The sequence below is a fragment of the Triticum urartu genome, chromosome 6A (genome assembly GCF_056163025.1).
Source record: "Triticum urartu cultivar PI428250 chromosome 6A, HENAU_Tu73, whole genome shotgun sequence".
NCBI classification, from domain to species: Eukaryota; Viridiplantae; Streptophyta; class Magnoliopsida; order Poales; family Poaceae; genus Triticum; species Triticum urartu.
Genome location: NC_141878.1, coordinates 16,411,783 through 16,483,871, shown reverse-complemented (window position 1 = coordinate 16,483,871; position 72,089 = coordinate 16,411,783). Strand labels below are relative to the sequence as shown.

The following is a 72,089-nucleotide window of genomic DNA, read 5'->3' as shown; positions in this document are numbered from 1 at the left end:
AGGCTGGATTTCATAGAGAACAAAAATTAAGACATAATTTCGTTGTCATCGTGTATGCTAACAGATAGCAAAATAAGACAATATTAAGGAAATCGTTAGCTGTTGATCGGCTGGTGAGTAGGGGATTAATAGGTGAACGGCAGTTAATCGGCCAATAAATCAGTTCATCAGATACTCAATGACCCACCAAGTAGGCATTAATCAGGCACTTAACTGATTTATCAGCCAATATTGTGGAGAACGAAATAAAGTACTGAGTTGCGAACCACATCCATGCCTAAATGAAGACAGGAATAGTTCAAAAGCATACAAACCATGGAAGCAAAACATAATGTGCACAAAAATTATTAAATATGCAGGTACAGTTTGCGATCTATTCTCAGGGCAGAAAAAACCTAGACAGCCGATAATTCAGACCATCCAGTATCACATCCAGCTTTAAAAAAATTTGAAGAAAGGACTACAGTCTACAGAACACGCTCAAGGCTCAATATAGTTGTGAAGATATATTTTTTCCACCACTGAAAACAGAGTAGATGCCATCTGGAAGAGCCAGCTTGCATCAGTTAATGCCTAACTCTGTTTGCATGAAGATAGCCTGTGAATGTAACAACTTATATCAATCTAGGCAACAATTTACATCAATCTAGGCATATTGGATACCATGCTAACCGAGGGTTAATATTCTAACCATTTGCTGGTCTTAAATCACGATATAACAGATTAACAACATAGCTTCTTCCATATATACCCGCTACCTTGCCGGGCTGGGCATAAGTAGAACTACATGTAACCCTTGATTGATGCACACCAGAGGAGACTTAGTCTTTGCCAGCCGTTAATCTCTTCAAACAAAGATACTGCAGAAAGAACGCAGATTTTCAGCTTACAAGAACTAGAGCAGGGAACCAACATCCGCATTTATACAAATCTAAGACAAGCTTTTTGGGATGGAAGTAATATGATTTTCAAGAAATGATTGTATATCTTGGACCATATAGAGTTTGAGACAAAACATCCTTTCACAATTAAGCAAATCTTCATTTTGGAACTGGCGCCGCTTGCTGGAAGAATGACATGTACCAGTAGGCTGAGGAATGCCCCTCCACGTGCTTTTGCTTCCCTTAGCTGCGATCACAATCGCCTCCTTCTCTATGTTGGCTTCGCCCCTGATCCTTCCGGCACCACCTCTGAAGGGCAACACATCCATTGCTATAGTTTTTGCACTAGAGATTTAGGACACTGAAATCAGTTAAAAACTTAAAATAGATTAGTTATCAGAGCAAAAGAAATCTACCACAATACAGTAAATAGTTACCCTCGTAGCTCCAAACAATTGGCAAACAGAGAAGCAAGCCGGCTGAATTATCCATCAACAACTCATTGTTGTTTCTTGAAGTTCTTTGCACTCGGGGCCAGCTGATCCTAACTCTCCAATCCGCAAAATGTAGACCATAGAAACATGTCAACTTAGGTGCAGTCTAAAACGTAAGCTTTGTAGTAACATAAATAAGGATCTAGGCCTGCAGTACACTAACCTTGTGAAAAAAGTCCTGGCAATTGAACTCTAGGGCTTCCATCCATAAGATCATAAGCATATCACCCTTTAGCAAATTGCAGCTAACATATATTTCAGTTACTATAATCTCAACCTTGTGGCGGGACGGTCGGCTTAGGAGCTTGAGCATCGCCTAGGTGGAGCAGTGGTGCCATTACAGGGTCCAACTCAGCACGGGAGGGAGGGTTACGGCCTGCCCTCGACGGAACGGCAGCACGGCCCGTTGGCGGCAGAGAACGCGCTCTGCGCGTGCCAGGCCACGGCGACGGTGCTGCATGCGTGCGCTGGCAAGGAGATGGCCACGCGGAGCTACCAGGAGGGTTGGGCGGTGCCGAACGGCGTTCTGCCATGGTGTTGCCCCTGTCGGCCGTTACGGTGGTTCTGCCGCTGCAAAGCACGCCGGCGCAGGCGGCCCAGGGCGCCACCGACGCCAGGAAGGCGCCAAGCGTGCGTGTGAAGCTCCGGACAAGAGGGAGGGACTGCGAGCATCGAGCCAAATGCACAGTGGGCATGTGACTGAAGTTCTGTCAGGGAAACGACACTGAAACTCTGAATTTACTAAATATGAACAAAAACAGTGCATGCCAAGTGTTCGACAGAATGATTCTGGCCTCTAGGGATTTTTCCTTGAGCTGATTTTTGGTGGAGTGGTCTCTCATTGCAACTAGAGGTTGTCTGAATTTTGGTGGAATTTTTGGGGAAGTGTAGATATGAATTTCACCAAATTTGGCAAATCTGGTCCAAACTTGCAGTGAGTGAAATTTGAAAATTTTGAAAAGAAGAAGAGTGGATCAAGAGGGTTCTAGGTTGTGGGTACTAAGGACTATCCAGGGGAGTTGGTTTGGGCTCAAGGATCAAAGGCATTAGGGTACTTGCTTTGTAAATCCCTTAGGTTCAAATGAAAAGACAGAATTATTTTGGAAAGAGAAATAATTGGAATAAAATCCAAAAATGGATTTTTTTTTTAGTTTGGACAGAAAGTTTGGGTTGTTTCAAAGTGGATGGAGAGGTTTTGGGAGGTCTCTCCACATGAGGCAAAATAAAATCATGGGTGGTTCCAAAATGAGAGAAGCCCCAAAAACTCCTAGGGTTTTCCTTTTAAATGAAAATAATCAAATTCAAAAAAAATACACTTGAGAGGAGAAGAATTCAGAAGAAAAGTTTCCATGATTCAAACACCCAATTTGAAAAGGATGTAAATGAAAATCCTTGCCAAAGGTGAAAGTTTTTAAGAGAGAGGTTTTCTGAAAAAAAATTAAATGGCCTCTCTTCAAAAACCAACAAGGTTTTTGCTAAAAACCAAAAGAAAATTTTGGAGTGTCACAACACCTACCCCCTTAGGAAAAATCTCGTCCCCGAGATTTCAGCTGATCCTTAAATAAGTGTGGATGCTCTGCCCGAAGAAAATCCTCTCTTTCCCAAGTTGCTTCACTTTCGGTGTGATTGCTCCACTGAACTTTGAAAAACTTGATGGTTTTCTGTCGGGTCCTCCTTTCAGACTCCTCTAATAATTTTACTGGACGTTCCCGATAGGTGAGGTCTGGCTGCACGTCAATGTTCTCATGGGATACTTGTTTCTCTGGTTTGCTTACGCACTTCCTTAATTGGGAGACGTGGAACACGTTGTGGATGTCGGACAATTCTTCGGGCAAGTCTAACTGGTAAGCTACCGTGCCTCTTCGTGCCACTATGCAGAATGGTCCAATGAATCTTGGTGCTAAATTCCCCTTAATCTTAAACCGTTGCAGTCCCCTCATAGGTGATACTCGTAGGTACACAAATTCACCGGGTTCGAATCTGACCTCACGATGTTTCCGATCGTAATAACTCTTCTGTCGGCTTTGAGCGGTCTTGAGTCGGTCCCTGATTAGCTTGACCTTTTCCTCGGCTTCTTTGAGCATGTCTGGACCGAAGATACGGCTGTCACCGGTCTCTGACCAATTTAGCGGGGTACGGCATCTCCGCCCGTACAAGGCTTCAAAGGGTGCCATTTGCAGGCTGGCCTGGTAACTGTTGTTGTATGCAAACTCGGCGTATGGTAGGCTTTCCTCCCAACTGGTCCCATAGGTGAGGACACATGCTCTCAGCATGTCTTCTAAAATTTGGTTTACGCGTTCAGTTTGTCCATCAGTTTGGGGATGGTATGCTGTACTGAAGGCCAGTTGAGTTCCCAGAGCCTGTTGTAGATGACCCCAGAACCTCGAGACGAACTGAGTGCCTCTGTCGGATATTATAGTCTTCGGGACTCCATGCAGACAAACTATACGGGAGAGATAAATCCTGGCAAGCCTCCGAGTGTTGTGGGTCGTCTTCACTGGAATGAAATGTGCCACCTTGGTTAATCTATCGGTGATGACCCATATGGCATCATTCCCGTGTCGTGACCGAGGTAGTCCGACAATGAAATCCATCCCTATTTCCTCCCATTTCCACTCAGGTATTTTGCTTGGTTGCAGTAGTCCGGCTGGTCTTTGATGTTCAACTTTTATGCGTTGACAAGAATCGCAACATGCAATGAATGTGGCTATGTCCCTCTTCATATCGTGCCACCAAAATCTTTCCTGAATATCCTTATACATTTTGGTTCCTCCAGGGTGGATCAAATATGGGGCGGTGTGGGCTTCAGCTAGAATTTGCTGTTTGAGGTCCTCTATATTTGGCACGCAGAGTCTGTCTCCGTACCATAATATTCCTCCATCGTCTATGACGAACTCTGAGGCCTTGCCCATACTCACCTTTCTTTTAATTCCTTCGATGCTGGGGTGACCAGGCTGAGCTTCTTTAATTCTCTCCACAAGGTCGGGCTGTATTTCCAAGTTTGATATGGTGCCTTCCGTGATCATTAACAAGTTGAGTTTGGCAAATTCTTGTCGGAATTCAGGTCTCAAGCTTTGCAGACTGTTTTCGTCGGAGCTGGGGTTCCGACTAAGAGCATGGCCACTACATTTGCTTTTCCTGGATGATAGTGGATACCAACATCATAATCATTCACCAATTCCAACCAGCGTCGTTGCCGTAAGTTTAGTTCTGGCTGTGTGAAAATATATTTGAGACTTTTATGGTCCGTGTATATTTCACATCGATTTCCAAGTAAGAAATGCCTCCATTCCTTGAGTGCATGAATGACTGCTGCCATTTCTAAGTCATGAGTGGGATAATTTTCCTCATGCTTGCGAAGTTGCCTTGAAGCGTATGCGACAACCTTGCCTTCTTGCATCAACACGCACCCGAGTCCCTTTCGGGATGCGTCACAATACACTTCAAAATTCTTGTGTATGTCTGGCACAATTAATACCGGTGCTGTCGTTAATTTCCGTTTTAGCTCTTGGAAACTTTTCTCGCAGGCTTCTGTCCATTCAAACTTCTTGTCCTTCTTGAGTAACTGCGTCATTGGCTTGGCTATGGTGGAGAATCCTTCAATAAATCTGCGGTAATATCCTGCCATTCCCAAGAAACTTCATATGTCCGTTACGCTGGCTGGTGACTTCCAGCCAAGTACGGCCTTGACTTTCTCCGGGTCCACTGCAATACCGTCTTGGGTCAGCACGTGGCCTAGAAAACCTACTTGTCTTAGCCAAAATTCGCACTTGCTGAACTTGACATACAATTGATGTTTCCGGAGTTCCCCTAGCACAATCCTGAGATGTTCCGTGTGCTCTTCTGGTGTCTTAAAATCTGGAAAAGTGTGCACGACCAGTTGGCATTTAAGCGCGGGCGCCAGACCGTCAAGGAATTTCTCCATCTTCCTGCTTTCAGTCATACGCTCTTCATTGGCGTAGCGAGACAATAGAGTAAATTGACCGTTGTAATCTGACACTGTCATGTTCCTTTGTTTGAGGTCATCGAACTCTCTCTTCTTGATTTTCATAATACTCTTAGGAATGTGTGCACCACGGAAACCTTCCTTGAAATCATCCCAGGTTATATCACTTTCGTTGGGGTGCATGTGCAGAAAATTCTCCCACCATGATGCAGCTGCTCCTGTGAGATAGTGCGGGGCATATAGTGCCTTCTCGGGGTCTGAACATTTTGCAATAATTAATTTTCTCTCCATATCTCGAAGCCAATCCTCGGCTTCAAGAGGCTTGTCGGTATGAGAAAATGTTTGGGGACGTGTCTTCTGTAGCTCAGATAACTTGGAATGTTGCTGATACTGTCCATGGTGATTTCCCATGTTGATGACTTGGTTCATCATTTCCCGATGTTGTTGCTGACTCTGCTCATAAAGGCGGCACATTTGGGAAAGTGCCGTTTCACTGACCGGTTGACTCGACTGCTCTTGTGCGAAATTTTTGCCCGGTCGAGTGCCATAATTTTCCTCTGGTGGAGTTGGCATGGAGCGAGTCCAAGGACGAGACATTTTTCACTCTGGGGATATATTTTGTAAAACCCATAAGAAAAGCGAAAAGGGTCGCAAAAACAATTCCATAAATGCACAAAGCTGGCAAATAAATTAAATAACCAAGCTTACCGGAGAAAAACAAATCGATTTGCGCACGGAGAAGGACTGCTCATTACATATCTTACACGCGGGCGGTAATTATACAATACATCACTCAGGATATGCGCACATAATCCTGACATGTTATTTAGGCTAGTGCACTTCTCCCAGTTCCTACATGATGCGCAAACAAGCTACTTCCCATATCTTACACGGCCGTACATCGCATGACGGCTAAGCGTACTTAGTCAGAGATGTTGATGATTTCCTTGGCCCTGCCAAGGGTGAGGCGTAGCGAGGCTGGGGACTCAACTTCCGCCTCACTAATAGGCTCCATACGAGTAGCGCTGCGCCGAGTAGATGTAGCGGGTGCCAGGGGCGGAACCACACGAATTAACTCTTATGCTAATAACCGATTAGCGATAGCACCTAGTGGCTTCCTACAGTCAGCCTGGCTCTGGTACCAAGCTTGTCACGACCGGTTTTCCAATAAAAATGTTTATTGAGAAACCAATCTTTTGAGTCCAGTATGAGAAAAATCCTCCTTACTGGTAGACAAATTCTTGATACAATAAGCCAGTAGCATAAAATATATTACAGGGTCGAGCTACGGTTGCTCAACCAAATTATTACAAGCACGCCAATAATTATACATGATGGCGGATATGACACAGTGGTGTGGAGGCATACTACTGACTCGAGGATAGGGTGGTGGTGGAAAATCACAGCGGGGAGTGAGATACATGACTCTAAAACTGGCATCTCATCGAGCGTCGAGGTGAGGCTCGATGAATTTATTTGGTAGCGGAAGCGGATATAATATAGTGACCAAATCCAGGGTCGCACGAGACTGACTGGGATTCCTCTAGGCATCGGACTCGCTATCAAATTCTTCATCCATGAGATCGCCTTCGTCAGCATCTGGCCAAATCAACAAGCCAGGTGAGTACTTTGAAAGTACTCGCAAGACAGTTCGGACGTAAGATATAACAAATGCATGCATGGATGTGTCATGATTAATTTTACCAATGCACATTCAAAATTTAGCAAGCAAGGTAAGTAAAAAGGGAATCGGCGGTAGTCCGCCTGAAAACCCAACAAAAAGAAATAATAGGAAACCGATGGGGTGTCTGAAGCGACGCCTCGAAGGGTGAACAAATAAATAAAGATCATGCCGAAGTCGGGCGTCTAAGCGACACCACGTAAAGGGCTTAAACTGAAAATAAAAGACATGCGTGCCACAGTCGGACGTCGGGGCGACATCACAGAAAGGGCTTATATCGAAAGTAAATAATAGCAATGCCACAGTCGGACGTCTGAGCGACATCGCAGAAAGGGCTTTTATTGAAAGTAAATAATAACAATGCCACAGTCGGACGTCTGAGCGACATCGCAGAAAGGGCTTTTATTGAAAGTAAATAATAACAATGCCATAGTCGGACGTCTGAGCGACATCGCAGAAAGGGCTTTTATTGAAAGTAAATAATAACAATGCCACAGTCGGACGTCTAAGCGACATCGCAGAAAGGGCTTTTATTCACAAGTAAATAATACTCACAATAAATATTCAATTCATGATAATAAACGGGTTAGTCCATCCACAGGAATAAACATTTAACCGGACTTAGCACTCATGTGATTCACCGGAGTCTCTGTCATCAAAACTGACATTTGTCAGGATAAGATAATACCGAACTTGGACATGGAATAGATGATTCAAAGGAATATATGACTCTGTAGAGTTTGTACGAAAAAATTTCCCACAGCCAACGGATTTCCGTAGTCACGAAGGACTAGTTCCGTTTACGGTCTTTCGGAAGAAAACACAGCTAGCCAGTACACGCCCATCCTACCTCTCGATGCCAGGAATCACCCTAGACATCGTCCAAGAAAAACTTTTGAGACGGGGAGATCACAATCTCGAATAGCATGGGATCAAATTTATATACGCGCACTCTAAGGGGTGCCCCCCTCTCAGTCCCAACCGGAAACACCCATGCCCCCTGACCGGATGACTGGCTTTAATCCAGGGCCATGGAACCATCATCACGGCCTCTCCTTTTGGTGTGTACCAAGAAAGCGGTTTGCAACTTACTAAGCCATATTCCTTGCGAAAAACATGTGGTAGTACAGGGAAGGGAAAATGGAAGGAACTGGACCGATACGGGTTGACACTGAAGTCATATAGTCTGGCATAAGACTGGCATGCTACAACACTGCCATCTTACCCATCCTCATGCCAACACATGGCCATGCATACTCACATCCATCCACTTATGGATTTCCGAAACTCACTTGCCTCATCGTTGCATGTAACATGACATTCGTCGGTATGTTCATCAACATGCCATGAAACTACTTAATGCAAACATGCCAAAACAATCATCATATCAAAAGTTCAAACATGCTTGCCTGGTTCAGAGTAGTCAGAGCCTAGCTCGGTGAAGTTTGCGGTCCCGTCACCTCCTTCGGTATCTACGGTATAAAGAAAATATACGCGCTATCGTGAATACCGTGAGGTGCACAAAATTTTCTCCAAATATTTTTCAAATAAATCTGATAAAAAACTAGACAAAATTTCAAAGAGGACAGAAAAAGAATCAATTAAAAATACTCTTCTGTTTAAAAGTTATTAGTGTTTTTGTCCAGGGACCTATCTGTAATGAAACAGAAACTTTCCAGGGTTTTCTTTATAAAAATAGAAAACGATTCGATTGAAAATACGCCGGCCCAGAGGGGTGACGTACTTTGGCAGAAGACGCCTTCAGAAAACGGTTCGTTTAAAAAGAACTGAGAGGCTGACGGGCGGGTCCCACCCGTCAGGTTTGAATTTTCAAACGAGGGACGAAGCTCGTCGGCGCCCGAGAGCCGCGGTGGTCGCTAGCGGCGATCCACGGCGAGGCAGGGAGATCGGAGAGTACCTCCGTGTTCAGGGCGCCATTCCGCGTCTGTGGGAGGTGGTGGTGGTCGCCGGCGAGTACCACGTCGGCGGCGACGCTGGCTCCGGCGACGGCGATTCGGGTGGTTGTGGACCTCGTCGGAGAGAGCTGTGAAGATCAAATTGGAGTGGGGGTTAGACTCTTAGTTGCTCGAGAGGGTTGCTGACGAAGTTGGGGAGCCGGAGACGGCCTCACCGGAGCGAATCGAGGTGTAGGCCGAGGCGAAACGGGGCGGCCGGAGTCGAAGAAGAAAGGCCCCTCGAGGCTCTCCCAGTGGCTAGGCGGGGTCTAGTGAGGTGGTGGAGTTGTGCGGGGGCGAGAGCAAGCTCGGGGGTGCTATTTATAGCCGGCCCGAGGCGGTTGCCGTGAACGGATAAGTCCGGCGGGTGATTACGGCGGCGCTGTGGCGGGACGGTCGGCTTAGGAGCTTGAGCATCGCCTAGGTGGAGCGGTGGTGCCATTACAGGGTCCAACTCAGCACGGGAGGGAGGGTTACGGCCTGCCCTCGACGGAACGGCAGCACGGCCCGTTGGCGGCAGAGAACGCGCTCTGCGCGTGCCAGGCCACGGCGACGGTGCTGCATGCGTGCGCTGGCAAGGAGATGGCCACGCGGAGCTACCAGGAGGGTTGGGCGGCGCCGAACGGCGTTCTACCGCGGTGTTGCCTCCTGTCGGCCGTTACGGTGGTTCTGCCGCCGCAAAGCACGCCGGCGCAGGCGCCCAGGGCGCCACCGACGCCAGGAAGGCGCCAAGCGCGCGTGTGAAGATTCGGACAAGAGGGAGGGGCTGCGAGCATCGAGCCAAATGCACAGTGGTCATGTGACTGAAGTTCTGTCGGGGAAACGACACTGAAACTCTGAATTTACTGAATATGAACAAAAACAGTGCATGCCAAGTGTTCGACAGAATTATTCTGGCCTCTAGGGATTTTTCCTTGAGCTGATTTTTGGTGGAGTGGTCTCTCATTGCAACTAGAGGTTGTCTGAATTTTGATGGAATTTTTGGGGAAGTGTAGATATGAATTTCACCAAATTTGGCAAATCTGGTCCAAACTTGCAGTGAGTGAAATTTGAAAATTTTGAAAAGAAGAAGAGTGGATCAAGAGGGTTCTAGGTTGTGGGTACTAAGGACTATCCAGGGGAGTTGGTTTGGGCTCAAGGATCAAAGGCATTAGGGTACTTGCTTTGTAAATCCCTTAGGTTCAAATGAAAAGACAGAATTATTTTGGAAAGAGAAATAATTGGAATAAAATCCAAAAATGGATTATTTTTTTTAGTTTGGACAGAAAGTTTGGGTTGTTTCAAAGTGGATGGAGAGGTTTTGGGAGGTCTCTCCACATGAGGCAAAATAAAATCATGGGTGGTTCCAAAATGAGAGAAGCCCCAAAAACTCCTAGGGTTTTCCTTTTAAATGAAAATAATCAAATTCAAAAAAAAATACACTTGAGAGGAGAAGAATTCAGAAGAAAAGTTTCCATAATTCAAACACCCAATTTGAAAAGGATGTAAATGAAAATCCTTGCCAAAGGTGAAAGTTTTTAAGGGAGAGGTTTTCTGAAGAAAAAAATTAATGGCCTCTCTTCAAAAACCAACAAGGTTTTTGCTAAAAACCAAAAGAAAATTTTGGAGTGGCACATTTACCCCGCTAAAGGTGTGCCGCAGAGCTCCTGGTGTGTCCCATCTGCTCTTTGCAGATGACATGCTACTCTTTTTCAAAGCTGAAGAGGAGCAAGCAAGAAATGTGAAGCAAGTCCTGCATGCTTATGAGAGAGCCACCGGACATAGCATTAATCCGGCCAAATGCAGTGCCTTATTTGGTGATGCGTGTACAAGTGAAGAGCAGCAGAAAGTACGTGCAGTTCTTAATTTTGTGACAGATTTGTTTGAGGATAAATACTTGGGGCTACCCACACCGGAGGGTCGCATGTCTCGTGGGAAATTTCAAAACTTGCAATCCAGATTATTGAAGAGAATCATAGCATGGGGAGACACGTTATTCTTGGCTGGAAAGGAGACGATGATCAAAGCTATTGCGCAGGCTATACCGACGTATGTTATGGGGGTGTTTAAGCTTCCTATGTCTGTATGTGATGACCTCAACCGCATGGTCCGGAACTTCTGGTGGGGAGCATCGGAAGGGAAGAGGAAGACACATTGGCTGGCTTGGCCAAAGATCCTGGCGCACAAAACACAGGGCGGGCTGGGTTTCCGAGATTTTCGCGCCTTCAACCAGGCCCTCCTTGCCCGGCAGGCGTGGCGCTTACTAATAAATCCTCACAGTTTATGTGCGCAGGTGCTCAAGGCGAGGTACTACCCTGAAGGCAGCCTAGAGGATACAATCTTCTCAGGCAACGCCTCCCCTACGTGGCAGGCCATTCAGTATGGCCTTGAGCTCCTCAAGAAGGGCATCGTCTGGCATGTAGGGGATGGCCGTAACATCCGGATTTGGCGAGATAAATGGATCCCCCACGAACCTTCACGCCAACTTATCACCCAACAGGGTACCTGCCGACTACGACGAGTGGCCGAGCTCTTGCACGAGGATAGGTCATGGCGCCTTGACCTGCTCCATCGCTACTTCCACCCGGCAGACGTGGAGATGATCTCCAGCATTCGTACTTCGACATGCGTCACCGACGACATCATCGCATGGGCCCCGGAGAAGAACGGTATCTTCACCGTTCGATCCGCTTATCGGTTCGCCATGGACGAGCGCGAGCGTCCACTGGCCACCGCCACGAGTAGGGCACCAGATGGTCATCGCGCCATCTGGAAGATCATATGGGGGTGCCCTGCTCCCCCAAAGGTACGCGTGTTTGCTTGGAGGATCGTTACGAACTCTCTTGCTACTTGGGCAAATAAGCTCTCTCGCCATCTTGAGGTTTCTGACCTATGCCCCTTATGTGGACTGGAACGGGAGGATATGTTCCATGCTTTCTGCAGGTGCCCGTTGGCAAAGGAGCTGTGGCATGCTATGGCCACGGATTGGTGTATCCCCAAGGTGGAGGACATCCTGTACACAGGACCGGAATGGCTATTTACCCTGCTGGACCCCCTTGACGAGGCTACGAGGATGGTCGTCCTTATGATCATGTGGAGAACCTGGCATGTCCGGAATGAGATCACGCATGACAAGAAGCCGCCACCTCCTGAAGCCTCACGACGATTCTTGCATGGGTACATTACTTCACTGCTCTGTATCTAACAATTCCCAAATGCGGATGTGGTCAAGGGGAAGATGACGGTCTCCTTGCCGCCGTTTGTCACTCGGCATCCCAAGGAGGCTAAGGAGGAGCGATCATGGACCGCGCCAGCGTCGGGACGCACTAAGCTGAATACCGATGGCAGTTTCATTGCGGAGACGGAAGCGGCAGGAGGAGGGATGATTTTGCGCGATGATCGAGGAGAAATCATCTATACTGCATGTAGAGAGCTGCGCACATGCGATAATGCGCTCGGAGCGGAGCTTGCGGCTTGCAAGGAGGGCCTGGAGCTGGCCCTAAACAGGACCGGGTTGCCTATCACGGTCGAGCTTGATTGCGCGTAGGCTGTGGCGATGATCACAGCAAATGGGGAGGATCGTTCGGTGCACCGCACCCTCATTCAGGAGATACGAGATTTAGCGACTGCCGCTGGAAGGGAGATCTCATTTACTCTATGTTTCCGGTCACAAAATAAATGTAGCCATGAACTTGCCTCTTACGGGCGACGAACCCCACGAACCGCTGTGTGGTTCCACTCGGGGATTGACCCTGTTGTACGTCTGGCCTCCGCTGAGAGACCACCTTGAGTAATGAGAAATCCCTTTTCACCCGCAAAAAAAAACTTACACATTTAACTATAATGGAAAACAACTTATTTAATTTTAGTGCTGATGTATGAATGAGCCCCCTCTCTTGTTTCCTCTAATGGTTGCCACGCGTAACGACTATCAATTCGTCCGAAATATTCTTGCAATTATTTGAGGGATGAGAGGCAACATATGCATCGTTTCAACTGAAGTTCAACTTGTTTAATTTTGGAGTTCTAAGAACAAACTTGGAATAGACGTTAGTTTAATTATGATTAGCAAACTACTCTTTCCTACTTTGTCACGATGCCAATGTGACTCATGTGCATTCGTTTCATTAAAAGACATGAAAAGAAATGAATGTTCCACCAACCATCACTTGTTTGAATAATGCTATGGCCTTAAAATATACTACTCTATGATCACATGAATGGATAGCAAGCTCAGGCTTCTCACTTTACTTCTACATATTGGCAACATTAGCTTTAGTCTATCATCAAAATAGGTGAAACTCGTGTAAAAACGATAAGGAAATGATGATAGAGGAACAAAAGAGACAAAAACATAGGAAACATCGGGAAGCATGGAAGATCCAACAATTGTAAAGAGCTATGATGGAACTAGTGGCGGCGCCAAGAATTGGCCAGGGCCCGGGCCGCCCCGGGCCTCACGACCCAGGCCACGGTCCAGGCTGTATAGAGTCTGTCTCTGGCTCTCTGCTGTTGTGATGGAACTGCCATTGTTTATGTTCTTCATGAAGACGACGTGCACCATCTCTCCGTTTTATTAGCACAGTTTCCTTAGTTTCACAATCTAATCGTGGGTGTTTAGTTCATCTCAGATGTTGGTGAGAGCAAAGAGTCAAACTGGCTCGTGAGTGTGTAACTTGAGGGAGACATTATAATTATAAGGTTAGTTGTTTTTCTGGGTAATACTACTCCAAATGCAAGTGTTGGCCAGAAATAGACCAACAAATGTAGTGACAAGGAATAAATAACAAAGATGTATATAACTGGCAAATAATGAAATGTTTTTTTTTCACCACGACATATATTATTCATTGCTCCTGTGCAGTCACCCCTCTTATACTTAACATCTTCTTTCCCACAGGAAAACATGTACTCTAACGAAGGTTACTACGGAGCCTTCTGATTAAAACATATATGATGGACATGAAGGCGGTGGACACGCATGGAAAGATCAGTTGGGTGACCTATAGTGATTCCCTTATATATATATATACCACAAATCTTTGTCTGACTAGATAGCAAATGCCAGTGCATCATTCCACTTGTACCCTTCATTTATACTACTATATATTCCAGTGCCCCACTTCGCCTCTACCCTCTATATATACCACTATGTTCGCACAACTAGGTATCAAATATAGTGCCCCACTTCACTTCTACATGTTTTTTTTGCGGTTGAATCACTTCTACATGTTAGCAGCATTAGCTTCTTAGTATGTCAAGTAGGTGAAACTCACATACAAAGTAGATGAGGAGAGGATGAGAAATGAAAAGAAGATACACAAAGCCGTGGGAATAGAAGACAACGGGAAGAACAGAAGACCAAATGGTTGTGAAAATGTAGAAATGAACTATTATTATTGATCTTCAGTCTAGTGATCCACTGATCCTGGTACAGTTCCGTCAAGGCTTTGAGTGTTAAGGTAACCAGTGCCAAGTGGCTCAATGCTATTTGTACTGAATTAATTAGACCACATTGGGAGTACTAACTAGTGAATAATTTCCTACTCTCGTCATGTTTCCTACTCTCTTCATGTCACACTGGAAGCTTACTATCTTCCTGTTGTAACTAGTGTGTCCGAGAAATTATATATACATATTACGAGGTCAGTTTTATGTCTGTTGTTTTACTGGATGACATGACTACTTGGTCTATTCTGCATGTGAGTGCCAGCCTGGAAGAGCCTGAGTAAAGCTGCAAGATGGATGCTTATTGCCGGCACTGGTAGCAAAAGGATCGAGCTACCTTTTTTTAACTCAAATTATCAAATTAATTATATTTTATTTTCTGGATGAGCCCCCTCTCTTGTTCAAGAGTTTGGATTTCTTTTTATTTTCGCCTTTTTCCAATTTATTTGGAACTTCCTGATTTTATTTCATTTGAATGGTTGCCACCTGTGTGAAACCTCGGTCAATTCATCTGAAATAGTCTTGCAGTGGTTTGAGGGATGAGAGGTAACATACGCATAGTTTCCAACTAAGGTTAACTAAAGGAACAAAATTGGACTATACGTTAGTTAGTTGAATTATTAACAAACTACTCTTTCCCAGTTTGTCACGAACACGATGCCAATGCAACTCTTATGCACTCATTTCATGAAAAGAAAATGAATGCTCCACCAACCTTCACTACGTTGAATAATGGTACTATGGCCTTTATATATACTACTCTATGATTACCTGAATGGATAGCATGCTCAGGCGTCTCACTAGCTTTACTTCTGCATATTGGCAACACTAGCTATAGTCTATCATCAAATAGGTGAAACTCATTTACAGAAGATAAGGAAATGGTGTGAGAGGAATAAAAGTGACAAAAACCCATGGAACAGGAGACACCGGGAAGAATGGAAGATCCAACAATTGTAACAAAAAAAAAGCTATGATGAAACTGCCATTGTTTATGTTCTTCACGAAGACGATGTGCACCATCTCTAGTTTTATCAGCACTGTTTTCTTAGTTTTACAATCTAACCATGGGTGTTAAGTTCATCGATAGTGGTCAGAGCTAAGAGTCACACTGGCTCGTCAGTGCGTAACTTGAGGGAGGCATTATAATTATAAGGTTAGTTGCATTTCTATTGTTTTTCTGGGTAATACCACTCCAAATACGAGTGTTCATCGTAAAGAGACCAATAAATGCAGTAGCAAGGAATAAATAACAGAGATGTATATATGAATGGATTTTTTTCACTACTCCATGCATTACGCCATTACCAGTCTTATACTTAACATCTTCTTTCCCACATGCTAATCGTGATTACTTGTAGATGGTGCACTTACCTTCAATCCACGCTAACCAATAACTATTCCAGTGTTACGTCTCTCCTTTTGATTATCTTCTAGCTAAACAGCCACTCTGTAGTATTAGTAAGAGGGGGAAGTCCCCGTAAAAAAAAGTAAGATGGGGAAGGGAGCTAAGGATTTACCCGACATGAGATATATATTCAAGGAACCCTAAGATGCTATCCCAGTAAGAATGTGTTGTCGATTCTTCTTATCCAATACTTATAACATTTTAATGATGTCATGTGAATTGCTGGAAAACATGTGAAGTTTATTGTGGCTAACATAATGATGGAAGTTTTGTAAGATACTGGTCCAATCAATTTGTGTTGTCACGTCCCGTTTTCTTAGTGAAGTTGCTATAGAGTGTAACAAAAGACTAATTTTATCGGTCATCTATGATATATATGATGTTTTGACGTGGGGTTTTATAGAGTGTAACAAATGTTGGCACTTAACTGATTTATCAGCCAATATTGTGGACAACGAAATAAAGTACTGAGTTGCGAACCACATACATGCCTAAATGAAGACAGGAATAGTTCAAAAGCATACAAACCATGGAAGCAAAACATAATGTGCACAAAAATTATTAAATATGCAGGTACAGTTTGCGATCTATTCTCAGGGCAGAAAAAACCTAGACAGCCGATAATTCAGACCATCCAGTATCACATCCAGCTTTAAAAATTTTTGAAGAAAGGACTACAGTCTACAGAACACGCTCAAGGCTCAATATAGTTGTGAAGATATATTTTTTCCACCACTGAAAACAGAGTAGATGCCATCTGGAAGAGCCAGCTTGCATCAGTTAATGCCTAACTCTGTTTGCATGAAGATAGCCTGTGAATGTAACAACTTATATCAATCTAGGCAACAATTTATATCAATCTAGGCATATTGGATACCATGCTAACCGAGGGTTAATATTCTAACCATTTGCTGGTCTTAAATCACGATATAACAGATTAACAACATAGCTTCTTCCATATATACCCGCTACCTTGCCGGGCTGGGCATAAGTAGAACTACATGTAACCCTTGATTGATGCACACCAGAGGAGACTTAGTCTTTGCCAGCCGTTAATCTCTTCAAACAAAGATACTGCAGAAAGAACGCAGATTTTCAGCTTACAAGAACTAGAGCAGGGAACCAACATCCGCATTTATACAAATCTAAGACAAGCTTTTTGGGATGGAAGTAATATGATTTTCAAGAAATGATTGTATATCTTGGACCATATAGAGTTTGAGACAACACATCCATTGCTATAGTTTTTGCACTAGAGATTTAGGACACTGAAATCAGTTAAAAACTTAAAATAGATTAGTTATCAGAGCAAAAGAAATCTACCACAATACAGTAAATAGTTACCCTCGTAGCTCCAAACAATTGGCAAACAGAGAAGCAAGCCGGCTGAATTATCCATCAACAACTCTTTGTTGTTTCTTGAAGTTCTTTGCACTCGGGGCCAGCTGATCCTAACTCTCCAATCCGCAAAATGTAGACCATAGAAACATGTCAACTTAGGTGCAGTCTAAAACGTAAGCTTTGTAGTAACATAAATAAGGATCTAGGCCTGCAGTACACTAACCTTGTGAAAAAAGTCCTGGCAATTGAACTCTAGGGCTTCCATCCATAAGATCATAAACATATCACCCTTTAGCAAATTGCAGCTAACATATATTTCAGTTACTATAATCTCAACCTTGTGGCGGGACGGTCGGCTTAGGAGCTTGAGCATCGCCTAGGTGGAGCAGTGGTGCCATTACAGGGTCCAACTCAGCACGGGAGGGAGGGTTACGGCCTGCCCTCGACGGAACGGCAGCACGGCCCGTTGGCGGCAGAGAACGCGCTCTGCGCGTGCCAGGCCACGGTGACGGTGCTGCATGCGTGCGCCGGCAAGGAGATGGCCACGCGGAGCTACCAGGAGGGTTGGGCGGCGCCGAACGGCATTCTGCCATGGTGTTGCCCCTGTCGGCCGTTACGGTGGTTCTGCCGCTGCAAAGCACGCCGGCGCAGGCGGCCCAGGGCGCCACCGATGCCAGGAAGGCGCCAAGCGCGCGTGTGAAGCTCCGGACAAGAGGGAGGGACTGCGAGCATCGAGCCAAATGCACAGTGGGCATGTGACTGAAGTTCTGTCAGGGAAACGACACTGAAACTCTGAATTTACTAAATATGAACAAAAACGGTGCATGCCAAGTGTTCGACATAATGATTCTGGCCTCTAGGGATTTTTCCTTGAGCTGATTTTTGGTGGAGTGGTCTCTCATTGCAACTAGAGGTTGTCTGAATTTTGGTGGAATTTTTGGGGAAGTGTAGATATGAATTTCACCAAATTTGGCAAATCTGGTCCAAACTTGCAGTGAGTGAAATTTGAAAATTTTGAAAAGAAGAAGAGTGTATCAAGAGGGTTCTAGGTTGTGGGTACTAAGGACTATCCAGGGGAGTTGGTTTGGGCTCAAGGATCAAAGGCATTAGGGTACTTGCTTTGTAAATCCCTTAGGTTCAAATGAAAAGACAGAATTATTTTGGAAAGAGAAATAATTGGAATAAAATCCAAAAATGGATTTTTTTTTTAGTTTGGACAGAAAGTTTGGGTTGTTTCAAAGTGGATGGAGAGGTTTTGGGAGGTCTCTCCACATGAGGCAAAATAAAATCATGGGTGGTTCCAAAATGAGAGAAGCCCCAAAAACTCCTAGGGTTTTCCTTTTAAATGAAAATAATCAAATTCAAAAAAAATACACTTGAGAGGAGAAGAATTCAGAAGAAAAGTTTCCATAATTCAAACACCCAATTTGAAAAGGATGTAAATGAAAATCCTTGCCAAAGGTGAAAGTTTTTAAGAGAGAGGTTTTCTGAAAAAAAATTAAATGGCCTCTCTTCAAAAACCAACAAGGTTTTTGCTAAAAACCAAAAGAAAATTTTGGAGTGTCACAACACCTACCCCCTTAGGAAAAATCTCGTCCCTGAGATTTCAGCTGATCCTTAAATAAGTGTGGATGCTCTGCCCGAAGAAAATCCTCTCTTTCCCAAGTTGCTTCACTTTCGGTGTGATTGCTCCACTGAACTTTGAAAAACTTGATGGTTTTCTGTCGGGTCCTCCTTTCAGACTCCTCTAATAATTTTACTGGACGTTCCCGATAGGTGAGGTCTGGCTGCACGTCAATGTTCTCATGGGATACTTGTTTCTCTGGTTTGCTTACGCACTTCCTTAATTGGGAGACGTGGAACACGTTGTGGATGTCGGACAATTCTTCGGGCAAGTCTAACTGGTAAGCTACCGTGCCTCTTCGTGCCACTATGCAGAATGGTCCAATGAATCTTGGTGCTAAATTCCCCTTAATCTTAAACCGTTGCAGTCCCCTCATAGGTGATACTCGTAGGTACACAAATTCACCGGGTTCGAATCTGACCTCACGATGTTTCCGATCGTAATAACTCTTCTGTCGGCTTTGAGCGGTCTTGAGTCGGTCCCTGATTAGCTTGACCTTTTCCTCGGCTTCTTTGAGCATGTCTGGACCGAAGATACGGCTGTCACCGGTCTCTGACCAATTTAGCGGGGTACGGCATCTCCGCCCGTACAAGGCTTCAAAGGGTGCCATTTGCAGGCTGGCCTGGTAACTGTTGTTGTATGCAAACTCGGCGTATGGTAGGCTTTCCTCCCAACTGGTCCCATAGGTGAGGACACATGCTCTCAGCATGTCTTCTAAAATTTGGTTTACGCGTTCAGTTTGTCCATCAGTTTGGGGATGGTATGCTGTACTGAAGGCCAGTTGAGTTCCCAAAGCCTGTTGTAGATGACCCCAGAACCTCGAGACAAACTGAGTGCCTCTGTCGGATATTATAGTCTTCGGGACTCCATGCAGACAAACTATACAGGAGAGATAAATCCTGGCAAGCCTCTGAGTGTTGTGGGTCGTCTTCACTGGAATGAAATGTGCCACCTTGGTTAATCTATCGGTGATGACCCATATGGCATCATTCCCGTGTCGTGACCGAGGTAGTCCGACAATGAAATCCATCCCTATTTCCTCCCATTTCCACTCAGGTATTTTGCTTGGTTGCAGTAGTCCGGCTGGTCTTTGATGTTCAACTTTTATGCGTTGACAAGAATCGCAACATGCAATGAATGTGGCTATGTCCCTCTTCATACCGTGCCACCAAAATCTTTCCTGAATATCCTTATACATTTTGGTTCCTCCAGGGTGGATCAAATATGGGGCGGTGTGGGCTTCAGCTAGAATTTGCTGTTTGAGGTCCTCTATATTTGGCACGCAGAGTCTGTCTCCGTACCATAATATTCCTCCATCGTCTATGACGAACTCTGAGGCCTTGCCCATACTCACCTTTCTTTTAATTCCTTTGATGCTGGGGTGACCAGGCTGAGCTTCTTTAATTCTCTCCACAAGGTCGGGCTGTATTTCCAAGTTTGATATGGTGCCTTCCGCGATCATTAACAAGTTGAGTTTGGCAAATTCTTGTCGGAATTCGGGTCTTAAGCTTTGCAGACTGTTTTCGTCGGAGCTGGGGTTCCGACTAAGAGCATGGCCACTACATTTGCTTTTCCTGGATGATAGTGGATACCAACATCATAATCATTTACCAATTCCAACCAGCGTCGTTGCCGTAAGTTTAGTTCTGGCTGTGTGAAAATATATTTGAGACTTTTATGGTCCGTGTATATTTCACATCGATTTCCAAGTAAGAAATGCCTCCATTCCTTGAGTGCATGAATGACTGCTGCCATTTCTAAGTCATGAGTGGGATAATTTTCCTCATGCTTGCGAAGTTGCCTTGAAGCGTATGCGACAACCTTGCCTTCTTGCATCAACACGCACCCGAGTCCCTTTCGGGATGCGTCACAATACACTTCAAAATTCTTGTGTATGTCTGGCACAATTAATACCGGTGCTGTCGTTAATTTCTGTTTTAGCTCTTGGAAACTTTTCTCGCAGGCTTCTGTCCATTCAAACTTCTTGTCCTTCTTGAGTAACTGCGTCATTGGCTTGGCTATGGTGGAGAATCCTTCAATAAATCTGCGGTAATATCCTGCCATTCCCAAGAAACTTCATATGTCCGTTACGCTGGCTGGTGACTTCCAGCCAAGTACGGCCTTGACTTTCTCCGGGTCCACTGCAATACCGTCTTGGGTCAGCATGTGGCCTAGAAAACCTACTTGTCTTAGCCAAAATTCGCACTTGCTGAACTTGACATACAATTGATGTTTCCGGAGTTCCCCTAGCACAATCCTGAGATGTTCCGTGTGCTCTTCTGGTGTCTTAAAATCTGGAAAAGTGTGCACGACCAGTTGGCATTTAAGCGCGGGCGCCAGACCGTCAAGGAATTTCTCCATCTTCCTGCTTTCAGTCATACGCTCTTCATTGGCGTAGCGAGACAATAGAGTAAATTGACCGTTGTAATCTGACACTGTCATGTTCCTTTGTTTGAGGTCATCGAACTCTCTCTTCTTGATTTTCATAATACTCTTAGGAATGTGTGCACCACGGAAACCTTCCTTGAAATCATCCCAGGTTATATCACTTTCGTTGGGGTGCATGTGCAGAAAATTCTCCCACCATGATGCAGCTGCTCCTGTGAGATAGTGCGGGGCATATAGTGCCTTCTCGGGGTCTGAACATTTTGCAATAATTAATTTTCTCTCCATATCTCGAAGCCAATCCTCGGCTTCAAGAGGCTTGTCGGTATGAGAAAATGTTTGGGGACGTGTCTTCTGTAGCTCAGATAACTTGGAATGTTGCTGATACTGTCCATGGTGATTTCCCATGTTGATGACTTGGTTCATCATTTCCCAATGTTGTTGCTGACTCTGCTCATAAAGGCGGCACATTTGGGAAAGTGCCGTTTCACTGACCGGTTGACTCGACTGCTCTTGTGCGAAATTTTTGCCCGGTCGAGTGCCATAATTTTCCTCTGGTGGAGTTGGCATGGAGCGAGTCCAAGGACGAGACATTTTTCACTCTGGGGATATATTTTGTAAAACCCATAAGAAAAGCGAAAAGGGTCGCAAAAACAATTCCATAAATGCACAAAGCTGGCAAATAAATTAAATAACCAAGCTTACCGGAGAAAAACAAATCGATTTGCGCACGGAGAAGGACTGCTCATTACATATCTTACACGCGGGCGGTAATTATACAATACATCACTCAGGATATGCGCACATAATCCTGACATGTTATTTAGGCTAGTGCACTTCTCCCAATTCCTACATGATGCGCAAACAAGCTACTTCCCATATCTTACACGGCCGTACATCGCATGACGGCTAAGCGTACTTAGTCAGAGATGTTGATGATTTCCTTGGCCCTGCCAAGGGTGAGGCGTAGCGAGGCTGGGGACTCAACTTCCGCCTCACTAATAGGCTCCATACGAGTAGCGCTGCGCCGAGTAGATGTAGCGGGTGCCAGGGGCGGAACCACACGAATTAACTCTTATGCTAATAACCGATTAGCGATCGCACCTAGTGGCTTCCTACAGTCAGCCTGGCTCTGGTACCAAGCTTGTCACGACCGGTTTTCCAATAAAAATATTTATTGAGAAACCAATCTTTTGAGTCCAGTATGAGAAAAATCCTCCTTACTGGTAGACAAATTCTTGATACAATAAGCCAGTAGCATAAAATATATTACAGGGTCGAGCTACGGTTGCTCAACCAAATTATTACAAGCACGCCAATAATTATACATAATGGCGGATATGACACAGTGGTGTGGAGGCATACTACTGACTCGAGGATAGGGTGGTGGTGGAAAATCACAGCGGGGAGTGAGATACATGACTCTAAAACTGGCATCTCATCGAGCGTCGAGGTGAGGCTCGATGAATTTATTTGGTAGCGGAAGCGGATATAATACAGTGACCAAATCCAGGGTCGCACGAGACTGACTGGGATTCCTCTAGGCATCGGACTTGCTATCAAATTCTTCATCCATGAGATCGCCTTCATCAGCATCTGGCCAAATCAACAAGCCAGGTGAGTACTTTGAAAGTACTCGCAAGACAGTTCGGACGTAAGATATAACAAATGCATGCATGGATGTGTCATGATTAATTTTACCAATGCACATTCAAAATTTAGCAAGCAAGGTAAGTAAAAAGGGAATCGGCGGTAGTCCGCCTGAAAACCCAACAAAAAGAAATAATAGGAAACCGATGGGGTGTCTGAAGCGACGCCTCGAAGGGTGAACAAATAAATAAAGATCATGCCGCAGTCGGGCGTCTAAGCGACACCACGTAAAGGGCTTAAACTGAAAATAAAAGACATGCGTGCCACAGTCGGACGTCGGGGCGACATCACAGAAAGGGCTTATATCGAAAGTAAATAATAGCAATGCCACAATCGGACATCTGAGCGACATCGCAGAAAGGGCTTTTATTGAAAGTAAATAATAACAATGCCACAGTCGGACGTCTGAGCGACATCGCAGAAAGGGCTTTTATTGAAAGTAAAATAACAATGCCACAGTCGGACGTCTGAGCGACATCGCAGAAAGGGCTTTTATTGAAAGTAAATAATAACAATGCCACAGTCGGACGTCTGAGCGACATCGCAGAAAGGGCTTTTATTCACAAGTAAATAATACTCACAATAAATATTCAATTCATGATAATAAACGGGTTAGTCCATCCACAGGAATAAACATTTAACCGGACTTAGCACTCATGTGATTCACCGGAGTCTCTGTCATCAAAACTGACATTTGTCAGGATAAGATAATATCGAACTTGGACATGGAATAGATGATTCAAAGGAATATATGACTCTATAGAGTTTGTACGAAAAAATTTCCCACAGCCAACGGATTTCCGTAGTCACGAAGGACTAGTTCCGTTTACGGTCTTTCGGAAGAAAACACAGCTAGCCAGTACACGCCCATCCTACCTCTCGATGCCAGGAATCACCCTAGACATCGTCCAAGAAAAACTTTTGAGACGGGGAGATCACAATCTCGAATAGCATGGGATCAAATTTATATACGCGCGCTCTAAGGGGTGCCCCCCTCTCGGTCCCAACCGGAAACACCCATGCCCCCTGACCGGATGACTGGCTTTAATCCAGGGCCATGGAACCATCATCACGGCCTCTCCTTTTGGTGTGTACCAAGAAAGCGGTTTGCAACTTACTAAGCCATATTCCTTGCGAAAAACATGTGGTAGTACAGGGAAGGGAAAATGGAAGGAACTGGACCGATACGGGTTGACACTGAAGTCATATAGTCTGGCATAAGACTGGCATGCTACAACACTGCCATCTTACCCATCCTCATGCCAACACATGGCCATGCATACTCACATCCATCCACTTATGGATTTCCGAAACTCACTTGCCTCATCGTTGCATGTAACATGACATTCGTCGGTATGTTCATCAACATGCCATGAAACTACTTAATGCAAACATGCCAAAACAATCATCATATCAAAAGTTCAAACATGCTTGCCTGGTTCAGAGTAGTCAGAGCCTAGCTCGGTGAAGTTTGCGGTCCCGTCACCTCCTTCGGTATCTACGGTATAAAGAAAATATACGCGCTATCGTGAATACCGTGAGGTGCACAAAATTTTCTCCAAGTATTTTTCTAATAAATCTGATAAAAAACTAGACAAAATTTCAAAGAGGACAGAAAAAGAATCAATTAAAAATACTCTTCTGTTTAAAAGTTATTAGTGTTTTTGTCCAGGGACCTATCTGTAATGAAACAGAAACTTTCCAGGGTTTTCTTTATAAAAATAGAAAACGATTCGATTGAAAATACGCCGGCCCAGAGGGGTGACGTACTTTGGCAGAAGACACCTTCAGAAAATGGTTCGTTTAAAAAGAACTGAGAGGCTGACGGGCGGGTCCCACCCCTCAGGTTTGAATTTTCAAACGGGGGACGAAGCTCGTCGGCGCCCGAGAGCCGCGGTGGTCGCTGGCGGCGATCCACGGCGAGGCAGGGAGATCGGAGAGTACCTCCGTGTTCAGGGCGCCATTCCGCGTCTGTGGGAGGTGGTGGTGGTCGCCGGCGAGTACCACGTCGGCGGCGACGCTGGCTCCGGCGGACGGCAATTCGGGTGGTTGTGGACCTCGCCGGAGAGAGCTGTGAAGATCAAATTGAAGTGGGGGTTAGACTCTTAGTTGCTCGAGAGGGTTGCTGACGAAGTTGGGGAGCCGAAGACGGCCTCACCGGAGCGAATCGAGGTGTAGGCCGAGGCGAAACGGGGCGGCCGGAGTCGAAGAAGAAAGGCCCCTCGAGGCTCTCCCAGTGGCTAGGCGGGGTCTAGTGAGGTGGTGGAGTTGTGCGGGGGCGAGAGCAAGCTCGGGGGTGCTATTTATAGCCGGCCCGAGGCGGTTGCCGTGAACGGAGAAGTCCGGCGGGTGATGACGGCGGCGCTGTGGCGGGACGGTCGGCTTAGGAGCTTGAGCATCGCCTAGGTGGAGCGGTGGTGCCATTACAGGGTCCAACTCAGCACGGGAGGGAGGGTTACGGCCTGCCCTCGACGGAACGGCAGCACGGCCCGTTGGTGGCAGAGAACGCGCTCTGCGCGTGCCAGGCCACGGCGACGGTGCTGCATGCGTGCGCTGGCAAGGAGATGGCCACGCGGAGCTACCAGGAGGGTTGGGCGGCGCCGAACGGCGTTCTGCCGCGGTGTTGCCCCCTGTCGGCCGTTACGGTGGTTCTGCCGCCGCAAAGCACGCCGGCGCAGGCGGCCCAGGGCGCCACCGACGCCAGGAAGGCGCCAAGCGCGCGTGTGAACATCCGGACAAGAGGGAGGGGCTGCAAGCATCGAGCCAAATGCACAGTGGGCATGTGACTGAAGTTTTGTCGGGGAAACGACACTGAAACTCTGAATTTACTGAATATGAACAAAAACAGTGCATGCCAAGTGTTCGACAGAATTATTCTGGCCTCTAGGGATTTTTCCTTGAGCTGATTTTTGGTGGAGTGGTCTCTCATTGCAACTAGAGCTTGTCTGAATTTTGGTGGAATTTTTGGGGAAGTGTAGATATGAATTTCACCAAATTTGGCAAATCTGGTCCAAACTTGCAGTGAGTGAAATTTGAAAATTTTGAAAAGAAGAAGAGTGGATCAAGAGGGTTCTAGGTTGTGGGTACTAAGGACTATCCAGGGGAGTTGGTTTGGGCTCAAGGATCAAAGGCATTAGGGTACTTGCTTTGTAAATCCCTTAGGTTCAAATGAAAAGACAGAATTATTTTGGAAAGAGAAATAATTGGAATAAAATCCAAAAATGGATTTTTTTTTTAGTTTGGACAGAAAGTTTGGGTTGTTTCAAAGTGGATGGAGAGTTTTTGGGAGGTCTCTCCACATGAGGCAAAATAAAATCATGGGTGGTTGCAAAATGAGAGAAGCCCCAAAAACTCCTAGGGTTTTCCTTTTAAATGAAAATAATCAAATTCAAAAAAAATACACTTGAGAGGAGAAGAATTCAGAAGAAAAGTTTCCATAATTCAAACACCCAATTTGAAAAGGATGTAAATGAAAATCCTTGCCAAAGGTGAAAGTTTTTAAGAGAGAGGTTTTCTGAAAAAAATTTAATGGCCTCTCTTCAAAAACCAACAAGGTTTTTGCTAAAAACCAAAAGAAAATTTTGGAGTGGCACATTTACCCCGCTAAAGGTGTGCCGCAGAGCTCCTGGTGTGTCCCATCTGCTCTTTGCAAATGACATGCTACTCTTTTTCAAAGCTGAAGAGGAGCAAGCAAGAAATGTGAAGCAAGTCCTGCATGCTTATGAGAGAGCCACCGGACATAGCATTAATCCGGCCAAATGCAGTGCCTTATTTGGTGATGCGTGTACAAGTGAAGAGCAGCAGAAAGTACGTGCAGTTCTTAATTTTGTGACAGATTTGTTTGAGGATAAATACTTGGGGCTACCCACACCGGAGGGTCGCATGTCTCGTGGGAAATTTCAAAACTTGCAATCCAGATTATTGAAGAGAATCATAGCATGGGGAGACACATTATTCTTGGCTGGAAAGGAGACGATGATCAAAGCTATTGCGCAGGCTATACCGACGTATGTTATGGGGGTGTTTAAGCTTCCTATGTCTGTATGTGATGACCTCAACCGCATGGTCCGGAACTTCTGGTGGGGAGCATCGGAAGGGAAGAGGAAGACACATTGGCTGGCTTGGCCAAAGATCCTGGCGCACAAAACACAGGGCGGGCTGGGTTTCCGAGATTTTCGCGCCTTCAACCAGGCCCTCCTTGCCCGGCAGGCGTGGCGCTTACTAATAAATCCTCACAGTTTATGTGCGCAGGTGCTCAAGGCGAGGTACTACCCTGAAGGCAGCCTAGAGGATACAATCTTCTCAGGCAACGCCTCCCCTACGTGGCAGGCCATTCAGTATGGCCTTGAGCTCCTCAAGAAGGGCATCGTCTGGCATGTAGGGGATGGCCGTAACATCCGGATTTGGCGAGATAAATGGATCCCCCACGAACCTTCACGCCAACTTATCACCCAACAGGGTACCTGCCGACTATGACGAGTGGCCGAGCTCTTGCACGAGGATAGGTCATGGCGCCTTGACCTGCTCCATCGCTACTTCCACCCGGCAGACGTGGAGATGATCTCCAGCATTCGTACTTCGACATGCGTCACCGACGACATCATCGCATGGGCCCCGGAGAAGAACGGTATCTTCACCGTTCGATCCGCTTATCGGTTCGCCATGGACGAGCGCGAGCGTCCACTGGCCACCGCCACGAGTAGGGCACCAGATGGTCATCGCGCCATCTGGAAGATCATATGGGGGTGCCCTGCTCCCCCAAAGGTACGCGTGTTTGCTTGGAGGATCGTTACGAACTCTCTTGCTACTTGGGCAAATAAGCTCTCTCGCCATCTTGAGGTTTCTGACCTATGCCCCTTATGTGGACTGGAACGGGAGGATATGTTCCATGCTTTCTGCAGGTGCCCGTTGGCAAAGGAGCTGTGGCATGCTATGGCCACGGATTGGTGTATCCCCAAGGTGGAGGACATCCTGTACACAGGACCGGAATGGCTATTTACCCTGCTGGACCCCCTTGACGAGGCTACGAGGATGGTCGTCCTTATGATCATGTGGAGAACCTGGCATGTCCGGAATGAGATCACGCATGACAAGAAGCCGCCACCTCCTGAAGCCTCACGACGATTCTTGCATGGGTACATTACTTCACTGCTCTGTATCTAACAATTCCCAAATGCGGATGTGGTCAAGGGGAAGATGACGGTCTCCTTGCCGCCGTTTGTCACTCGGCATCCCAAGGAGGCTAAGGAGGAGCGATCATGGACCGCGCCAGCGTCGGGACGCACTAAGCTGAATACCGATGGCAGTTTCATTGCGGAGACGGAAGCGGCAGGAGGAGGGATGATTTTGCGCGATGATCGAGGAGAAATCATCTATACTGCATGTAGAGAGCTGCGCACATGCGATAATGCGCTCGGAGCGGAGCTTGCGGCTTGCAAGGAGGGCCTGGAGCTGGCCCTAAACAGGACCGGGTTGCCTATCACGGTCGAGCTTGATTGCGCGTAGGCTGTGGCGATGATCACAGCAAATGGGGAGGATCGTTCGGTGCACCGCACCCTCATTCAGGAGATACGAGATTTAGCGACTACCGCTGGAAGGGAGATCTCATTTACTCTATGTTTCCGGTCACAAAATAAATGTAGCCATGAACTTGCCTCTTACGGGCGACGAACCCCACGAACCGCTGTGTGGTTCCACTCGGGGATTGACCCTGTTGTACGTCTGGCCTCCGCTGAGAGACCACCTTGAGTAATGAGAAATCCCTTTTCACCCGCAAAAAAAAACTTACACATTTAACTATAATGGAAAACAACTTATTTAATTTTAGTGCTGATGTATGAATGAGCCCCCTCTCTTGTTTCCTCCAATGGTTGCCACGCGTAACGACTATCAATTCGTCCGAAATATTCTTGCAATTATTTGAGGGATGAGAGGCAACATATGCATCGTTTCAACTGAAGTTCAACTTGTTTAATTTTGGAGTTCTAAGAACAAACTTGGAATAGACGTTAGTTTAATTATGATTAGCAAACTACTCTTTCCTACTTTGTCACGATGCCAATGTGACTCATGTGCATTCGTTTCATTAAAAGACATGAAAAGAAATGAATGTTCCACCAACCATCACTTGTTTGAATAATGCTATGGCCTTAAAATATACTACTCTATGATCACATGAATGGATAGCAAGCTCAGGCTTCTCACTTTACTTCTACATATTGGCAACATTAGCTTTAGTCTATCATCAAAATAGGTGAAACTCGTGTAAAAACGATAAGGAAATGATGATAGAGGAACAAAAGAGACAAAAACATAGGAAACATCGGGAAGCATGGAAGATCCAACAATTGTAAAGAGCTATGATGGAACTAGTGGCGGCGCCAAGAATTGGCCAGGGCCCGGGCCGCCCCGGGCCTCACGACCCAGGCCACGGTCCAGGCTGTATAGAGTCTGTCTCTGGCTCTCTGCTGTTGTGATGGAACTGCCATTGTTTATGTTCTTCATGAAGACGACGTGCACCATCTCTCCGTTTTATTAGCACAGTTTCCTTAGTTTCACAATCTAATCGTGGGTGTTTAGTTCATCTCAGATGTTGGTGAGAGCAAAGAGTCAAACTGGCTCGTGAGTGTGTAACTTGAGGGAGACATTATAATTATAAGGTTAGTTGTTTTTCTGGGTAATACTACTCCAAATGCAAGTGTTGGCCAGAAATAGACCAACAAATGTAGTGACAAGGAATAAATAACAAAGATGTATATAACTGGCAAATAATGAAATGTTTTTTTTTCACCACGACATATATTATTCATTGCTCCTGTGCAGTCACCCCTCTTATACTTAACATCTTCTTTCCCACAGGAAAACATGTACTCTAACGAAGGTTACTACGGAGCCTTCTGATTAAAACATATATGATGGACATGAAGGCGGTGGACACGCATGGAAAGATCAGTTGGGTGACCTATAGTGATTCCCTTATATATATATACCACAAATCTTTGTCTGACTAGATAGCAAATGCCAGTGCATCATTCCACTTGTACCCTTCATTTATACTACTATATATTCCAGTGCCCCACTTCGCCTCTACCCTCTATATATACCACTATGTTCGCACAACTAGGTATCAAATATAGTGCCCCACTTCACTTCTACATGTTTTTTTTGCGGTTGAATCACTTCTACATGTTAGCAGCATTAGCTTCTTAGTATGTCAAGTAGGTGAAACTCACATACAAAGTAGATGAGGAGAGGATGAGAAATGAAAAGAAGATACACAAAGCCGTGGGAATAGAAGACAACGGGAAGAACAGAAGACCAAATGGTTGTGAAAATGTAGAAATGAACTATTATTATTGATCTTCAGTCTAGTGATCCACTGATCCTGGTACAGTTCCGTCAAGGCTTTGAGTGTTAAGGTAACCAGTGCCAAGTGGCTCAATGCTATTTGTACTGAATTAATTAGACCACATTGGGAGTACTAACTAGTGAATAATTTCCTACTCTCGTCATGTTTCCTACTCTCTTCATGTCACACTGGAAGCTTACTATCTTCCTGTTGTAACTAGTGTGTCCGAGAAATTATATATACATATTACGAGGTCAGTTTTATGTCTGTTGTTTTACTGGATGACATGACTACTTGGTCTATTCTGCATGTGAGTGCCAGCCTGGAAGAGCCTGAGTAAAGCTGCAAGATGGATGCTTATTGCCGGCACTGGTAGCAAAAGGATCGAGCTACCTTTTTTTTAACTCAAATTATCAAATTAATTATATTTTATTTTCTGGATGAGCCCCCTCTCTTGTTCAAGAGTTTGGATTTCTTTTTATTTTCGCCTTTTTCCAATTTATTTGGAACTTCCTGATTTTATTTCATTTGAATGGTTGCCACCTGTGTGAAACCTCGGTCAATTCATCTGAAATAGTCTTGCAGTGGTTTGAGGGATGAGAGGTAACATACGCATAGTTTCCAACTAAGGTCAACTAAAGGAACAAAATTGGACTATACGTTAGTTAGTTGAATTATTAACAAACTACTCTTTCCCACTTTGTCACGAACACGATGCCAATGCAACTCTTATGCACTCATTTCATGAAAAGAAAATGAATGCTCCACCAACCTTCACTGCGTTGAATAATGGTACTATGGCCTTTATATATACTACTCTATGATTACCTGAATGGATAGCATGCTCAGGCGTCTCACTAGCTTTACTTCTGCATATTGGCAACACTAGCTATAGTCTATCATCAAATAGGTGAAACTCATTTACAGAAGATAAGGAAATGGTGTGAGAGGAATAAAAGTGACAAAAACCCATGGAACAGGAGACACCGGGAAGAATGGAAGATCCAACAATTGTAACAAAAAAAAAGCTATGATGAAACTGCCATTGTTTATGTTCTTCACGAAGACGATGTGCACCATCTCTAGTTTTATCAGCACTGTTTTCTTAGTTTTACAATCTAACCATGGGTGTTAAGTTCATCGATAGTGGTCAGAGCTAAGAGTCACACTGGCTCGTCAGTGCGTAACTTGAGGGAGGCATTATAATTATAAGGTTAGTTGCATTTCTATTGTTTTTCTGGGTAATACCACTCCAAATACGAGTGTTCATCGTAAAGAGACCAATAAATGCAGTAGCAAGGAATAAATAACAGAGATGTATATATGAATGGATTTTTTTCACTACTCCATGCATTACGCCATTACCAGTCTTATACTTAACATCTTCTTTCCCACATGCTAATCGTGATTACTTGTAGATGGTGCACTTACCTTCAATCCACGCTAACCAATAACTATTCCAGTGTTACGTCTCTCCTTTTGATTATCTTCTAGCTAAACAGCCACTCTGTAGTATTAGTAAGAGGGGGAAGTCCCCGTAAAAAAAAGTAAGATGGGGAAGGGAGCTAAGGATTTACCCGACATGAGATATATATTCAAGGAACCCTAAGATGCTATCCCAGTAAGAATGTGTTGTCGATTCTTCTTATCCAATACTTATAACATTTTAATGATGTCATGTGAATTGCTGGAAAACATGTGAAGTTTATTGTGGCTAACATAATGATGGAAGTTTTGTAAGATACTGGTCCAATCAATTTGTGTTGTCACGTCCCGTTTTCTTAGTGAAGTTGCTATAGAGTGTAACAAAAGACTAATTTTATCGGTCATCTATGATATATATGATGTCTTGACGTGGGGTTTTATGGTCGTGACTACTAACAAGTTTTATAAGGAGCAATCGCCGGCGCGTTTGTTGTATGGCACAACTTTTTACTGGGTAGGAGATTCCATGCAAAAAGCAAAAAAGGAATCTATCACCATGCAACAAGAAAATCTCTAAGTACACACACGAAGAGAAATGTGAAATTACTGACTACACAAAGGAAGAGATAAACAAGATGATATTCGAGCATCTACGGCTGGATACACCAAATCAAACCCCTCAAACGCCCGCGGTCAACCTATGGTTGGATGGTTAGAAGGACAGTCGTATCTCCAGTCATCCGGGTTCATGTCTCGGTGCTCGCATTTATCTTGGATTTATTTCAAGATTTTCAGCGATGCGTATTCAGTGGGAGGAGACGTTCCAGTCGACTAAGAGGCGCCTACGGTGACTTTGTAAAATCTCAAGATGATATGCCGGCTCAGTCTCTCAGAGGTGCTTATAGGGGTAGGGTGTGCGTGTGTGCGTTTAAGGGGGTGAGTGTATGCGTGCATATATGAGCACTTGCATCTGTACTGTGTTAAAAAAAACATGGTCGCGCTCGGGCGCGTCCATGCATAGTGAACGGTCACATCTCAAATAATCTCTTCCACAACTGATACATCAATTAAGAAACCTCAAATCCATAAAATTACATGCAACGTGAAACCTAATCTAAGTGCAGCTCGTCCGACTCCACCGTGTCCGTGTCTAGTGGCCGGTTGCGCCCCTTGGAGTGTTTCTCCGGTCGTCGGTCGATGTGAGGTCAACGGCATCCATCATGGTTGGAGGCCCTGTCAACCATGATGTGTGGATGTGGCGCCCAGTGTTGCAGGCCATCCGTTGAGGCGCCAGAGAGTGCGACTCCACCTCGTCGACGTCTACAGCGAGGGTTGTCGCGACCTCAAGCGCCCTCCAGCTCGCACGACAGGCACACCATGCCATACACTCAGCAGACGGACCAAGGATGGCCATCACCCGCGCGCCAACGAAGGGGGCGTTTGGATGCCAGATGGAGCACACCGCCTCCACGAGGTAGCGATGACCTGCCTTGCGCCGGATCCATGCACCATTTGGGCGGAAGCGATGGATTCGCGCCGGATCGAGTTCAATAGATGTCGGGCATTCTCCTCGTGGGGGCGGTGGAGCGCACCGCGGACGACTATCTCCTCCTCGGGCACGCCTGAGATGAGGTCCTAGTTCACGGATCAGTTGACGGAGGATTCTAATCCATTGCCTGCCATGCCGGAGATCGCCAAATGGGAGCTTGAGTGTGGAGTGGACTGGAGGAGAGTGGAGTGGAATGGCTAAGGTTTGGTCCAAGGAGCGGATGGGGGCGATTATATGTGGGGTCAGGGTGGGCCAGCGTGGGTCGGTCCCGACATGGCAGACACGTCTGGTTGCACCCGGGCCTCCTCATATCCGCCTCATATTTGGGCAGGATATGAGGGGTGATGGTCAACCTGGGCATTTGAGGCCGGCTTGAGGCGTCCGTCTGGGTCAGGTTTTTTTTGACCGGTCACTGACCGGGTCGTCCATCCGGGCATTTCATGGGGGTTTGAGGCGTCCGGATGTAGGTGCTCTTAGTACATTAAAACCAATTTTGAAGACAAAAAATAGTTTTCTAGCTCAACCATATGTCCTATTCATAATCTGTTTTTACTGTTGGCTTTGTATTGGCGAGAGTTTCAACACTAGATCCTATATGAGTTTATTTCAACAACAAAAAATTACAAATAGGTAACTAGATATTGTATTCCAGTGCCTCATTTCACTTTTACCCTTTACACACTTCGCGTGACTAGATAGCAAATGCCTGTGCATCATTCCACTTCTACCCTTCATTTATACCACAATATTCCAGTGCCCCACTTCACCTCTACCCTTTATATATACCACTATCTTTGCCCGACTAGATATCAAATTCCAGTGCCCCCCCCCCCCTGCCTCACTTGTACTCCATGTTAGCAGCATTAGCATCTTAGTACGTCAAGTAGGTGAAACTCTCATACAAAGTAGATGCGGAGAGGATGAGAAATGGAGAAAAAAGATACACAAAGCCGTGGGAATAGGAAACAACGGGAAGAACAAAAGACCAAATGGTTGCGACAATGTAGAAATGAACTACTATTATTGATCTTCAACTGAATGGATCTGTACAGCTTCTCTGGTTTAAACTAGTGTATTGATGACCAGTGGTGAGTGTTGTAACCAGTGCCCAATGGCTCAATGCTATTTGTGTTGAATTAATTAGATCGCATTGGGAGTAATAACTAATAGTGATTACCTTCCTGTTCTCATCATGTCACACTGGGAGGTACCTGATGTAACTAGTGTGTCGGAGAAATTATATATACTTATTACGAGGTCAGTTTGATGTCTGTTGTTTGACTGGATGACAGGGCTACTTAGAGCCTGTTTGGATCGGTGTTGCCGTCTGCCAATTCAAATTTTTGTACTGTAGGTCAGTAAAGATGGATGTGATGAAACGCAAAGAAATCAAACTTGTGGGGTAACAAAACCAAATGCATGAACATAGTTCAGATCAAATTACTTAATACACTAGTAGCCCTTTAAATATACTTGTATGCGAACTTGGTGCATTTTTTCCATGTGGATTCTAAAAGTTGAGGCCGGAAGCAGTTAATCTGAAGCCAAGAGAGGAATACTCTTCATATACTCTCTCTGTAGTAAATTCTTGTTGCTCCAGCTAACATCCATTCAGTCAGATCCGAGGCATATGCTGCCCCACCGAGAGTAGGATATCTTCCTGTTAAAGCAACAGATGTTCAGAAGTTGAGGCTCCAACCATTACAAAATGCACGCTTAGCTGCTTGAGTTAGTAGGTTGGTAAGAATGTATGATTAGTTTGGATCAACTTCCATTGTTCCCATTCTAATGCAGACATTCGCACACTTGTTATGTTTAGTTTTTATCGGCTTTAAACATCATCCGCTATAATTGTATATACTGTATAATCTGCAGAGGAAATTATTTAGTTGATGAAAGGTGGTGACTTGTTTGCCTCGTCTTAATAATATGAAATAAAATAGATAGATCAAATCTGTTCTCCACAATGTACCACAACAGTCGGTACACCGATCGACGAGGCACAATATTGTAAAGATTACACTGCAGCTGCATTTCTACGAACAACAAACCGACTAGAACTAAGACACCATATTAACCACCAATAATCCACAAAACAGCTACAGCTGAATTTTTTATTTGACCACTCAGAATTCCAAACGAAACTACGGATGATAACAAAGACATTGATACTAGTAGATGATTAGCTTGCCACCAGACAGCTACAGACCCCACATAAGCAAATGACTCCAAGCTATATAAGCTAGGTTGAGCATGTTCTAGGACTTCAAAGGTGTTGTGCCATCAGAACATGCAGCTCCAGCTTTATCGCTCAAGTCTAGAGTTAAGGATTAAGGCCTGGACCTGCTGGCTCAGCTGCACCAGAAACAGAACAACAGGTTAGTTGCGTAACCCATTAAGAAATGCTTGCAATATAAGAAAATGAGTTTTACTAAGAACTACAGCCCAAACAATTAAACGCAGAGTATTTGCAAGGATGTCCATCATCCAGACAATGAAGCAAGACATGAAGTGTATCAAATATCAATGATGTGATAGGTTGATGCAAAACTATAGTGACCTTTCGAGCTACATTGAAGCTAATATTCATATATAAAAGATATGCAAACCAGTTATCTATCAACAGAGGTTTTCAACTGAGATTTCCAGTAGTCCCAAACACTACTCTAGACAACTTAGTACCTCTGACTCTCTGAGTACACTTTAGCACTGCAAATACTACATTCATCTCATTAACAAGCTTTTCATTTGTTTGGTTCAATGTTTTTCACATCAAGCAAACTTTAGGATAAGAAGTGTCTCCTTCGCATTCCAGTTTTACTACTGTAATGCTACAAAGAGTTTAAGATGAGTTTTTTAAAAGTAGTACCTGAAGCATGTGGCATGAACATGCTGCACACATCATAGAAATCGTTCCTCACAGAATCCAGTGAGTTCAGGCACCTACAAGGAAAACAGTCCAGTAACTTGTGAAACTCCTTCCCATTTGCAGCTCACGAAAGAAACGTGTTAATAATTAGCAGCTCATGAAAAAAACATGATAATAATTAAAAACTACCAAAAATGCTCATCCCATTACAATTTGCCTCCATAGTTTTTTTTCCTCTGGTAGAATTATCGTAACAGCTTATTTAGAGGTCTTATGAATATCACCCTGGAGTCCTGGACATACTTGCTTAACAAGATATACACTTGCGTCCATAGACAATAATCTAACAGAGATAAGGGGTAACTCTAACAAAGAATGACACCTTTATTTTGAAAACTTACATGTAAAAAGGTGCTTGTAACATCAATCGGAAGACTGAAACATCAACAAGTTATATGTTTATTTATTGTATAGATGTGCAATATTCAGAGAAGAAGACAAAACTTAGTTTCCCTTTTATAGCTCTAAACGCTATGATAATTGGGGCATTGCCGTCACTGTTGTAAAGAGAACCCAGCTTATCGCTTCAATTGGAAAACTGAAACATCAACAAGTTATATGTTTATTTATTGTATAGATGTGCAATATTCAGAGAAGAAGACAAAACTTAGTTTCCCTTTTATAGCTCTAAACGCTATGATAATTGGGGCATTGCCGTCACTGTTGTAAAGAGAACCCAGCTTATCGCTTCAATTTTTGTTTCTAAATATTCATGGAATAGTGTTCCTACATTTAATACAACATTAGGATATGATTAACTAGAAAATTGTACTAGCGCAGTTATATTCCTAACCCAACAAGCTCAGTGGAGTCACCCAAATCTGTGTCTCTATACAGGCTGAATAAAATGAGTAGTTTACAAAGGCAATGAACATGCAATTGCATCAAAATATACTAACACTAATAAATATGGAAATATGTTACAGTAGATGAGTAGAGCACACTAGGCCATCACATTCAGTATGGAGATTTCAGTAACACAATGAACAAAAATACCATAGTGTGACATAATGATACAAGGTACTAACCCATCTCTGCTCTTCTCCTGACAACACTGATGGAACTGAATGCAGCTGTTCTTCACTCTCTGAGCACCAATACTGCAATATGCAATAGCATACAATCAGAAAGACCCACAAAAACCGCTTTAATGAATGAAAATGAAAATTGCAGTTCTATCTCTTCACTTCAGAATCCTAAGCGAATAGATGTAGCACTATGATTATCTATACCTGAGTTAAGAGGTCAACTAAATACAACTATGAAAGCCCAGTGTAAGCAAAGCAATTTATTTCACCAGAGCATATGCAATATGAAACATTAATCCATCCAATAGAAAATATGTATAGTTTCTCTAATGAAAGTGCTAATCCACGATAAATGACTTTGAATAAGCTAGATATTTTATGAGTAAAGCGGTAGTGACTCATTGGCTTACTCCTCTGATTCCATAAGAATCACATGTATAGACCAAAAACATACATGGACTTTAACTTGATTAGGCAAGGGAACAGTTTGGGCATAATAATATTAGTTTCTAAGGATAATACTATTGATGTATATTAATAATCACACAAAGGCTAACCTTGCAAAACTATCAACTAGTTCAAATGGGATCAATTGACCTGAATATATAAGATAACTCGAGTGTACAAAACCATCCAAGTAATGTGAATGCAGCGGAACATGTTTCTCTGATCTATGTCACGGAATGTTGTGACGATAAAAGAGAGCATGATAATCCTCACCAAATTAATTATAAGAGACCCACGATGTGAAGTGCTACTCTTTGAGCCGCTTGATGTGTGCGGAACATATAATATTTGACAGATCTAAATTATTAAACATGACAATGGCTGAACAAACATGTTTCTCTGATCTATGTCATGGAATGATGTGACGATAAAATACAGTATGATAATCCTACCCAAATTAATTATAGGAGCCCCCACTTTAAAAAGGAGATGAAGTGATTCTTTGAGCCTTTTGATGTGTGTGGAACATATGATGTTTTTTTATCGATGTCGGATCATGACAATGACTGAATGGATTTTTTTTAATCGGCTGGACCACTTACCACAGTACTCATTGAGCTGTCTGGTTCATGGGAAGCAGATCATATTTGTCTGATCCAAATCATCAAACGGTAACAACGGCCAAACAATTTGTCAGATCTAAATAATATAGTAGTATAATGGCCAAACAGTTTGTCGGATGCATATCACACAACAGTACAATGGCCTAATTGTTTGTCTGACCTAAATCATAAAACAATATAACAGACAAACTGTTTCTGGAATGAAGATCATAAAACAATACAATGGCCAATCGGCTTGTCGTATCTAAATCACAAAACAGTACGACGACAAAGTTGTTCGTCGTATCTAAATCTAAATGAGTATAACGGCCAAATGGATGTCACCTCTCCCCAAATAAATGGGAAGATCTACTTGTTGAGCTGCCCAATGTGTATGGGACGGATAATTTTTGTCGGATCTATATGGTAAATCACTGCAACATGCCCAACAGATCTCAGCCCTCCACATATCGACCAGAAGTGGCACTAATACGAAAGAACATCAATATATACTGTTGAGTCGTCCAACCAATGCAGGAAATGGACCATCCTTGTCAGATCTACGACATAAAACACTACAATGATGAAACAGACCGTAATTCTCCCCCAAGATGATTGGACACCTTACCATGTATCGAGCAGGGAGCTAAACACCTAATTTGCACGTCAAGAACCGAAACAATCACGATTCCTATACTGTTGCACAATCACATACAAAGAGGACATGAAAGAAGAAGAAAAGAGCTCACCATGCACTGCTTCCCTTGAGCTCAAGCACAAAACCGCTCACCTTGTCATAGTCCACACATGGCTTGTCTCTGAAAAAACAGCAACCATATCCCCAAGCTAAAAATCAAACTAACCACTCTACACTAATGGTTGGATCACACAACACGGGCGGGCGAGCAAAGGAAAGGAAGCTTGTGTACAGCAGCTTGGCGATCTCGCCGATGATACGCTCGCCGTCCTCGCAGAAGAGTGTGACAACCTTGACGATGAAGTCTGGGGCGCTCCCTTCCTGTAGCATCTGCAGCTCCTGGAACTGATCGTCCAGCAAACCCTAGCCACCAAATAAAGACAAAACAAAACCATCAAATTCCCCGACAAATATCGCGTTACCTATCCACCTAAATGAATTTCCGCATAATTGGCACCAAAATAGTAAATAGCTTTACCGCGGCGAACATGTTGGCCACGAGGGTGTTGAGCTGGTTCAACATCGGGGCCGCCATGGCTACCCACAGCAAGGAGACTAGAGCTACCAAGGAGGAAGAAAGCTAAGCGAGGAGAGGAGAGGACAGGGAGTGAATGGATGGAGATTGGGGTTAGTAGGTGTCGTATATATAGGGGAGTTGGATTGCAAGTCCATGGCCATGGATGGCAATGGACGGCTACCCTTCCTTCTCTTTACAGCTCTCATTTATTATCTCTTTCGTCCTTCCTCATCTGAAAACTGCAACTTTTGATTATTTTCTAGATTGTTTTTTCTTATCATTTGAATGCCCTACTTGATTTGACTGGTTAGACATAGTTTCTTTGGATACCTTTTATTTTCAGAAAAAAAAATCACTACATACCTCTCATGTTCCAGCTTTTACCCATCTGTTTACAGCTAAGTGGATTTTTTTAGTAATGTAATTATTACATTACATTACTAGAGACCGAAAATGACAACAGTACTCAACAAAGCTATAAAGGTTGGCAAACACTGGCAGATAGTTAATAATACTCTGGTCCAACTGTTGGATGTTGGAGCAAAGACCAGAGAGCCTTGTTGATTTTGTCTGGATGCAATGACCGAATAGCAGAGCTTTGGCTTTCGTATTGGGATCATCTGCCTGGTCTTCGCATTGCATACAACAGCACCAGTCTTTTAATTATCTCATGAAGAATGTACTACGTCCATATATTGGAGAGGAAAGGTTAATGAATTTAGGGGTCCCCTGTTATGTCATGCTACGGCGTGTGGGAGCATACAAGAGCAATGGCAAAATTTGTAAACTACATTGATGGTGCAATCTTGTCATGTGATCATTGCTTCGAACCATGTCTTTCAATTGTTCTTAACAGTGATCTGAGGCATTAAGAAATGAAAATCTCTCCAGATAGAATTGGACTACTAGGAGTTTCTCTCGCACGGCACCAAGTGCTCCCGATTATATACCAAAGTCTGACAAAATAAGGGCATAAACTTCAATGCATAAGAGAACCAGTACCTAGCCAAAGGGGTGCTTACTTCTCATGAGGAGTTCCTGCAGCATGCCCGCAGATTTGAAAAATCCCGCATATTTAAGAGATTGCTAATACAGAGGGAGGACAATCTTTCAAGACAACCACAGTGGCCTGTGACACGAAATGTCTTGAAGTAAGATCCTAAATAAATTCTTAATAGCTCAAATACATGATTAACTATGAATAAATGGTCCATTATCTAAAGCTCTTGAGCAATACAGCAAATCAATCAATCAACTACCATATATGAATAGGCTGGATTTCATAGAGAACAAAAATTAAGACATAATTTCGTTGTCATCGTGTATGCTAACAGATAGCAAAATAAGACAATATTAAGGAAATCGTTAGCTGTTGATCGGCTGGTGAGTAGGGGATTAATAGGTGAACGGCAGTTAATCGGCCAATAAATCAGTTAATCAGATACTCAATGACCCACCAAGTAGGCATTAATCAGGCACTTAACTGATTTATCAGCCAATATTGTGGACAACGAAATAAAGTACTGAGTTGCGAACCACATCCATGCCTAAATGAAGACAGGAATAGTTCAAAAGCATACAAACCATGGAAGCAAAACATAATGTGCACAAAAATTATTAAATATGCAGGTACAGTTTGCGATCTATTCTCAGGGCAGAAAAAACCTAGACAGCCGATAATTCAGACCATCCAGTATCACATCCAGCTTTAAAAAAATTTGAAGAAAGGACTACAGTCTACAGAACACGCTCAAGGCTCAATATAGTTGTGAAGATATATTTTTTCCACCACTGAAAACAGAGTAGATGCCATCTGGAAGAGCCAGCTTGCATCAGTTAATGCCTAACTCTGTTTGCATGAAGATAGCCTGTGAATGTAACAACTTATATCAATCTAGGCAACAATTTACATCAATCTAGGCATATTGGATACCATGCTAACCGAGGGTTAATATTCTAACCATTTGCTGGTCTTAAATCACGATATAACAGATTAACAACATAGCTTCTTCCATATATACCCGCTACCTTGCCGGGCTGGGCATAAGTAGAACTACATGTAACCCTTGATTGATGCACACCAGAGGAGACTTAGTCTTTGCCAGCCGTTAATCTCTTCAAACAAAGATACTGCAGAAAGAACGCAGATTTTCAGCTTACAAGAACTAGAGCAGGGAACCAACATCCGCATTTATACAAATCTAAGACAAGCTTTTTGGGATGGAAGTAATATGATTTTCAAGAAATGATTGTATATCTTGGACCATATAGAGTTTGAGACAAAACATCCTTTCACAATTAAGCAAATCTTCATTTTGGAACTGGCGCCGCTTGCTGGAAGAATGACATGTACCAGTAGGCTGAGGAATGCCCCTCCACGTGCTTTTGCTTCCCTTAGCTGCGATCACAATCGCCTCCTTCTCTATGTTGGCTTCGCCCCTGATCCTTCCGGCACCACCTCTGAAGGGCAACACATCCAGTGCTATAGTTTTTGCACTAGAGATTTAGGACACTGAAATCAGTTAAAAACTTAAAATAGATTAGTTATCAGAGCAAAAGAAATCTACCACAATACAGTAAATAGTTACCCTCGTAGCTCCAAACAATTGGCAAACAGAGAAGCAAGCCGGCTGAATTATCCATCAACAACTCTTTGTTGTTTCTTGAAGTTCTTTGCACTCGGGGCCAGCTGATCCTAACTCTCCAATCCGCAAAATGTAGACCATAGAAACATGTCAACTTAGGTGCAGTCTAAAACGTAAGCTTTGTAGTAACATAAATAAGGATCTAGGCCTGCAGTACACTAACCTTGTGAAAAAAGTCCTGGCAATTGAACTCTAGGGCTTCCATCCATAAGATCATAAGCATATCACCCTTTAGCAAATTACAGCTAACATATATTTCAGTTACTATAATCTCAACCTTGTGGCGGGACGGTCGGCTTAGGAGCTTGAGCATCGCCTAGGTGGAGCAGTGGTGCCATTACAGGGTCCAACTCAGCACGGGAGGGAGGGTTACGGCCTGCCCTCGACGGAACGGCAGCACGGCCCGTTGGCGGTAGAGAACGCGCTCTGCGCGTGCCAGGCCACGGCGACGGTGCTGCATGCGTGCGCTGGCAAGGAGATGGCCACGCGGAGCTACCAGGAGGGTTGGGCGGCGCCGAACGGCGTTCTGCCGCGGTGTTGCCCCCTGTCGGCCGTTACGGTGGTTCTGCCGCCGCAAAGCACGCCGGCGCAGGCGGCCCAGGGCGCCACCGACGCCAGGAAGGCGCCGAGCGCGCGTGTGAACATCCGGACAAGAGGGAGGGGCTGCAAGCATCGAGCCAAATGCACAGTGGGCATGTGACTGAAGTTTTGTCGGGGAAACGACACTGAAACTCTGAATTTACTGAATATGAACAAAAACAGTGCATGCCAAGTGTTCGACAGAATTATTCTGGCCTCTAGGGATTTTTCCTTGAGCTGATTTTTGGTGGAGTGGTCTCTCATTGCAACTAGAGCTTGTCTGAATTTTGGTGGAATTTTTGGGGAAGTGTAGATATGAATTTCACCAAATTTGGCAAATCTGGTCCAAACTTGCAGTGAGTGAAATTTGAAAATTTTGAAAAGAAGAAGAGTGGATCAAGAGGGTTCTAGGTTGTGGGTACTAAGGACTATCCAGGGGAGTTGGTTTGGGCTCAAGGATCAAAGGCATTAGGGTACTTGCTTTGTAAATCCCTTAGGTTCAAATGAAAAGACAGAATTATTTTGGAAAGAGAAATAATTGGAATAAAATCCAAAAATGGATTTTTTTTTAGTTCGGACAGAAAGTTTGGGTTGTTTCAAAGTGGATGGAGAGGTTTTGGGAGGTCTCTCCACATGAGGCAAAATAAAATCATGGGTGGTTCCAAAATGAGAGAAGCCCCAAAAACTCCTAGGGTTTTCCTTTTAAATGAAAATAATCAAATTCAAAAAAAATACACTTGAGAGGAGAAGAATTCAGAAGAAAAGTTTCCATAATTCAAACACCCAATTTGAAAAGGATGTAAATGAAAATCCTTGCCAAAGGTGAAAGTTTTTAAGAGAGAGGTTTTCTGAAAAAAAAATTAAATGGCCTCTCTTCAAAAACCAACAAGGTTTTTGCTAAAAACCAAAAGAAAATTTTGGAGTGTCACAACACCTACCCCCTTAGGAAAAATCTCATCCCCGAGATTTCAGCTGATCCTTAAATAAGTGTGGATGCTCTGCCCGAAGAAAATCCTCTCTTTCCCAAGTTGCTTCACTTTCGGTGTGATTGCTCCACTGAACTTTGAAAAACTTGATGGTTTTCTGTCGGGTCCTCCTTTCAGACTCCTCTAATAATTTTACTGGACGTTCCCGATAGGTGAGGTCTGGCTGCACGTCAATGTTCTCATGGGATACTTGTTTCTCTGGTTTGCTTACGCACTTCCTTAATTGGGAGACGTGGAACACGTTGTGGATGTCGGACAATTCTTCGGGCAAGTCTAACTGGTAAGCTACCGTGCCTCTTCGTGTCACTATGCAGAATGGTCCAATGAATCTAGGTGCTAAATTCCCCTTAATCTTAAACCGTTGCAGTCCCCTCATAGGTGATACTCGTAGGTACACAAATTCACCGGGTTCGAATCTGACCTCACGATGTTTCCGATCGTAATAACTCTTCTGTCGGCTTTGAGCGGTCTTGAGTCGGTCCCTGATTAGCTTGAGCTTTTCCTCGGCTTCTTTGAGCATGTCTGGACCGAAGATACGGCTGTCACCGGTCTCTGACCAATTTAGCGGGGTACGGCATCTCCGCCCGTACAAGGCTTCAAAGGGTGCCATTTGCAGGCTGGCCTGGTAACTGTTGTTGGATGCAAACTCGGCGTATGGTAGGCTTTCCTCCCAACTGGTCCCATAGGTGAGGACACATGCTCTCAGCATGTCTTCTAAAATTTGGTTTACGCGTTCAGTTTGTCCATCAGTTTGAGGATGGTATGCTGTACTGAAGGCCAGTTGAGTTCCCAGAGCCTGTTGTAGATGACCCCAGAACCTCGAGACGAACTGAGTGCCTCTGTCGGATATTATAGTCTTCGGGACTCCATGCAGACAAACTATACGGGAGAGATAAATCCTGGCAAGCCTCCGAGTGTTGTGGGTCGTCTTCACTGGAATGAAATGTGCCACCTTGGTTAATCTATCGGTGATGACCCATATGGCATCATTCCCGTGTCGTGACCGAGGTAGTCCGACAATGAAATCCATCCCTATTTCCTCCCATTTCCACTCAGGTATTTTGCTTGGTTGCAGTAGTCCGGCTGGTCTTTGATGTTCAACTTTTATGCGTTGACAAGAATCGCAACATGCAATGAATGTGGCTATGTCCCTCTTCATACCGTGCCACCAAAATCTTTCCTGAATATCCTTATACATTTTGGTTCCTCCAGGGTGGATCAAATATGGGGCGGTGTGGGCTTCAGCTAGAATTTGCTGTTTGAGGTCCTCTATATTTGGCACGCAGAGTCTGTCTCCGTACCATAATATTCCTCCATTGTCTATGACGAACTCTGAGGCCTTGCCCATACTCACCTTTCTTTTAATTCCTTCGATGCTGGGGTGACCAGGCTGAGCTTCTTTAATTCTCTCCACAAGGTCGGGCTGTATTTCCAAGTTTGATATGGTGCCTTCTGCGATCATTAACAAGTTGAGTTTGGCAAATTCTTGTCGGAATTCAGGTCTCAAGCTTTGCAGACTGTTTTCGTCGGAGCTGGGGTTCCGACTAAGAGCATGGCCACTACATTTGATTTTCCTGGATGATAGTGGATACCAACATCATAATCATTTACCAATTCCAACCAGCGTCGTTGCCGTAAGTTTAGTTCTGGCTGTGTGAAAATATATTTGAGACTTTTATGGTCCGTGTATATTTCACATCGATTTCCAAGTAAGAAATGCCTCCATTCCTTGAGTGCATGAATGACTACTGCCATTTCTAAGTCATGAGTGGGATAATTTTCCTCATACTTGCGAAGTTGCATTGAAGCGTATGCGACAACCTTGCCTTCTTGCATCAACACGCACCCGAGTCCCTTTCGGGATGCGTCACAATACACTTCAAAATTCTTGTGTATGTCTGGCACAATTAATACCGGTGCTGTCGTTAATTTCCGTTTTAGCTCTTGGAAACTTTTCTCGCAGGCTTCTGTCCATTCAAACTTCTTGTCCTTCTTGAGTAACTGCGTCATTGGCTTGGCTATGGTGGAGAATCCTTCAATAAATCTGCGGTAATATCCTGCCATTCCCAAGAAACTTCATATGTCCGTTACGCTGGCTGGTGACTTCCAGCCAAGTACGGCCTTGACTTTCTCCGGGTCCACTGCAATACCGTCTTGGGTCAGCACGTGGCCTAGAAAACCTACTTGTCTTAGCCAAAATTCGCACTTGCTGAACTTGACATACAATTGATGTTTCCGAAGTTCCCCTAGCACAATCCTGAGATGTTCCGTGTGCTCTTCTGGTGTCTTAAAATCTGGAAAAGTGTGCACGACCAGTTGGCATTTAAGCGCGGGCGCCAGACCGTCAAGGAATTTCTCCATCTTCCTGCTTTCAGTCATACGCTCTTCATTGGCGTAGCGAGACAATAGAGTAAATTGACCGTTGTAATCTGACACTGTCATGTTCCTTTGTTTGAGGTCATCGAACTCTCTCTTCTTGATTTTCATAATACTCTTAGGAATGTGTGCACCACGGAAACCTTCCTTGAAATCATCCCAGGTTATATCACTTTCGTTGGGGTGCATGTGCAGAAAATTCTCCCACCATGATGCAGCTGCTCCTGTGAGATAGTGCGGGGCATATAGTGCCTTCTCGGGGTCTGAACATTTTGCAATAATTAATTTTCTCTCCATATCTCGAAGCCAATCATCGGCTTCAAGAGGCTTGTCGGTATGAGAAAATGTCTGGGGACGTGTCTTCTGTAGCTCAGATAACTTGGAATGTTGCTGATACTGTCCATGGTGATTTCCCATGTTGATGACTTGGTTCATCATTTCCCGATGTTGTTGCTGACTCTGCTCATAAAGGCGGCACATTTGGGAAAGTGCCGTTTCACTGACCGGTTGACTCAACTGCTCTTGTGCGAAATTTTTGTCCGGTCGAGTGCCATAATTTTCCTCTGGTGGAGTTGGCATGGAGCGAGTCCAAGGACGAGACATTTTTCACTCTGGGGATATATTTTGTAAAACCCATAAGAAAAGCGAAAAGGGTCGCAAAAACAATTCCATAAATGCACAAAGCTGGCAAATAAATTAAATAACCAACCTTACCGGAGAAAAACAAATCGATTTGCGCACGGAGAAGGACTGCTCATTACATATCTTACACGCGGGCGGTAATTATACAATACATCACTCAGGATATGCGCACATAATCCTGACATGTTATTTAGGCTAGTGCACTTCTCCCAGTTCCTACATGATGCGCAAACAAGCTACTTCCCATATCTTACACGGCCGTACATCGCATGACGGCTAAGCGTACTTAGTCAGAGATGTTGATGATTTCCTTGGCCCTGCCAAGGGTGAGGCGTAGCGAGGCTGGGGACTCAACTTCCGCCTCACTAATAGGCTCCATACGAGTAGCGCTGCGCCGAGTAGATGTAGCGGGTGCCAGGGGCGGAACCACACGAATTAACTCTTATGCTAATAACCGATTAGCGATCACACCTAGTGGCTTCCTACAGTCAGCCTGGCTCTGGTACCAAGCTTGTCACGACCGGTTTTCCAATAAAAATGTTTATTGAGAAACCAATCTTTTGAGTCCAGTATGAGAAAAATCCTCCTTACTGGTAGACAAATTCTTGATACAATAAGCCAGTAGCATAAAATATATTACAGGGTCGAGCTACGGTTGCTCAACCAAATTATTACAAGCACGCCAATAATTATACATGATGGCGGATATGACACAGTGGTGTGGAGGCATACTACTGACTCGAGGATAGGGTGGTGGTGGAAAATCACAGCGGGGAGTGAGATACATGACTCTAAAACTGGCATCTCATCGAGCGTCGAGGTGAGGCTCGATGAATTTATTTGGTAGCGGAAACGGATATAATACAGTGACCAAATCCAGGGTCGCACGAGACTGACTGGGATTCCTCTAGGCATCGGACTCGCTATCAAATTCTTCATCCATGAGATCGCCTTCGTCAGCATCTGGCCAAATCAACAAGCCAGGTGAGTACTTTGAAAGTACTCGCAAGACAGTTCGGACGTAAGATATAACAAATGCATGCATGGATGTGTCATGATTAATTTTACCAATGCACATTCAAAATTTAGCAAGCAAGGTAAGTAAAAAGGGAATCGGCGGTAGTCCGCCTGAAAACCCAACAAAAAGAAATAATAGGAAACCGATGGGGTGTCTGAAGCGACGCCTCGAAGGGTGAACAAATAAATAAAGATCATGCCGCAGTCGGGCGTCTAAGCGACACCACGTAAAGGGCTTAAACTGAAAATAAAAGACATGCGTGCCACAGTCGGACGTCGGGGCGACATCACAGAAAGGGCTTATATCGAAAGTAAATAATAGCAATGCCACAGTCGGACGTCTGAGCGACATCGCAGAAAGGGCTTTTATTGAAAGTAAATAATAACAATGCCACAGTCGGACGTCTGAGCGACATCGCAGAAAGGGCTTTTATTGAAAGTAAATAATAACAATGCCACAGTCGGACGTCTGAGCGACATCGCAGAAAGGGATTTTATTGAAAGTAAATAATAACAATGCCACAGTCGGACGTCTGAGTGACATCGCAGAAAGGGCTTTTATTCACAAGTAAATAATACTCACAATAAATATTCAATTCATGATAATAAACGGGTTAGTCCATCCACGGGAATAAACATTTAACCGGACTTAGCACTCATGTGATTCACCGGAGTCTCTGTCATCAAAACTGACATTTGTCAGGATAAGATAATACCGAACTTGGACATGGAATAGATGATTCAAAGGAATATATGACTCTGTAGAGTTTGTACGAAAAATTTTCCCACAGCCAACGGATTTCCGTAGTCACGAAGGACTAGTTCCGTTTACGGTCTTTCGGAAGAAAACACAGCTAGCCAGTACACGCCCATCCTACCTCTCGATGCCAGGAATCACCCTAGACATCGTCCAAGAAAAACTTTTGAGACGGGGAGATCACAATCTCGAATAGCATGGGATCAAATTTATATACGCGCGCTCTAAGGGGTGCCCCCCTCTCGGTCCCAACCGGAAACACCCATGCCCCCTGACCGGATGACTGGCTTTAATCCAGGGCCATGGAACCATCATCACGGCCTCTCCTTTTGGTGTGTACCAAGAAAGCGGTTTGCAACTTACTAAGCCATATTCCTTGCGAAAAACATGTGGTAGTACAGGGAAGGGAAAATGGAAGGAACTGGACCGATACGGGTTGACACTGAAGTCATATAGTCTGGCATAAGACTGGCATGCTACAACACTGCCATCTTACCCATCCTCATGCCAACACATGGCCATGCATACTCACATCCATCCACTTATGGATTTCCGAAACTCACTTGCCTCATCGTTGCATGTAACATGACATTCGTCGGTATGTTCATCAACATGCCATGAAACTACTTAATGCAAACATGCCAAAACAATCATCATATCAAAATTTCAAACATGCTTGCCTGGTTCAGAGTAGTCAGAGCCTAGCTCGGTGAAGTTTGCGGTCCCGTCACCTCCTTCGGTATCTACGGTATAAAGAAAATATACGCGCTATCGTGAATACCGTGAGGTGCACAAAAATTTCTCCAAATATTTTTCAAATAAATCTGATAAAAAACTAGACAAAATTTCAAAGAGGACAGAAAAAGAATCAATTAAAAATACTCTTCTGTTTAAAAGTTATTAGTGTTTTTGTCCAGGGACCTATCTGTAATGAAACAGAAACTTTCCAGGGTTTTCTTTATAAAAATAGAAAACGATTCGATTGAAAATACGCCGGCCCAGAGGGGTGACGTACTTTGGCAGAAGACGCCTTCAGAAAACGGTTCGTTTAAAAAGAACTGAGAGGCTGACGGGCGGGTCCCACCCGTCAGGTTTGAATTTTCAAACGGGAGACGAAGCTCGTCGGCGCCCGAGAGCCGCGGTGGTCGCTAGCGGCGATCCACGGCGAGGCAGGGAGATCGGAGAGTACCTCCGTGTTCAGGGCGCCATTCCGCGTCTGTGGGAGGTGGTGGTGGTCGCCGGCGAGTACCACGTCGGCGGCGACGCTGGCTCCGGCGGACGGCGATTCGGGTGGTTGTGGACCTCGTCGGAGAGAGCTGTGAAGATCAAATTGGAGTGGGGGTTAGACTCTTAGTTGCTCGAGAGGGTTGCTGACGAAGTTGGGGAGCCGGAGACGGCCTCACCGGAGCGAATCGAGGTGTAGGCCGAGGCGAAACGGGGCGGCCGGAGTCGAAGAAGAAAGGCCCCTCGAGGCTCTCCCAGTGGCTAGGCGGGGTCTAGTGAGGTGGTGGAGTTGTGCGGGGGCGAGAGCAAGCTCGGGGGTGCTATTTATAGCCGGCCCGAGGCGGTTGCCGTGAACGGATAAGTCCGGCGGGTGATGACGGCAGCGCTGTGGCGGGACGGTCGGCTTAGGAGCTTGAGCATCGCCTAGGTGGAGCGGTGGTGCCATTACAGGGTCCAACTCAGCACGGGAGGGAGGGTTACGGCCTGCCCTCGACATAACGGCAGCACGGCCCGTTGGTGGCAGAGAACGCGCTCTGCGCGTGCCAGGCCACGGCGACGGTGCTGCATGCGTGCCTGGCAAGGAGATGGCCACGCGGAGCTACCAGGAGGGTTGGGCGGCGCCGAACGGCGTTCTGCCGCGGTGTTGCCCCCTGTCGGCCGTTACGGTGGTTCTGCCGCCGCAAAGCACGCCGGCGCAGGCGGCCCAGGGCGCCACCGACGCCAGGAAGGCGCCAAGCGCGCGTGTGAACATCCGGACAAGAGGGAGGGGCTGCAAGCATCGAGCCAAATGCACAGTGGGCATGTGACTGAAGTTCTGTCGGGGAAACGACACTGAAACTCTGAATTTACTGAATATGAACAAAAACAGTGCATGCCAAGTGTTCGACAGAATTATTCTGGCCTCTAGGGATTTTTCCTTGAGCTGATTTTTGGTGGAGTGGTCTCTCATTGCAACTAGAGCTTGTATGAATTTTGGTGGAATTTTTGGGGAAGTGTAGATATGAATTTCACCAAATTTGGCAAATCTGGTCCAAACTTGCAGTGAGTGAAATTTGAAAATTTTGAAAAGAAGAAGAGTGGATCAAGAGGGTTCTAGGTTGTGGGTACTAAGGACTATCCAGGGGAGTTGGTTTGGGCTCAAGGATCAAAGGCATTAGGGTACTTGCTTTGTAAATCCCTTAGGTTCAAATGAAAAGACAGAATTATTTTGGAAAGAGAAATAATTGGAATAAAATCCAAAAATGGATTTTTTTTTTAGTTTGGACAGAAAGTTTGGGTTGTTTCAAAGTGGATGGAGAGGTTTTGGGAGGTCTCTCCACATGAGGCAAAATAAAATCATGGGTGGTTCCAAAATGAGAGAAGCCCCAAAAACTCCTAGGGTTTTCCTTTTAAATGAAAATAATCAAATTCAAAAAAAAATACACTTGAGAGGAGAAGAATTCAGAAGAAAAGTTTCCATAATTCAAACACCCAATTTGAAAAGGATGTAAATGAAAATCCTTGCCAAAGGTGAAAGTTTTTAAGAGAGAGGTTTTCTGAAAAAAAAAATTAATGGCCTCTCTTCAAAAACCAACAAGGTTTTTGCTAAAAACCAAAAGAAAATTTTGGAGTGGCACATTTACCCCGCTAAAGGTGTGCCGCAGAGCTCCTGGTGTGTCCCATCTGCTCTTTGCAGATGACACGCTACTCTTTTTCAAAGCTGAAGAGGAGCAAGCAAGAAATGTGAAGCAAGTCCTGCATGCTTATGAGAGAGCCACCGGACATAGCATTAATCCGGCCAAGTGCAGTGCCTTATTTGGTGATGCGTGTACAAGTGAAGAGCAGCAGAAAGTACGTGCAGTTCTTATGACAGATTTGTTTGAGGATAAATACTTGGGGCTACCCACACCGGAGGGTCGCATGTCTCGTGGGAAATTTCAAAACTTGCAATCCAGATTATTGAAGAGAATCATAGCATGGGGAGACACGTTATTCTTGGCTGGAAAGGAGACGATGATCAAAGCTATTGCGCAGGCTATACCGACGTATGTTATGGGGGTGTTTAAGCTTCCTATGTCTGTATGTGATGACCTCAACCGCATGGTCCGGAACTTCTGGTGGGGAGCATCGGAAGGGAAGAGGAAGACACATTGGCTGGCTTGGCCAAAGATCCTGGCGCACAAAACACAGGGCGGGCTGGGTTTCCGAGATTTTCGCGCCTTCAACCAGGCCCTCCTTGCCCGGCAGGCGTGGCGCTTACTAATAAATCCTCACAGTTTATGTGCGCAGGTGCTCAAGGCGAGGTACTACCCTGAAGGCAGCCTAGAGGATACAATCTTCTCAGGCAACGCCTCCCCTACGTGGCAGGCCATTCAGTATGGCCTTGAGCTCCTCAAGAAGGGCATCGTCTGGCATGTAGGGGATGGCCGTAACATCCGGATTTGGCGAGATAAATGGATCCCCCGCGAACCTTCACGCCAACTTATCACCCAACAGGGTACCTGCCGACTACGACGAGTGGCCGAGCTCCTGCATGAGGATAGGTCATGGCGCCTTGACCTGCTCCATCGCTACTTCCACCCGGCAGACGTGGAGATGATCTCCAGCATTCGTACTTCGACATGCGTCACCGACGACATCATCGCATGGGCCCCGGAGAAGAACGGTATCTTCACCGTTCGATCCGCTTATCGGTTCGCCATGGACGAGCGCGAGCGTCCACTGGCCACCGCCACGAGTAGGGCACCAGATGGTCATCGCACCATCTGGAAGATCATATGGGGGTGCCCTGCTCCCCCAAAGGTACGCGTGTTTGCTTGGAGGATCGTTACGAACTCTCTTGCTACTTGGGCAAATAAGCTCTCTCGCCATCTTGAGGTTTCTGACCTATGCCCCTTATGTGGACTGGAACGGGAGGATATGTTCCATGCTTTCTGCAGGTGCCCGTTGGCAAAGGAGCTGTGGCATGCTATGGCCACGGATTGGTGTATCCCCAAGGTGGAGGACATCCTGTACACAGGACCGGAATGGCTATTTACCCTGCTGGACCCCCTTGACGAGGCTACGAGGATGGTCGTCCTTATGATCATGTGGAGAACCTGGCATGTCCGGAATGAGATCACGCATGACAAGAAGCCGCCACCTCCTGAAGCCTCACGACGATTCTTGCATGGGTACATTACTTCACCGCTCTGTATCTAACAATTCCCAAATGTGGATGTGGTCAAGGGGAAGATGACGGTCTCCTTGCCGCCGTTTGTCACTCGGCATCCCAAGGAGGCTAAGGAGGAGCGATCATGGACCGCGCCAGCGTCGGGACGCACTAAGCTGAATACCGATGGCAGTTTCATTGCGGAGACGGAAGCGGCAGGAGGAGGGATGATTTTGCGCGATGATCGAGGAGAAATCATCTATACTGCATGTAGAGAGCTGCGCACATGCGATAATGCGCTCGGAGCGGAGCTTGCGGCTTGCAAGGAGGGCCTGGAGCTGGCCCTAAACAGGACCGGGTTGGCTATCACGGTCGAGCTTGATTGCACGGAGGCTGTGGCGATGATCACAGCAAATGGGGAGGATCGTTCGGTGCACCGCACCCTCATTCAGGAGATACGAGATTTAGCGACTGCCGCTGGAAGGGAGATCTCATTTACTCTATGTTTCCGGTCACAAAATAAATGTAGCCATGAACTTGCCTCTTACGGGCGACGAACCCCACGAACCGCTGTGTGGTTCCACTCGGGGATTGACCCTGTTGTACGTCTGGCCTCCGCTGAGAGACCACCTTGAGTAATGAGAAATCCCTTTTCACCCGCAAAAAAAAACTTACACATTTAACTATAATGGAAAACAACTTATTTAATTTTAGTGCTGATGTATGAATGAGCCCCCTCTCTTGTTTCCTCTAATGGTTGCCACGCGTAACGACTATCAATTCGTCCGAAATATTCTTGCAATTATTTGAGGGATGAGAGGCAACATATGCATCGTTTCAACTGAAGTTCAACTTGTTTAATTTTGGAGTTCTAAGAACAAACTTGGAATAGACGTTAGTTTAATTATGATTAGCAAACTACTCTTTCCTACTTTGTCACGATGCCAATGTGACTCATGTGCATTCGTTTCATTAAAAGACATGAAAAGAAATGAATGTTCCACCAACCATCACTTGTTTGAATAATGCTATGGCCTTAAAATATACTACTCTATGATCACATGAATGGATAGCAAGCTCAGGCTTCTCACTTTACTTCTACATATTGGCAACATTAGCTTTAGTCTATCATCAAAATAGGTGAAACTCGTGTAAAAACGATAAGGAAATGATGATAGAGGAACAAAAGAGACAAAAACATAGGAAACATCGGGAAGCATGGAAGATCCAACAATTGTAAAGAGCTATGATGGAACTAGTGGCGGCGCCAAGAATTGGCCAGGGCCCGGGCCGCCCCGGGCCTCACGACCCAGGCCACGGTCCAGGCTGTATAGAGTCTGTCTCTGGCTCTCTGCTGTTGTGATGGAACTGCCATTGTTTATGTTCTTCATGAAGACGACGTGCACCATCTCTCCGTTTTATTAGCACAGTTTCCTTAGTTTCACAATCTAATCGTGGGTGTTTAGTTCATCTCAGATGTTGGTGAGAGCAAAGAGTCAAACTGGCTCGTGAGTGTGTAACTTGAGGGAGACATTATAATTATAAGGTTAGTTGTTTTTCTGGGTAATACTACTCCAAATGCAAGTGTTGGCCAGAAATAGACCAACAAATGTAGTGACAAGGAATAAATAACAAAGATGTATATAACTGGCAAATAATGAAATGTTTTTTTTTCACCACGACATATATTATTCATTGCTCCTGTGCAGTCACCCCTCTTATACTTAACATCTTCTTTCCCACAGGCAAACATGTACTCTAACGAAGGTTACTACGGAGCCTTCTGATTAAAACATATATGATGGACATGGAGGCGGTGGACACGCATGGAAAGATCAGTTGGGTGACCTATAGTGATTCCCTTATATATATACCACAAATCTTTGTCTGACTAGATAGCAAATGCCAGTGCATCATTCCACTTGTACCCTTCATTTATACTACTATATATTCCAGTGCCCCACTTCGCCTCTACCCTCTATATATACCACTATGTTCGCACAACTAGGTATCAAATATAGTGCCCCACTTCACTTCTACATGTTTTTTTTGCGGTTGAATCACTTCTACATGTTAGCAGCATTAGCTTCTTAGTATGTCAAGTAGGTGAAACTCACATACAAAGTAGATGAGGAGAGGATGAGAAATGAAAAGAAGATACACAAAGCCGTGGGAATAGAAGACAACGGGAAGAACAGAAGACCAAATGGTTGTGAAAATGTAGAAATGAACTATTATTATTGATCTTCAGTCTAGTGATCCACTGATCCTGGTACAGTTCCGTCAAGGCTTTGAGTGTTAAGGTAACCAGTGCCAAGTGGCTCAATGCTATTTGTACTGAATTAATTAGACCACATTGGGAGTACTAACTAGTGAATAATTTCCTACTCTCGTCATGTTTCCTACTCTCTTCATGTCACACTGGAAGCTTACTATCTTCCTGTTGTAACTAGTGTGTCCGAGAAATTATATATACATATTACGAGGTCAGTTTTATGTCTGTTGTTTTACTGGATGACATGACTACTTGGTCTATTCTGCATGTGAGTGCCAGCCTGGAAGAGCCTGAGTAAAGCTGCAAGATGGATGCTTATTGCCGGCACTGGTAGCAAAAGGATCGAGCTACCTTTTTTTTAACTCAAATTATCAAATTAATTATATTTTATTTTCTGGATGAGCCCCCTCTCTTGTTCAAGAGTTTGGATTTCTTTTTATTTTCGCCTTTTTCCAATTTATTTGGAACTTCCTGATTTTATTTCATTTGAATGGTTGCCACCTGTGTGAAACCTCGGTCAATTCATCTGAAATAGTCTTGCAGTGGTTTGAGGGATGAGAGGTAACATACGCATAGTTTCCAACTAAGGTCAACTAAAGGAACAAAATTGGACTATACGTTAGTTAGTTGAATTATTAACAAACTACTCTTTCCCACTTTGTCACGAACACGATGCCAATGCAACTCTTATGCACTCATTTCATGAAAAGAAAATGAATGCTCCACCAACCTTCACTACGTTGAATAATGGTACTATGGCCTTTATATATACTACTCTATGATTACCTGAATGGATAGCATGCTCAGGCGTCTCACTAGCTTTACTTCTGCATATTGGCAACACTAGCTATAGTCTATCATCAAATAGGTGAAACTCATTTACAGAAGATAAGGAAATGGTGTGAGAGGAATAAAAGTGACAAAAACCCATGGAACAGGAGACACCGGGAAGAATGGAAGATCCAACAATTGTAACAAAAAAAAAGCTATGATGAAACTGCCATTGTTTATGTTCTTCACGAAGACGATGTGCACCATCTCTAGTTTTATCAGCACTGTTTTCTTAGTTTTACAATCTAACCATGGGTGTTAAGTTCATCGATAGTGGTCAGAGCTAAGAGTCACACTGGCTCGTCAGTGCGTAACTTGAGGGAGGCATTATAATTATAAGGTTAGTTGCATTTCTATTGTTTTTCTGGGTAATACCACTCCAAATACGAGTGTTCATCGTAAAGAGACCAATAAATGCAGTAGCAAGGAATAAATAACAGAGATGTATATATGAATGGATTTTTTTCACTACTCCATGCATTACGCCATTACCAGTCTTATACTTAACATCTTCTTTCCCACATGCTAATCGTGATTACTTGTAGATGGTGCACTTACCTTCAATCCACGCTAACCAATAACTATTCCAGTGTTACGTCTCTCCTTTTGATTATCTTCTAGCTAAACAGCCACTCTGTAGTATTAGTAAGAGGGGGAAGTCCCCGTAAAAAAAAGTAAGATGGGGAAGGGAGCTAAGGATTTACCCGACATGAGATATATATTCAAGGAACCCTAAGATGCTATCCCAGTAAGAATGTGTTGTCGATTCTTCTTATCCAATACTTATAACATTTTAATGATGTCATGTGAATTGCTGGAAAACATGTGAAGTTTATTGTGGCTAATATAATGATGGAAGTTTTGTAAGATACTGGTCCAATCAATTTGTGTTGTCACGTCCCGTTTTCTTAGTGAAGTTGCTATAGAGTGTAACAAAAGACTAATTTTATCGGTCATCTATGATATATATGATGTCTTGACGTGGGGTTTTATAGAGTGTAACAAATGTTGGCACTTAACTGATTTATCAGCCAATATTGTGGACAACGAAATAAAGTACTGAGTTGCGAACCACATCCATGCCTAAATGAAGACAGGAATAGTTCAAAAGCATACAAACCATGGAAGCAAAACATAATGTGCACAAAAATTATTAAATATGCAGGTACAGTTTGCGATCTATTCTCAGGGCAGAAAAAACCTAGACAACCGATAATTCAGACCATCCAGTATCACATCCAGCTTTAAAAAATTTTGAAGAAAGGACTACAGTCTACAGAACACGCTCAAGGCTCAATATAGTTGTGAAGATATATTTTTTCCACCACTGAAAACAGAGTAGATGCCATCTGGAAGAGCCAGCTTGCATCAGTTAATGCCTAACTCTGTTTGCATGAAGATAGCCTGTGAATGTAACAACTTATATCAATCTAGGCAACAATTTATATCAATCTAGGCATATTGGATACCATGCTAACCGAGGGTTAATATTCTAACCATTTGCTGGTCTTAAATCACGATATAACAGATTAACAACATAGCTTCTTCCATATATACCCGCTACCTTGCCGGGCTGGGCATAAGTAGAACTACATGTAACCCTTGATTGATGCACACCAGAGGAGACTTAGTCTTTGCCAGCCGTTAATCTCTTCAAACAAAGATACTGCAGAAAGAACGCAGATTTTCAGCTTACAAGAACTAGAGCAGGGAACCAACATCCGCATTTATACAAATCTAAGACAAGCTTTTTGGGATGGAAGTAATATGATTTTCAAGAAATGATTGTATATCTTGGACCATATAGAGTTTGAGACAAAACATCCTTTCACAATTAAGCAAATCTTCATTTTGGAACTGGCGCCGCTTGCTGGAAGAATGACATGTACCAGTAGGCTGAGGAATGCCCCTCCACGTGCTTTTGCTTCCCTTAGCTGCGATCACAATCGCCTCCTTCTCTATGTTGGCTTCGCCCCTGATCCTTCCGGCACCACCTCTGAAGGGCAACACATCCAGTGCTATAGTTTTTGCACTAGAGATTTAGGACACTGAAATCAGTTAAAAACTTAAAATAGATTAGTTATCAGAGCAAAAGAAATCTACCACAATACAGTAAATAGTTACCCTCGTAGCTCCAAACAATTGGCAAACAGAGAAGCAAGCCGGCTGAATTATCCATCAACAACTCTTTGTTGTTTCTTGAAGTTCTTTGCACTCGGGGCCAGCTGATCCTAACTCTCCAATCCGCAAAATGTAGACCATAGAAACATGTCAACTTAGGTGCAGTCTAAAACGTAAGCTTTGTAGTAACATAAATAAGGATCTAGGCCTGCAGTACACTAACCTTGTGAAAAAAGTCCTGGCAATTGAACTCTAGGGCTTCCATCCATAAGATCATAAGCATATCACCCTTTAGCAAATTGCAGCTAACATATATTTCAGTTACTATAATCTCAACATATATTCCAGATATCAGAAAAGAAACATACGCTAAAATGCATCTTGATTGCCTACTATATTTCGACTGCATTGATATGCAATGGCTGCAAGGACACGCTCCAATTCTCTACGAAGGAAGAAATGAAGAAAAACAATAGTCAGATTGATACACATAAGTACAGAGTTATTAAGAAACAAACAAGGGTACAGGTAAAAGAGCGGGGGGGCATCCATCAATAGTTTGAGCCACATTTTCATCTGACTGCATTGGTGAATGCCATGTCATACAAATTATTAATGTATAATGTACCCATCAGGACTGCAACAGGCACATGCTTCAAGTTTACGATATTAAGCATGTATGAAGTTACGATTTAACTTGCTTCATTGCTTTCCTTTAATGAATTAACACACTGCTATGATAAAATTCTAAATGCAGTCGATTTTTACATCAAACTCTGATGATTGAAGGTCAGTACGACACTAACTTTCTCCGAGAAACATTAACATTAGAAATGACAATACCCCTACCAGAAAGGTTGCTAAGATTTCTAAAAAAATATGCACATCGGGAGCAAAATTAAAACACTGACACAGATGAAGTACAATTAGATTCCGATGAACTGTGGAGTAGAGAGAGGAGGCAATTGGAAGCTGTCGCAAGTCGGCCTCTTTTAGCCAAGCTGACATGAAAAATATTGTGGGTTTACAGCTATTTCGATTGATACAAAAATGAGCTTTTCAGGACTGGAATACAAAAACTTTGATCACAAATCCTGTGGAATAGGGTTTATATATCCAGAGGAAAGTCTTTCTAGAAAGGATGATGGCCCATCTCTTGTGAGCGAACTCGACTCCCATCCCCTAAGCACACATGGTCATCAGAGGTATTTCTTCATTACCAGTAAGTCCTGCCATTTTAGTTAACTTGTGCATCCTAGCATTTTAGTTACAGAATTAAATACACGCACAGGAATGATGAGAGTTTTGAAAATGCTAAAAGAGGAATCAGCTAGCAGTCCAAACAATCACAACTTATAAGGGGAACTGTTTTATCATTTACGCTGGGCAGAACAAGTCAAGGTCAATGGTACAGTTGGGCTTCCATATCATCATAGGCCAGACAAACCTGATGAAACATATAAACACACAAGTGTATGACATAGATTTACTGCATGAACTGCGACACAATATCCTTTATCATTGCCAACAAAGCGACCAAATCTTAATGAAACCTAGGAGGAAAAATCACTGCAAGACTTCAACAGGGTTGTGTCTTACTGAAAACAACAAATAGTTGGCAGTTGAACAATGATGCATCTTTAAGGTCCTTCTCCAGGAAAATCAATTTTTACCCCCGGGAGCCTTACCATAACCCTGCATTGACAAGGAAAATAAGTAGAGCATTAACAACACGGCAAAATGACACGTAGCAAACATTGATGTATGATTGGTTGAAGTACGGCCAGCTCTGAAATGCTTACTTTGTTACAAAAAACAGACCATTACAACTACAACCTATCTGCTTGATAATTAAAAGTTAAACTAATTCTAGCACGCTTCGGCAGTTACTTTGGAGGTTAAAGAAAGTACTGGAATTCCTTGTGTTTTTAGATCAAACATGGTTCAAGACACATATAGCAAATTTTACTATCCGTCACTGAACTTCAATGATAGCTTCCTCCAGATGAACACCCAAGGTGGCAAAAACTAATTCAAGTGCAGAATATGTGGCGAGTTGGAAGTAATCTGCCCCAGAAGGCTAGCACATTATGCACAGCATTTCAAATAAACAAGATACTAGGGGGAAGTAATTAAGAACCTGCAGCCTCTGCAGATATTCAGACCATGAATTCAGAGCATGGATGTACATGATACCAACTGTTTCGTGCCTATATTCACAATCACACCGACCAAAGCAATAACCTAACCACTGAGTTTTAGCAAAACTAAAGAAGATGTACAAAGAAGGAAGAAACACCAACTAGCTGCTAGTGAACCTAGTCGGATGAATACGTATCTACTCCCTCCGTCCCATAATGTAAGACGTTTTTTGACACTACACTTACACTATGGGATGGAGGGAGTATTTCATTAGTTGAAACAAAGACGGGTCACTATGAATCTGCATATGAGCAAACCAAAATGATTTGTATATCAAACCATAACTGAAAAACAGATTAAGCTAAAGCCAGGTGAATTGACCGCACCAAGAAGACTATTTACCTAAATTTGGGACGGACATCAGACTGATCCTCCAATTATCAACTATGAATTGCAAAACCAGTAGTAGAATATTAGGAATGCACCACCCACATGAAGGAAACCTTACTGTGGCTCATTGTCTCAATGCACCAGCAACTAACTTGAAAACTGAAATTTTAATGCACTGCAGTATGGCCTGACCTCACACTTATTTTGTTCCAATAAGTGTGTTTAAAACATGAATGAGGATGAGAAGTTCATAACCAATCAATGGTTTCTTCTCTGCTGAGTGATAGCATTACATACCAGTATTTGGGGATCAAATTATCAATTCCATCACACGTTAGCAATGACCAACCCAGCATCTAACAGTCATACAACATCAGACAACCAGCACCCAATTACATCATAGCCCGTCTTTATGTGAATCTGAAATTAGTCGGCACGTCCCCCTTGCAAGCGGCATCATAGTCTTCTGCCAGGTGCAGTGCAGCCTCCTTGTGAGGGGATATGAACTTCTTCCTGAATGCCTTCTCACTAATCTTGAAAACGGTACTGTAGTTTGGGTCACGCTTGAGCAATCCATTTTCCTTGAGAAACTTCACAGCATAGTACCCGGGCCTGAGCCGGCCCTCTAGGCTGTGACCGATTATTTCCGACCGTTGAGCAATGTACAGCGGTTCCAAGCCCACCTCGGAGATGAGGAACTCAGACCTGCGCTGCAGCGACTCCTTGGACCTCGCCAGCACCGATGGAGCCTTAGAAACAGCCATGCCTACCTCAGCATCCGTCCACCTGAAGGTGTTCTTCAAGTAGTTCACCCTGGCCACGACGGCCGGGTGCGAGTGCGAGTGCAAGTGCGAGAGGATTTGCGTGGTCTGGTCTCTTCATTTTATTTTTATTTTTGAGAGAGAGAGGGAGGGAGAGAATGGTCTGGTGACAATGTGACCCCACACGCCAGTCTCGCTGATGATGGGCTGGGCGAACATACTGCACTCCCATGAAGAGTCTTTGTTTTTGAGACGAGGCAAAAGATTTGCTATTTTCATTGATTAACAAGAAGAGAGTTGCCTGGTTAATTAGAGAAAAACCGGTCAAAAACCTAGATACAAACCCCATAAGGGGCACACGCAGACGACCTGGCCACAACAACATCAAACAGTCGACCGCAATGTCGAGGACACGGCAGCTCCGATTTTGTTGACGAGCTTCACAGAAGAAAGTTGCAAGCCTTGCACCGACCTAGTCTAGCGCAACATCCGGAGAGCACCGCACGCTGAAAGCCGCCCTCATGGAGTCATCGTTGCCGTAGCGGCCTCGCCGCCCGCAGCGCCGACTTCTCTGTCACAGCCAGAAACCAGCATGGGCTCACCCATTGGCGCACCAGACCTTCGACATCAAAAGGACAAGCCATGACTCGGCTCTACTCGCCACCATCGTCGTTGACACACGCGTCGCAATGCCAAACCAACCTCACCGCCGGCCGGGCACCTGCCGACCACGATGTGGTGCACGTCCAGCCTGCAAGAAGCACAAAAGGGACCAAGATCTCCAAGACAGCGCCCCCAAGAGGGAAAACGACATTGGAGACGCCGTCGCCGCCTAATCCAACAAGGATCCTGACTTTCGCTCGGAGATCTTGACCCGAGAGATGAGGATGCACAGATCACCACGACGCCGCCTCGAAGGAAGAAAGCGACGCCCACGAGCGCCGCCTCCGCCGGCCAGCAATCACCTGCCAAGCTTTCGCCCGAATCAGTAACACCACCACTCCCACGTGGTCGATCGACGCCAACCAGCACCTCCACTGACCCGCGCACCCCTACGCAGCAACCGCGCCATCGCCACTCAGGGACCACCACCACGCCTCGAGCCGAGCTGCGAGAGACGAGCCTCCCTCCACCAAGCATACCGCGGCCGCCGCATCACCAGCGTGAACTCCACGACCACCGACACATCAACCACCGTCCCGGGGCCGCCGCCCTGGAGTCCAACATCGCCATCCATCAACGAACCGGACCTGGGACGAAGCAGCGCCGCCGCCCAGAACGCCGGCCCGGCCGAGCAGCGCCGTCCAGCAGGAGAAGCAGGTCAGGAGCGGCCGCTCCAGATCCACCCGCAGCCAACCAGAGTCGCCGGCCCCCACCACGTGCAGCCGCCCGCGCGGGCCAAAGCAGCCAACACCGCCGCATCCCGCCGACGGCCCGCGACAACTGGATCTGGGCCCGAAACCCTGATCCACCGCCAAACGGCACGACACCACACCACTCAACCGCGTCAGCACCATTGGAGCCTTAGAAACAGCCATGCCTACCTCAGCATTCGTCCACCTGAACGTGTTCTTCAAGTGCTCCACCCTGGCTGCGATCTTGTCCTCCACTGAGAAATGCAACAGCCTGCAGCGCGTGCCTGAACATCCCGCAGCCACGGGGCACACCTATGTTTTGAGCGCATGTCACCATCGCCTGGACACGCTTGGGGTTGGTGGTGAGTAGCCTCGGAGTTGAGATGCACAACTTGGCAATATCACAAGCACCTAGCCCGCACTCCCGCAGCAAGGTGACATTGGGCTTGACGATGCCGTCGAGGTCAGACGAGAGAAGGTAGAAGTTCATCCTGAGGGCCCGGAGGAGGTTCTCAGAGGACCCAAAGAGAAAGCAAGTAGTAGTGCATCTTGGAGGTGATGGATCTAGAGCGGAAGCTGTTATGGGAGAGCGAGACGAGGCATGCGATCTCAGAAGGCGGGAGACCGAGGCCGGTGAGCCCCGTCACGTTGGGGGCCAGGGTTTTCTCCACTTTGGCGCAGAGGAGCTGCGGGTCCCTAGCGACGAGAGCGGCGATGTCGGCGCCGGAGAGGCCGAGGCCAGCGAGGAGGGCGAGGACGCCGTCCGGCTTGGATGGGGACTTGAGGTGGGAGAGCTTGGCGGAGGCTTTGACGGCCTGGGTTTGGGTGAGGCCGCAGGTGGAGACGAGGTACTCCTCCACCGAGAAGCTAGGGTTCGGGGAGATGGCGGGCGCGGCGGCGGAGATGATGCGGCGGAGAGGGGATCCGAGAGAGGTGGCTGGAGACGAGAAGAAATGGGCGAGGACGTGGCTGCGTAGCCTGAGCATGGCGGCGCGGCGATGTGGTGGCGGCGCGGCAGTGTGGTGGCGCCGGCGGCGAGGGAATGGGGAACGACGGCCAGGTGCGAATGCGAGAGCGAGAGGATTTGCGGGTCTCTTTTTTTTTGAGAGAGAAGAATGGTCGCTGGTCTGTTCGACCTTGATGCTGACCCCACACGCCAGTCTCGCTGATGATGGGCTGGGCTGGGCTGGGCTGGGCGAACATACAGCAGCGAAGAGTTTTTGGTTCTCCTATATAAAGACAACTGAATTTATTCTTTGTTTCTCTTTTAATTTAATGACACAAAAACTGATGCACTTCCATCCGTCGGATAAAGATTTTAAGTGTTCTTTGCCCTGAATTCGACCTGATTGTGAATTTTACAAGAGCACCTTCTACTACTTTCTTACCGCATTTTTTCAAAAACTAGGTACGATTCCTATTCGCCTCTCAAGACCTGAAAGTATTAGTATCTTGTGCTAGTTGCTCTTTCCCTAGGTATCTAGTTGGTCTCAATATCTTCAAATCGTCCAAACAAATTGTTTAGCTCAATATCCAAAAGGAAAAGTTGGAGACATCTACTCCCTTCGTTCTAAATTACTTGTCGCAGAAATGGATGTATCTAGAATTAAAATATATCTAGATACATCCATACCTGCAACAAGTAATTCGGAACGGAGGGAGTAGCTCACAGGAGGAAGTTTGTTTTTTGACCAAACTTTACATTTTCTTATTGACATCCGTGCATTATCTATACAATCACATGATTCTCAACAAAAAAAAAACTACACAATCACATTAGTTGTTTCCTATTTTGCCTAGCAGTCAAGAGAATCATCATTGACTAGAAGAGTAGGGTGAACATTCTTGTGCCATTCGTGTTGTTGGATTTTCATAATTCTTTTACTACGTATGTTTTAAAATATAAGGTGTAGTATTAGTTTTTTTTTAAGTCAAACCTTTTTAAGTTTCACCAAATTTATTGAGAAATATATTAACGTCCATAATATCAAATTAGTATCATTAGATTCATCATGAAATTAATTTACATATTTTGTTTATTTATTATCGTGGATGCTGATATTTTTCACCATGAACTTTGTCAAAGTTAAATAGATTTGACTTTTCAAAAAACAAATACACCTTATATATTGGAAACGAGGGTGTATTTGGTTTGGCTAGGGGGAGATGATGGAGTGTGTTCTTTTTATATACAATACGGTGTTTTGATGGGCCTTTTGCAGTGTGATTTTGTTTTATCTGCTAATCAACCCATACTTACGTGGGAAAATTTTGTGCATTGGTGTTTGCATGCACTATTTTGGTGCTACAATATCGCATATTGATGCTTTTTTTTTCTAGGTGATGAGACGGCACGCAGGATTCATATGTTTTTATAGGCCAGGTTGCTCCCAATTGATTTTTAAAACCGTTGACCCGGTCAAAATCATGAATCAAATCTGAAATTGGATACCTCAATTGAATGAAAAAGCTTCAAGATTAAGAACCACAACGAATTAAAAGAATTGAATAAGAGTCTTTATTCACACACAAAAAAGTCTCTTGAGAAATTGTTGACCCGGTCAAAATCAAATGATCCAATTCCCAATTTAGTCCTCAATTGATTGCGATGCTTAAAAATTAGGGAGCATAGTGTATTTACTTACAGCGTAAGATATGTAGAAAATGTTGAGTTGAATCAAAGATGTACACACCATACCATACACAAAGCACAAGGCAAATGAATTTCCATTTAGCATAAGGACGTTCAGGTGATCTAGCGCCTGCTTGACACCGAACTACGCTTGTATACTACTCCCTCCGTTCCTTGATATAGGGTGTATAGTTTTTGACACGGAAATTAAAGAACGCATGTGGAGGGAAAATTTCCCAAGTTTTGGGCGAGATTACACCTGACTAATTGACATGAGAAAATAGAGAAGCCTGCCTAATATAAGGAAATGTAGTCAAATCCCTAAAAACATTATCCAGACGAGTGGTGCAACGCAATACACCTTATATTTCGGACTTTTTCTCAAAAATCTATACACCTTATATCAAGGAACAGAGGGAGTATATAATATGTCCCACTCAATGATGCAGCTTGTGACATAAATGAGCAGTTGTTTCCACTACCAATCGCTTCAACTTGTCATCATAGTAATACTTGTTCTGTTGACCTAATTCTGCCTTCTGAACATAAACAGAATCTCACATTAGCATTGCTTTTCTCATAAATTAAACAAACTCAACAAAGTGGTGTAGATACTCCAATTTCCTAACTCCGAAATTACCTGCCAGGATTTTGAAACAAATTCTTTGTCTTCTGCAGTGTGGAGCCAAGCAAACCAAAACCGTGAATAATCACCCAATCCTGATGCACTCGCTGCTCAGCGTGTTATCGGACAGGGAGAGATTTAAGATCTTCCTCACCAAACATCCACTGATACTCAGAGTTCCTTCCATGAAAGCCATAAGTACCTGTCCGCGGTTTTGCCAAAGTTTAGTTCAGAAAACAATCTCTCTTGTGTGCCATTTTCCTGCCAGGGACACCCCCCTATTCTCAGCCATAGAATGCACCCAAGCGGATGGTATTAGTAATGGATCATTAACATGGTCATTCATGTTTGTCTATTTAAAAATTAAAACATTTCCACCGTTTAAATTTTGAAGAACACAAAAAAATGCCTCATAATAGATCACCCCACCCTCATAAATCTAGTGGCATTTGACAAGGGACGCAAATGTGCAGCAAGGCCAAAACCTGGGAAAACGGTCACAAACTTCGGGTAACAATCAGAATAGTAGGCATTTCATTGCAAGAACATAATAACTGTTTCGATATTTTGAAATGGGATGTTGTCAAGGAGCCTCCGGCTATCAAATATGCCTGCTCCTTTCTCTTTAAAAGGGTAAATGGAGTGCATATCTGGTGACAATATCCTGATTCTAAGCACAACTATCTCTAGAAAGGAAAACTAAAAACTTGTTGTGGCATGTAGCATCAGTGATATACAGAGGATGATAAGCGGTCACCTAAAATCAGTATTAGTATAAGTGATACTCCCTCCGTTCGGAAATAACTGACGTAATAACCGCATTATGCTGAAATACCATGTCAGTTAGGTAATAGTATATATCAAAAAATTATGCTGATAAGCTCTAGCTGTTTCATCATGAACCGCATTAAAAACCTAAAAATATGTGATCCTGTAAACTAATAGGATGTTTATTTGATATTATAGGACGTGATAACCTAAAGCAATTTGCCTTGTCTTGCAGCTGAACGAAGTACGGTTCTTGAGAAGATCAGATTGTGCTATCAGCTACCGGTCACCTCCCTGTATAATAAACATGGTGAGATAAGCCTACAATTCAAAGCTAACACTTTGGAGGTGCACAACAGGAAAAAAGGAACTATTTGCAGCAACCAGACATATTTTTTTATTTATTCAGTAAATATATAAACCCAAACACCAATAGAACATAAATGCTCTAAAAGCGTACACTGCATTCTGCAACATTTTGACTGCTTTAACGTGATATATAATTTTAAACAACATTCAACAACATGAACTTTTGAGCCGTTGCCTGAAAGAACACTGCTGCCAGGTCATAGCAACAAATTTGAGCACGATAAAAGAATCGACACGCCACCTCAGTTTCTGTACCTGCCCCAGAATAAAAGTTGGCCTCCTTTATAACATTGGAGGAAGTTTTTTCAGATACCGGCCCTGTTCTTTTACAGATATTTAGTTCTGTACTAACATGTTTAGGCCATGTGAACTAATCAACAATTCACCAGACCGCATTTTTTCACAAAAAGGAAGTGAGAGCACCAATGAATTCAGTGGTGTGACTGAAACTAATGCAGCTCACAGTTTGTTTTGGTAGCTGCAGGTTCTATTTTTCATGTGAGAATGGAACATATGTTTGTGACTGAACATGAAAAAGGAGAAAGTACAATGTCTCTAGATTATGAAGTACCTGCCATGGGTTCCTGCAAGCAAGCCTATATCATTGCATGGACAATATCCTCAACCTGCTTCATCATAGCACAAAAAGATGATGGGCATGGTTGAAAAGCAATTGAACGACATCCAATAGTCATCACAAGTCACCTGCTTCATAAACAGAACATGAACTTGCTGAATACAAACCGTTAACTCAAGGAGGCAATGAGCTCTTTTATGTGTTTTGTGGATCAAGTACAGACAGTATAACAACAACACTTTCTATGGCATAGTCGAGCTTTCCTTTATTGCACAAGAATAGACAGACTATCTATCTCCTATTCTTAAAAGCTAAAACCGGAAAAAATGAGAGGGCAAATTTGTTTGCACCTTTAAACAATGAATGGGGGCAGAGGCGCATTATCTGTACAATGGCATCCAAATGCAAAATAAAATAAAATGGTCACCCAGGTCTTTCTCCTTCGCTCTAATAAACAGTAATAATCAACATATAGCTACAAATTCTCAAAAACCAAGACTGTACTGGTAGGCTGTATGCAGAAATTGTAATACTGGTAGAAAGTATCAACCAGTACACCATTCAGAAATACAGGAGAATAATAAAGGAAAATACTCGTATGAATTAGTAAACCATCAATTACTTTAACAAAAATTTAACTCTTCAAACAAAGATGCTGCAGAAAGAAAAATGATCAATTTTCAGCTAACAAGAACTGGAGCAAGCAACCAACAAACTATATCAAAATGCCATCCTCGACAGTGATCAACATATTGTGGTCATCCTGGTCCTTTCATATCAGTATTCCAAATATACAAATGCAGATATACTAGTCACAGATATTTCAATGTGTCTGCACAATGACCTGATCTCACACTCTCTTAGTTCCAATATGTGTGTCAATAAGGCAAGAGAATGGGCAAGATAGCAGTTTGATGTTCTCTTCTCTGCTGAATGATGAGATGGACATACCAGGTCTCAAGAAATAAATTAGTAGCTTCATCAGGTGTTAGCAAGTAGCAACGACCAAACCAGCATGTCATAGCCATACTAGAAAGACAACCAACATCTAGTTAGGCACGGATACTGAAACAAAGCCTACCAGCTTACTCCGCAAGCGAAATCTCTGGGGTGCAGTAAGCAGTTTCAAACTTTAATACCATAAAATTCTTGGTTCATGTAAATCTGAATCTAGTCGGCACTTCGCCTCTGCAAGCTTCCGCATAGTCTTCAGCAAGGTGCGGTGCAGCTTCCATGTGAGGGCATATGAACTTCTCCATGAATACCTTCGGAGTCACCGCGACTGCAGAATAGTAGTCCCGGCCGCGATGTAGCAATCCATTTTCCTTGAGAAACTTCACAACATAGTACCGGGGCCTGAGCCGGCCCTCCAGGCTGTAAGAGAGCAATAGCGGACGATGAGCAATGTATGCCGGTTCCAGCCCCACCTCAGAGATGAGGAACTCTGACCTGCTCCGCAGAGAGTCCTTAGACCTCCTTAGCAAGATTGGATACTTGGACACAGCAATGCCGGCCTCGGCATCTGACCACCTAAAGGTCTTCTTCAAGTACCCCAGTTTGGCAGCGATCTTCTCCTCGCCGAGGAACACAACAGCAGACATGGCATGCCTGAACATCCTAGATCCACGAGGCACACCAAGACTTTCAGCGCATGACACCATTGCCCGGATGGATTCTACATTAGTTGTGAGCAGCCGTGGACTAGGGACGCACAGCTTGGCAATGTCGCAATCACCCAGCCCCGAGTCCCGCAGGGCCGCGACGTTGGGCTTGACCACCCTCTCTAGGTCAGACGAGATAAGGTATAAGCAGCGCTTGAGAGCTAGGAGGGTGTTGTCGATGGAGCCGAAGAGGGGCAGGTAGTATTGCAGCTTGGAGACGATGGATGTCAGATGTAAATTGCCGTGGCAGTAGGAGATGAGGCGCGCGATCTGAGAACGCGAGAGGCCGAGGCCGGTGAGCTGGGCGACGACGGGGCCGAGGTATCCCTCCACGCTGGAGCAGAGTACCTTGGGGTCTCCCGCGACGACGGCGGCGACGTCGGAGCTGGAGAAGCCGTGGCCGTCGAGGAAGGAGAGGACGGCGTCGGGCTTGGCGGGGGATTTGAGGTGGGAGAGCTTCGGGGAGGCCTTGAGTGCCTGCGCTCGGGAGAGGCCGCAGGTGGCGACGAGGTAATCCTCCACGGCGAAGCTAGGGTTAGGGGAGACGGCGGGCGCAGCCGCGGAGAGGAGGCGAAGGAGAGGGGAGATGGTGGAGGCGGAGGGAGACGATAGGAGCTGGGCAAGGACGCACCTACGGAGCCGGAGCATGGCGCTGCGGCGGCGCGGTGGCGCCGGCGGCGAGGGAATGGGGAACGAGCGGCCGGGTGCGAGAGCGAGAGGATTTGTGTGGTCTGGGCTGGTCTCTTCTTTTTTCTTTTTCTTTTTCTTTTTTTTTGGAGAGAAGAGAAGAATGGTCGCTGGTCTGGTTCGACCATGATGCTGACAAGGTGACCCCACACGCCAGTCTCGCTGATGATGGGCTGGGCTGGGCTGGGCTGGGCTGGGCGAACATACTGCACTTCAGTGAAGAGTTTTTGGTTCTCCTACTGGTAAGCGTGCACGTGCAACGCACGTATAATTATCACATTCCAAATTCTCATGATATAGAAATCGTTGTAATTTAAATGACCCTGTAAATAATTGTTACGTTTTGATTATAATCAGAATTTCCTAAGCGTCTATGTCGCAACATGATAATATCATAAGAATTCCGAACTGCATACACACCTGGTAAAATAAAAACAGCTAAATAAAAAATAATAGCAAGATTACAATCTTATGGAAACACAATGATTTCAATTTATAGACTTGCCAAAGCAGATAATGGAAGCATAGTAATGTATGATAAGCAAGCACAACAATTATCATAAGTTAAAACAATGAGTAAACCAGAGGAAGGTGTACAACTTCAAGGATGGGTGAACTCTTTGTAGCAGCAGCAGCAGCAGCTGTTTAGTAGCCACTGCAAGAGTTCAAACTGTCAACATGCAGTACCTCAGAGTGTCAAAATTGCAAGTGAACATGCAAGGTGTGATTAATCATCAGGATATAAAATGCATCAAGAGTATAAGATGTATATTTTCTTCCAAGACATCCTTAAGATTGAGAGAAAAGCGGAAAATTGTAGCTGTAGAATAGCTGCAAGAGGTGGGAGCATAGTCATCATTGCCTTCATCAGCCTTGTTGGTGAGGTCATTTTCTTCAGAGTTGAAGATAGACTTATTGACGGATGCAGTAGCGAGGGCTAGGCTCGCCACACCAGACTCGGAGTCCTCAGATGCCTCCTCTTCCTCTTGTTCCTCAGATTCAGCTTCAGAGTCCATTTCCTTGCCAATGAATGTCCAAGCCTTCTTGGAGCTGCTCTTCTTGTGAGATGAAGACTTTGAGGATTTTGATGATGAAGATTTTGAGGATTTCTTCTTTTTCTTCGCATCATTAGAACTGTAGTCCTTATATTTCTTCTTCTTCGATTCCTTTTCCCATTGAGGACAATCTTGAATGTAGTGTCCAGGTTTCTTGCACTTGTGACAAAGCCTCTTCTCGTACTCACTGGATGAGGAATCATTGCTCCTTGAGGGTTTTTCAAAGCGACCACGTCTTGAGAACTTCTGGAATTTCTTTACGAGCAGTTCTAGCTCATGACTCGGTTCTTCAGGGTCACCAAGGCTGCTACAAGAGTCATCATCTTCGGACTCAGATACTGCCTTGGCCTTCAGTGCACGTGATCTGCCATAGCTCGAACCATGGAGATCTCTCTTTTCAGCAAGCTGGAACTCGTGAGTATTTAGCCTCTCGAGGATATCAGCGGGGTCAAGTGACTTGTAATCAGCACGCTCTTGTATCATCAATGCCAGAGTATCAAATGAGGAATCAAGCGATCTCAGCAATTTCTTCACCACCTCATGGTCGGTGATGTCAGTGGCACCAAGTGCTTGAAGCTCATTTGAGATGTCAGTGAGGCGATCGAAGGTTTGCTGAACATTTTCATTGTCGAGTCTTTTGAAGCGGTTGAAGAGATTGCGAAGAACATCAACTCGAGAGTCACACTGAGTTGAAACTCCTTTATTGACTTTGGACAGCCTATCCCAGATCAGCTTGGCAGTCTCCAAAGCACTCACTCTTCCATACTGTCCTTTGCTCAGATGGCCACATATGATATTCTTCGCTTGAGAGTCGAGTTGCTTGAATCTCTTCACGTCGATAGCGTTCAGTGAGGGTGAGACAGAAGAAACACCATTTTCCACAACATACCAGAGATCGTTATCAATTGCCTCAAGATGCATTCGCATCTTATTCTTTCAGTAGGGGTAGTCCGTCCCGTTGAAGGTATGACACCCAGCAGAGACCTTGATCATACCTGCGGTCGACATAACTAAAACTCCAGGCGGTTAAACCAAAATCACACAGAACAAGGGAGTACCTTACTCTGATACCAATTGAAAGTGCGTTATATCGACTAGAGGGGGGTGAATAGGCGATTTTTATGAATTCTTCACTGAGGAATTTGCTAGT

The 72,089-nt window shown here is 44.6% G+C and overlaps 2 protein-coding genes and 1 pseudogene across 3 annotated transcripts; all 3 read right to left on the bottom strand.

Moving 5' to 3' along the window:
- Positions 1-35,039: 35,039 nt before the first annotated feature.
- LOC147963257 (histidine-containing phosphotransfer protein 1-like) lies at positions 35,040-39,670 on the bottom strand. The gene is made up of 6 exons (XM_087527008.1): positions 39,296-39,670; positions 39,050-39,180; positions 38,870-38,938; positions 37,072-37,143; positions 35,984-36,057; positions 35,040-35,469 (listed from the first exon to the last, which is right to left on the bottom strand). The coding sequence occupies exons 1-6, from the start codon at positions 39,350-39,352 to the stop codon at positions 35,438-35,440; spliced, it is 435 nt and encodes a 144-aa protein (XP_087383134.1). The 5' UTR covers positions 39,353-39,670; the 3' UTR covers positions 35,040-35,437.
- A 17,356-nt stretch (positions 39,671-57,026) lies between these two features.
- Positions 57,027-63,948, bottom strand: LOC125533640 (uncharacterized; annotated as a pseudogene).
- Positions 63,949-65,418: 1,470 nt separating this feature from the next.
- On the bottom strand, positions 65,419-69,965 carry LOC147963256 (uncharacterized). Of its 2 annotated transcripts, XM_087527869.1 has the most exons (4): positions 68,986-69,965; positions 67,531-68,910; positions 65,838-66,884; positions 65,419-65,736 (listed from the first exon to the last, which is right to left on the bottom strand). In XM_087527869.1, the coding sequence occupies exons 1-2, from the start codon at positions 69,843-69,845 to the stop codon at positions 68,691-68,693; spliced, it is 1,080 nt and encodes a 359-aa protein (XP_087383995.1). In that variant the 5' UTR covers positions 69,846-69,965; the 3' UTR covers positions 65,419-65,736; positions 65,838-66,884; positions 67,531-68,690. The 2 variants fall into 2 exon arrangements, with proteins under 2 accessions (XP_087383995.1, XP_087383994.1); XM_087527868.1 differs by having other exon boundaries at positions 67,531-69,965.
- Positions 69,966-72,089: the final 2,124 nt, after the last annotated feature.

Coding starts and splice junctions, on each gene's coding strand:
- LOC147963257 (XM_087527008.1), bottom strand. CDS start 39,352: ATGGCGGCCCCGATGTTGAACCAGCTCAACACCCTCGTGGCCAACATG. Junction 39,181..39,295: donor TGGCCAACATGTTCGCCGCG/GTAAAGCTATTT, acceptor TTTGGTGGCTAG/GGTTTGCTGGACGATCAGTT. Junction 35,470..35,983: donor GTTCATGCCACATGCTTCAG/GTACTACTTTTA, acceptor TTTCTGGTGCAG/CTGAGCCAGCAGGTCCAGGC.
- LOC147963256 (XM_087527868.1), bottom strand. CDS start 69,845: ATGCTCCGGCTCCGTAGGTGCGTCCTTGCCCAGCTCCTATCGTCTCCC.